The sequence below is a fragment of the Meriones unguiculatus genome, chromosome 7, assembly GCF_030254825.1.
Source record: "Meriones unguiculatus strain TT.TT164.6M chromosome 7, Bangor_MerUng_6.1, whole genome shotgun sequence".
NCBI lineage: Eukaryota > Metazoa > Chordata > Mammalia > Rodentia > Muridae > Meriones > Meriones unguiculatus.
In genome coordinates this window covers 26,305,126-26,366,073 of record NC_083355.1, presented here as the reverse complement: position 1 = coordinate 26,366,073, position 60,948 = coordinate 26,305,126, and the positions used below count along the sequence as shown (strand labels likewise).

The window sequence follows — 60,948 nt, the reverse complement described above, 5'->3', positions numbered from 1 at the left end:
ACCAACTAGAAAAGGGAAAGAGGAAAACAACGGGTTTGATTTCAAGAGGGATGAAGCCAAGGAGGCCACATAGTGGTGGGCAGGATCTGGATGGAAGAAATAGATTTGAAGGGTCTAGAGAGATGGGGTTCCTGACACTGAGTCTGAGTCTGAGGGCAACAGGCTTTGGGGTTGGGTGTGCCCTGTAAGATATGCCCCAGTGCCAGGAGAGCAGTAACCAAGAGCCCTGTCATGAGTGCCAAGGATTGGGCATGATGGCAGCAGCATGGATGAGGATGGATGAAAGGTCTGGGATCAGGGAGGTAATAAGGAACTGGGTGAGAGCTGAGCCATGAGGAAAGCATGCTGGGAATGGGGAGTGGTTACCCCAGACAGGGCAGAGCAGAGTTCCAGCCTTGGGGAGGAAGGTAAGCCTCATAGCTTCAGGAAGCAAGGCCACCAACCTGTTCTTCAGGGCTCAGGGGAGGAGGGGCAGAGGTACCGGGGCAGCAAAACCCTAGGGCCAAAGAGCATTGGCCCTTCTGAGTTTGGGTGGGGCAGAAGGCAGAGAGGGATGAATGGTCACTGGCCTGGGAGCATCCGCATAGCAACCCCACAAGGAAGGAACTCTTGCACGTAAGGAAACAGAGGCATGGACACAGAGAGGTGAAGTCATTTACTCAGGAGGGATCAACCACTCATTACCAAGCAATTATCATGAAGTTCAGCTCTGGAGCAGAGTTTGGCAGGCCCAGCTGATGTCTAAGCAGCTGCCCCGCCTTTCCTACCTAGCCTTCCAGCGGCTCTCCCTTCTGACCAGAACGGCTCCTGCTCACATACCCAGGAAGGACAGCGATACTGTGCCACCTCCCCCAACTATGGTGCTTCCGGCTGGGGAAGTCCACATGCACTCTGTGACCAACCCCCACCCCCACCCCAGAACGAGTACAGCCAGCACCAGGCTGCCCGAAGGCCAGACCCCGGGTCCTGAGCACACATGGGTAACCATGGTAACCCCTAGGGCAGAGGGCCAAGTGGCTGCTTATGCCTGTTTTCCTGCAACAGCTCTTGAGGGGGCCAGACCTCTGAGGGTGAAGGGGCAAGGGCAGAACTGGATTTAAGATGAGGAGGCCAGACACGAGAGAACTGGGCTCCTGTGGCTGGCTGGCTGCCTGGCTACGCTGCAGCTATATCCAGTGCTGCTGTGGGCTTGTCTCCCTTGCTGCCCTCCTAGCTCCTGGAAGATGTGGGTTCAGACATCCTGCGTTCCTCCCGGGCGAGGGCAGCATCTTTGCCAAGACAGTCAGTCAATGTTTGCTGAATTAAACCTGAGCCGCCCCAGGGAGCCAGACTGTCTGACTCTGAATCCCAGGCCAATGTTACCTCTAGCTTTGTGACTTTGAACATGTCACAGTACCTCTCGGAGGCTCTGCTGGCTATCAAACGGGAGTAGTAGGCAAGGCCTGTGCCACCTCACTTGGGAGGGTTAGGCCTTTAGTTTATTGTTCTCCTGCCTTTGTCTTTAAAAAGAAAACGTTGAGCCCCAGGCTGGTCTTGAACTCAGGATCCTCTTGCCTCTGCCTCTTAAGTGCTGAGATTGCAGGTATGTGTCACCATATCCATCAACTGTTTTGAAATTCTTAACCCACTTTTGGACAGGCAACACTGCATGTTCAGCTTGGGTAGGGCCCCATGCACTCTGAAATCCTGAAGACCAGCAACTGCCGAGGCTCCCTGAAATATAATTAAATGAAATTCTCTGCCTAAGGTGTACCGCGCACGCATCAAAGAATGAACAAATGTTGTCTCCCTTTACTATAGGAGTACCCCAGGTGTGATGAAGGAATGCCTGAATGGATGAGCGCGAAGGGAAGGAAGGCGCCAGGCCCACAGGAGATAGAAATGGGGATTGCCAAGAGATAGGGGGGAATGCCGCCTCAGGTGGTAATCGGTGCTGTGGTTCAGACCCGTCTGCCACACCCCTCAAAAAGTCCACTTGGTAAGAGCTGAGGGCGTAGATTCCAGTCTTTATTGGGCGTGTGTAGTCTCCGTCCCCAAGATGTGGTCAGTCCCTAGCTCGGTTCAAGGGTCCACAGACGCCTGGATCAATGCTCAACCCGCACGTCCGCCCTCGAGGAGGCGGGGCCTCGCGCGCAGGCGCTGATGCGTCTCAGAGGAAGGGATTGGTGCCAGCCTGCGGGGGCAGCGGCCCTACGGGGCCGGACGTGGGCAGCAGCGGCTGAGGCAGGCTTGCGAGCTGCGGCGGCGGGGCGAAGGCTCCCGTTTGCGGGAAGACGCTGACTGAAGCGGGGAGGGTAGCGCCCACCGGCACGCTGCTGAGCGGGAGGGGCAGGGAGGCGCTGTAGGTCATGGAGCCCACGGGCGCCCCGACGGGTCCCCCCGGCGGTAGGCCCAGCGCGGGCGAGCCGGTGCGCATCTGGTTCAGGGTCGGCCTGCCCTGCTCGCCCGCGCCAAACGGGTTAGTGGGGGACGGAGCACCCAGACCTGCAGACGAGAGGATGGAGGATAAGGGCTTTGCAATGGCGGGAGAGGGGCGGCCCCGTGGGGTCCCAGACACCAGACACAGGATGTTTTACCTGTCAGGAAGGGGTTCCGGGTCCTTGCAGCCATCGGTGCCTTGACTAGTGAGTCCAGGTTGACCAAGGAAGAGGCAGAGGGCCCCAGGAAGGACTCAGGAGTCCGGCAGGGCCGCGCTTCCTTTCCTGGCAGCTGCGGTAGTGCCTCCCCTAGCACACCCAGGTCCAGGGCTTCAGGCTCCTTCGTACCATTTTGCTTGTAACTGGGGCTGGGTTCTCCAAACGGGTCTAGCTCTGGAAGAGAGATGGTCAGTTTTAGCAATGGGGGAGGAAGAGGTCAGAGGCGCCCCTGGAGTTCCTCCTAGACCAAACAGCTGTATCCCCTGGCCTCTTGCTCACCCACAGGACTGGTGGACTTCCCCGTGGGCAGGGCCCGAGCACTGTCCCCGCTCTCTTTGGGTTCTGTGGATTCTAGAGATTTGGCAAATGGGTCGAAGGGAGAGGCACCACCTACAGCTGACCAGGAGAAAAAGGGTAATGGAATGAGCTAGAAGGGTAAGGATGGGTCAGGGAAAAGTTTTCACCCCACACCGTCATTGGTATCGGAGGGAAGGAGACCCAGAAGTCCTCAGCCTCTCACCCGTAACCTCTTCACTTACCAGAGGTGTCAGAGGTCTCCAGAGAGGCCCCCCAAGGGTCTACTCCGGTGCTGGGGAGTTTGTGGTTGGGGGAGCTTGGTGCCCAGGGGTCTGCGATGGGGGGTCCGGAAGGCAGCACTGGGGTCCTGCCCCAGGGCTCAGAGGAAGAAAGAGTAGGAAGCAGATCCCAAGGCTGGCTTCGGGAAAGGGCATTCCCAGAGGGAGCTGGAGACCAGGGGTCTGCAGAAGGCCCCCAGGAGGAGCCACTCGGCTCTGTGTTCGGCCTGAGACCTGGAAAGGAGAGGGAGATACCACACACACATTATCGCAACACTCCCCCACCCTTTGTCCAGGTCCCTTCCCAGCTGCCCAGCCCAGCGTGGGTGGTGTGGTACCCACTTCACCAGTGGGATGGTGACTTGGGAGCAAGCATCGCGTTCAAGCTCATGTTCAAGTGCAGGAGCCTGGATTCCCAAACCTGGGACTATCAGTCTAGTTAGGGCTTGGCTAACAGTGAGGGCAAGCAGGCCTTCCGCTAAGCCTCCCGTGAGCTAAGATCTATGGGTGTGCTCCCCTAGCCCCATCCCAGATACAGCGTGTCGATTCTCAGTCCCCGGAGAGGAGGTGTCTTGCCAGCAAGTAGCTGGAAGGAAGGGAGTGCTTAGGGGCCGTCTGGCAGCCTCTTGAAGCCCTGCATGCCCACCTGGGATGTCCCATGGGTCAGCAGAGCAGTGTGTGGAAGGCAGGGCCGGGGCAGGTGCGAAGATGTCGGCCAAGTCCAGGATGGAGGACTGCGGAGGGGAGAGGCAGCCATGGCTCAGAAGTGGGTGGGGCCCAGAGGGAGGGGAGGCCTGACCTGCAGCCAGAAGCCAACTCATTCCCCTCCTCTCTTCATTCCACAAACATCTTTTAATGACCCCTCACCTCTGACCAGCACTTCCCATTTATAAAACCTTTCCTCATCCACTAAATGCCCCATTTCATAACATCCCTGTGAGGTAGGTAATGTACCTATTTTACAGATGAACCAACTAGTTGAAGCCCAGAGAGCGGTGGTGATTTAAGTTACATAGTCAAGGAGAGGCAGAGCTGGGAAAAATTCCAGGCCAACAGAAAGGGGTGGTCAAAGACAGATGGACTTTTTCTTTTTTTCAATGCCTCTACTTCCCTAGTTCAATAACAAGAGAAACGGGCCACCACAGACAGGGAGGAGAGAGAAGAACTCCAGGGACTGCATGGAAGGCTATCTTGTTTTCACTGGCCACCTGCTCCCCTTCCCAGAGAACTCGAGATAGCTTCAGTACCATGTGCTTCTGCCAGCCCATAGGACAGCCCCGCCTTATCACGTGATCCTACCCATGTGAGAGCTGGAACTGTCCAAAACAACCACGGTGCAAAAAAAAAAAGGAAACTGAGGCCTGTAATAGGTTCCAAGTCAGTAGGTGGCTGGAGGCCCAGGGAAGTGTCTGTCTTGATTCTGATAGGCCAATTCACTTCAGCTCGGTCCCCAGACCCTGCTGTGCTCCACCACCTTCATTTCTTATTTAGTGCTTGCAGCGAGCTCTGCCCTGAACACTGCAGATGCCAACTCAGTTATGCCCAGTTCCGGTCAGGCCGCACTCCCAAGTCCATCCTCTACCTGACTAGTTTTCAGCTTCTCCTCCTCCTTTCTCTCTTCTCTCCCAGGCTCCCTGTCCCGTCGGCGTCGGCCAGCAGGTTCTGCACCATTGGCCACTGGAGAGTCATCACCCTTCCAGGATCTCACTCCCTGCAGAAGGACAGGTAGGGCATGAGCAGGTGACAGGGGTCAGCAGAGAGGAGGCGGGCGGCACCCAGGTTAGTGCAGCAGAGAAGCCGATTAGTGCCCCCTTGAACCGCCACCAGTGCCGTCACCAGCTCCGAATCATGGTCAGCACCAGGTCAGCCCAGGTGGCTCTGCCCCTGTTCTACCTTCTCATGCTCCTGCCGGCTCAGGCTTAGAGCCAGCTGCAGCTGCAGGTCCTCGTCCCTGTGGGAAGCTGGGGGGACTGGCTGTGAGGGAGGAAGAGAGGAGTGAACTTGGCCCAGTGATCCCACCCGAGGGCGAGAGGGCCAGCACAGTCCTGCCCAGTCATGGTGATGGAGACAGGGATGCCCCTAGCTCAAGGGGGGCTTTGAAAGGGTGGCTCTCCCTGCCTGGGTCTGAGATGCAGCTTCAGAATCCGAAGTGGAGGTTGGTGAGTGCCAAATCCCTGTCCTTCTTCCATAGGACCCCTGTGCAGTCTCAGGCCCCACCTATCTTTTTCTTCTGGGTACCCTGAGAACTTCCCTAGCCCATCCGTGTAAGAGGCATAAATGTTTTCAGCCTGGTCTGTCTGGATCCGTAGAGGTAATGGAAAAGATGATGAGATATCAGAGGTGTCGTCCCTGTCCTCCCAAAGAACAGCTGGTGAGAGGGAGCAATAGTCCCAGTGTTTGCTCAGAATGTGTTATCAACCCACACCTCTCCCTAACCACGAGATAGAAAGCCCCGAAGATATACCATAGACCTCAACTACACACCGCACTTTCTGGGTCCTGCCTGAGAACACCAAAGTTGGAGTTCACGACTGGGACAGACTGGGAACACTGACAGGCCCTAGAGTGGGTGTCCAGGTCCAGGGTGGGCACTTAGGTGCCCTAAGTGGGGATTACTGAGCACCCTTTCCTTCCTCCCTAGGCACCCCATGGAGTCTCAGGTCTCACCTTCTCTGCCTCCTCCCGGCTCATGGCCAAGGCCAGCTGCAGCTGCAGCTCTTCTTCTCCGGATGTCTGGGGTCGTGCCTGTTCCAGGTCTGAGGCATAGCGCGGGGATGAAGACGCAGCTGCGACAAGAGTGGCTTCCGTGAACACACCAGTACCCACCGTCCCCACCCTCCTCTGCCTGCCAGGAAGCTGGGGCTCACCAGGAGTGAGCCAAGGGAGACTGGCTTTCCAGGCACAAGTGAGCCGGGCACAACACTAGACAACCCTTTGTGGCTTTTCCACTGAACTGCTAGGGCAGGTGCCAGGGCAACCTTGGCAAGCAGTAGACAGACCAGGGGGTTACCTGGCCGTGGACCTAGGTCAGTTAACGCAGGTCCCTGACTTCAGTTCTTGAAGTGTCCCAACAGGACCCTAGCCTGCCTGGGGCCATGGGGATCAGGAGGAAGGGATCTGCCAATCAAACAAAATCACAGCCTCAAACCCCAAGCAGGCCATCATGGGCTTTATGGAAGGAGGGCCATTCTGTTCCTCAGATCACAAAGGCCTCTACTCTGGGAAGCCGTCGGAAAGAAGTTTCACCGTCAGCCACCCTTGTTTTCAAGGACAATACTCTTGAGTGGCAAGGTACTGAAGAATGTCAGGTGTCTGGAGTAAGAGGGTCAAGGGCATTCTTGGGCCTTCTCTCCTTCAATTCTCAGATCAAACAATAGAGGGAGGTAAGTTCACCTCTGTTTTACAAAGAGCTGGTTGCCGGAGCCACCAGGCTTGGAAGGAACAGAATGAATGGTATGCAGCTCCAGAGCCTGCCTTGCGACCTCCGTGCCACCCTCTCAACAGCTAGCTAATAACAAGGATAAGCAGCTGCCAGCGTCATTATTTCATCCAAACTGCTGAGCACCCACTATGTGCTTTTCTCATTACATTCTTTACCTGGATGGATCCTCCCAGCCTCCTTTTGAGGTAGGAACTATCTGTCGTTTGTGCTCCTGACCGCAGAGCCAGGACTGTGGCTGGCCTAACCCTCACCACCCTCTCTCCAGACACACCGTTAGGGCCTACTCACAGGTGTAGGAGGAGGGAGAACCCCTTGATCTGCGGCTGAAGCCCAGCTGCCCGCTGCCAATGCCCACGCCTTCCAGGGCCATTCGCTCTTTGGTCTTAAGGGCATGGGTCCGCTCTTGCCGCAGGCGCTCCTCGTCCTTGAGAAGGGCCATCACCTGTTTGACCTTCTCACGAACATTGACGCCTTGGTCCTTGCCATCGCGGTCAATATACTGGAAGTCCTTGAGAGTCTGGATGGTGTAGAGGTTCTCACGGCACTGGTGGGCCACGCGCTCCGAGCCCGTCTTGAGCAGGTAATCCAACAGCGTCAGGGCCTTGTACACATGTCGCCAGTTCTTACCGCTGTCATTGAGCCTCCGCCACAGCATACCCATAACCTCGGCAAAGGCCACTGTGTTGAAGGTCAGGTCAGCGATCTCTGACATGAGTGAACTGGGTGGGCCCCAGGGGTCATTGCTGGTGGCCTCACGCACCTTGATCTCGGCCTCAGAGTAGTTGTGAACAATGTTCTTCACCTGGCGTCGGAGCGCAGAAGTTGTCATGTTTGGGGACTTGGAGGTGGGCGGCCCCCGCCCCCGCCGGAGGTGGAGGGCCGAAGGCCACCGTCTTGAGGTCACGGTCTCGACGGATGGGCCGCCTTGCTTTCAGCAGGGCGGCTGTGTCCTCGGGTTCCACATGGGGCTGAGAAAAAGAGGATCTGGGACTCAGCATCTGTGGCTTCCTCACAGTTCATTCACTCACCAACTATGGCACGGCCAGAGTGTCCCCGCTGCCAGGGACAGCTTTCGGCCAAGACTTCCTTTCATTCTTCTCACTGCACTCACTCTTCAATGGACACTGTTTGCCCATCTATACAGCCGCCAGACCGACACGCTGAAATCCCTATCTCTAGTCGCATATGGGGACAGTGGGACTCAGAGAATCAGTCAGTGACAGCTCTGAGACCACAGAGCTGCTGCGTGGGGGCGCATTCCTCCCTCCACCTGAATGTGTGGCTTCAAGGATCACAAAGTGACCACCAGGAATGTCACTCTCCCTCCTCACTCATGCTTGTCTCCTCCTCCATTTGGGCTGCAGCCTTTCCAGTTTAACTCTTCATTCTTTATTCTCAAATGGCCTTTTTTCTTTCATAATTTAATCTATCCAACACCTACTTCCTGAAGGGGTGGTCCCTATTCCGAGCCCCGAAGTATGCTTGTAGAACACCCACATCCAAGTGAAAGGACATAGACGCTCAGGGGTAACAGAGGCACAAGCAAGGAAAATAATGGGAAGCCTCCTGAAGGAGGTGTGGCTGAGTTGGAGACACAAAAGAAAGGTTGAGAAGATGGAGGAAAGCAGAAAAGTGAGGAATCTGTGATCCTGACTAGACAACCTCTCTAGAGGAAAGAGCATGCTGGGAAGGTTGCTTCTCTCCAGAGCCCCAGCCACCACCTGCTGGCCTCTGCCATACACACACACACACACACACACACACACACACACACACTCCTGTGACCCACCTACGTCACAGGGCATGTAGGTGGCAGGGCTGAGACTGAGACTGACATGTAGGTGTCCTTGAGACTAATTCAATGCTCACTGTCGGTGGTATCACCTGGTTAATCTAATGACTTGTCTCAGAACCACCTTTTCAGGCATAATGGAAGTTCCCTGAGGGCAGGGGCACTCTAAGCAAACCACCAAGGTCTTAGGCACACAGAAGACCTCTGATGGCCTAATAGAGGCCAACTTAGAGGAAGAATCAGACACACGTTTCCACACAGCCTTAGGAGGCAGAGAAGAGTCCCCCCAAGGCCTTGTCAAAAACCCAAAGTGGAAGCCTTTTGCTATCACCATGACACTAATACAGTTTTACACAAACACACAGAAGCTGGACTGGCAAAGACTCTACTTTCTCCATGAACTCCCTGCCTCCTGCCAGCCACAGAGATCACACCCCTCCCCAGATCAGCCTCCACCCCCTACCCTGCTGTGCCTCAGCTGTCCCAGCCTCCTGAGGGCTATGGAGGGCAGTATAGGAAGTTTGTCCTTCCAGCACCAGCAGTTTAGAGTACCCACAGGTCTTGGCAGGTCCCAATCTTCAGCTGAACGACAGGATTGCATACACACAAACACACACACACACAGGAGGGGTCACGGTGCTGCCTACCTTACTGGCTTTCCGTCCAGCTGGCCTTCTGTGGAAATGCCACAGCCACAACTTGTTAAACTCCTGCCCTCCCCCTCGGTAGTGACTCAGGCCAGTGTTCACCTCCCCAGTGGGAGGGCGGGCGGGCTGGCAGTGGCAGAGTCAAGATGGGGAATAATTGTGCACCCAAGCCCGCCCTGGTGTGCTTGCTCCTCCCTGCTGGCCTCTGGAATTGGCAGAACCAGTCATATCAGACATCCTGACTCCACCAGAGCCCTACCTGGGCCTGGCTTCCCAAGCCTTCCTACTTTGCCAGGGTGGATACAACCAGCCTTCATGAAAAGGGGCCCTCTGTGTAGGACCCATGGCCCTACCTGGATTTTTCTCCTGGGAGCACGGAGGACATTGCTTGCACACCTTTGCTGGAGCTGGGGTTGGGGTTGGGGTGGGGAGATCAGAAATACAAAGAGATGCCTGAACCCCCATCCTAGGCATTTTTCTACTCTCGTGGAGTTTTAACCCAGTCAGGACACAGTAAGGAGGAAGAGGGCCAGCGTGAGGTCCCAGAGCACGCACGAGGCTGAGAGGAAAGGAAGGCGGGAGGGGCAGCTGGGAGCCCAGCCAGCAGTGTTACAAGCAGAAGGTTTTATTGAACACAATATGCCCAGGAATAAAAGAGAGTGAAACACAAACCCAGCTGCCGGTAAGGCAGTGCGGCAGCGGCAGCCCCGGGCAGCCGGTATGGAATTACCGCAGTGACCTTGAGCCAGACCCTGCCAGGTGGAGGGAAGGACACTGAGAAGCCAGGACCTGGGGAGGCCACTCCAGAGATGGAAAGAAGGCTGGAGGGCACTGACAGAGAGGTGCACAGGCTTGGTCTGGAAGTGGAGGCTTGGAGTATAGACCCCCTCCTACACACAGGTTTCTCAAGGAGAATTGGAGGGGTGGGATTTCTCAGGACACAGGTCCGGAAGGGTGCCAGAAGTCGGGGGATGGAGAGATTCCTAAAAGTCAGCGCTGAGGAAGCAGATGGCATCCCCAGGGTGGAGGTTCAGAGAGATGGAAAGAGCCAATCATATGCACGAATCTGCCAAAGTATGTGTGCCTCCTACCAGCCAGCACCCCTCCCCATCTTCTGTCCGCACCAGGTCCAGAGTGAGCACTGGGGGAGTGGCAGTGTCCCTCCTGCTGCTAGAGGGACAGGGGACTAGATATTAGCTAGCCCTAGGCTCTCTGGCTTCATCAGTCCTGCCTTGGCTGTGTCCTGGGGAGCACTGGAGTGGATTAAAGGGTCATCCTGAGGTTAAAGGTGCAAATAGAGACAGGCCAGGATCTGAGAGGACCACCACCGGGAATCTCCAGATGGCCCGCGTCCATTTTCTGGCGGTAACAGGAGGGTAGAGAGGGTTGCAGGTAAGAAGCCTCCAGGTCCTCCACAGCCCTGCCTCGCCCCCTCTTTCTACAGGGTGGGGAAGAGACTAAAGTCCTGAGCCCACTCTAGCCCCCCGCCTTCATGCAGGGCGCCACCGCGGCGGCGCCCGAGGGAGCTTACCTCCAGTATGGGCTCCCTCGCCCCAGCCCCAGCAGCCTCTGCAGTGACCCTCTGACTTGTAGGGGATGGCACAGCTTCAGGAGCAGCTCCAGAGCCATCCACCATAGACCCTGGTCGCGGGAGCCCCACCCTCGACCGAGAGGCAGAAAGCCCTCTAAAGGACCGCAGGGTCTCCCAGCGGGTTGCGGCTCAGCCTCAGGCGGCTGCCTCCTCAACTCCTGCCGACTAGCACTCTGGGGAGGAAAGTTGTTCAGCTGGCCAGGCAGGTCTGCCTCAGCAGTAACAGGACACAGGATGACGGGCGGGCGGGGGCGTGTTTAACCCTTTCCTGCTGTCTGCCGGGCGGTGCCTTCAGTGGAGGAGGCCAGCCTGTTTGTCGACCTGTGACCCCAGGGGTACAGAGGTGGAGCTGATCCACTTCCACCCTGCAGTGAATTAACCTTTCTACTTCCTCCTCAGCTGGAAGAGGGTGTGGAGGCAATTCCAATCGCCCCCCCACCATGCCCTGCTCCTCCTAGCCAGGACAACGGGGCAGCAGAAGGCCCAGCATTCCCTGGGGCTGATCCAAACTAGCTTCCCCCAAGCCACCCCTAAGGGCTCAGCCTCCCCAAATCTGGGAGGGCCGAGGCTGCTCTGAACCTGCTTCCACATCTCACCTGCAGAGTGTTGAAGGCTCGTGAAGTCAGTAGGAGTCAGAAGATGATTTCCAGAGGCCTCTGGCAATGCTTCCAAGCTACCTGCTGCCCCTAACCCTCCATTGCTCCTGGAGACCCCCAGCCTACCAGCTGTCTGCAGTTGTTACAACACAAACCACCAGGGTGATCTGAGCAGGCCTTGCCTTTTTTCCCTGTTACCCTTCACCCGTTTCACAGTCCCACATTCCTCTGTTCCAGGAAGGAGTGGGAATTCTCAAAGCTGTTTTGTTGTTTCGCTTGAGACAACTGTTACCGCCCGCCCCCCCCCCCCCCATGTTGCCCAGGCTGGCCACATGTAACTCTGGTTGATTTTGAATTCACAACCTTAGTGCTTCAGTGCCGCACTTATATCACAAGATTCTTTGCCACACAGCAGAAAAAAAGAAAAAAAAATGGTTCAGGGCCGGATGAATTGCCTGGAGCAAGGGCTAAGGCAGACTAGAGCCACCAACACTAGCCTCTGGCTTAGGACAGGGGTGCTAAAAAGGGAATGGACGGGGAGAGGAAAATCTGCGCTGGTTAAGAGCTTCTTGGATTGTTGTATTTTTTTTTTCCTTCTGACCGGGAGTAGGTGTGGGCTCAGCCCCAATTCCTCCAGGGTTTAAGACGCTTGGCGAGTGTCATCCCAAAGGATGAGGAGAGCTGAAGTAGAAGATCTCAAAAAGCCAGGTCCCATCAGTTCTGCTTCTCGCCCTAGGCTCTCACCTGAGTTGGCTTCAGCAGGCATGACCCTGAAAGCGTGGGCCTGATGCAGTCTGCCCTGTCACCTAATTTCATTCCTCACCCTGCTGCCCACTTGCTCTTCTGCCTGCTATTTGCATATCGCCTCCCTACATGTGGTTGGCTCCGAGAACCATACAGGTGGGTGGGTGGGATACAGGGAGACCCCGGCCATCACCTTACCCCCTTGAGAACCAGAGGCACAACCGGAGTGGTAGGAACCCAAAGATTCTTTATTGATTTTTTTTTTCTCTAACCATTTCCCCAGGAGGCAGCTTGAGCCAGAGAATCAGCTGCAAAAATGCAGGGGCTCTTCAGCATTCTTTACGGGGCCAAGCTCGTCAGCCAGGACCATCATGTCGGTCACCAGGTTGTCCAGTAACTCATAGACCTGGAAGAATGGGACAGACATCAAATAGCAGGGTTCACTCTGCAGCAGGCACCAGTGTATCAGAGCCCTGCTAAAAAAAGAAAAGAGGTGGGGGGGCGCCAAAGCTGTTCAGTGTATTGCTGCATAGTTGTGATTGTTTTTCAGAGCTGGAGTGGGCCTGGGCTCAGTCCCAGTTGTTGGTTTCTCTGGAAAGCCAGCTCTCTTTCCTGTAAGATCGTAGATCAACATACCGAAGCTTCCAAGACTGAGCCCTCTACTGCAGCTGGACCACATAGCCTAGGAAAATTGGCTCTTAGTACCATAGAGTCAGTGAAAGGCTTATACCTGAGTCCCCAGAGTCCTATAATTGCTTTCTGAGACCCCATCAGCCATCAGAAAGCTCGGTGATGTCACCGGCAGCAGCAGAACAGAACTTGTGGTCAAATGAGACCTTGGGGAGGGAGGTACCACAATATACAGTAATGTAAGACCAGATCCACAAATGCCTTATCAGTGAAAGATGAAACATCCCTGTTAGGTACGCTGACATTCTGAGCATGGTTTGTAGACCTCCCCCGACAACTCAAAAACCATGGTTAAAAAAAAAAAAAAAAAAAAAAAAAAGAAGAAGATGACCTGTGGGCGTCTCTATTTAGGCCCTGATGCTTAAGACCAGATCACGATGACGTCTCTGCAAGCAGACGAAAGCTACACTTGGTGTCCTTTGAATGTACACTGGCCCCCTTCCAATGGGCTCCTTTTAAAATTAATACGTTGCTCGTTTTAAAATCCACTTCCAGAGTGAGCGTTAAGAAGTCTGAGGGCTTTTCAGGGGTGTTTGACTCATGAGGTTCCCACCCTGACAGAGCAGTTAATATCTTCACAGCCAACCATGAGTCCCAGTGGTTGTCAGAAATCAAGACTCTCGCTTTCATGCACCTTCTACACATGCTCACTTGCATCTTTCCACCTCCCTCCCCAAGCTCTCATTTGACCGCAAGTTCTGTTTGCTGCTTCCAGTGACATCACTGAGCTTCCTGATGGCTGACGGGGTCTAGAAAGCAACAGAGAGAGGACCGAGACAATCCCATATGGTATTCTCCCAAGAAATGCATCTGCCAGTGTGTACCTGAGGGGAGGTGCAAGCAGCTTTCGAAAGGGAAGGACTTTGCTCCCCCACCCCCACCCCATTCTCTTCCCACGAGTCTGTCTTTCAAAAGAAAGATAGAGTACCTAAGTCAGACCATATCACTTCCAGTGCAGAATTCTACGTGACTTCTGGGGTCACCCAGAGTAAACTCCAAGGCCTCACGCTGGCCAGGAAGGTCCCTCTGACAACCTGATCTGTCTACTGCTTCTCTTCCTTGTCACTCTGCTGGTCCACTCACTCCTCCGCCTCAGCTGCTGCCTCCTCTGCTTAAGGAGCCCTTCCTTGGCCAACCTTCATCTTTCTCTTTCTTTCTTTCTCTCTTTCTCTCTCTCAGTAAAAGCAGGTTTTTGGGGGGCTGGAGAGATGGCTCAGAGGTTAGGAGCACTAGCTCCTCTTCCAAAGGTCCTGGGTTCAATTCCCAGCAACCACATGGTGGCTCACAACCACCTATACAGGGATCTGATGCCCTCTTCTGGTGTACAGATGTACTTGTATTCCTCTACATTAAATAAATAAATAATAAATAAATAAATCTTAAAAAAAAAAAAGCAGGTCTTCTTCAGGCAGAATACAGGGGAATGAATGATGCAGGTGTGAGGGCTGGGGGGTATGGCTGCCCCCTCCTCCTTTCACCTCAGCGTGTAACCTCTGTGTATATTTCTCCATGACCAGGGGATCTATGGGCTCCTGTGAAGGGGCCATGCTGTCATGGGTAGGATCTTCTGAGGGGAGCCTGTCCCGGCTTGTAGACTTCACCACTTTCTTGTCATCCTTTGTCTTCTGTTTCTTGCTGTTCAGGCGATCCTGTTTGGCAAAATGGAGACGCACGTGACCCTCAATAGCTACGGAGAAAGGTCTATCACTTGCTCTCCCAAGAAGCTCTCTTGGGAGAGCTGTGCATTGTGCTGGAGCAACCGCCTCCTTCCCATAGCCCCTCAGTTCCTTTCCCAGCCCCAGCCAGCAAGGGTGCAGATCACACCCCCTCAAACCTCTCTGGTTGGTGTCTTGGCTCCCCGTTTTTCCTCTTTGTCTTTGATACCCAGTTGTTTCCTTTCCTGGGCGGCTCCTTTCCGCTCCTCCTTCCCAACTTTCCCGACTGCCACCTTCACTTCCATGACTGGAGAGGATTTTTGACCTGAGAAGGGGAAAGTAGGAGACATACAGAAGTCCACCCTCTGCCCCTATGGTCTGGCCTACACCACAGGCCTATGTAAAGGTAAGATGGGAGATGAGGAAAACCCCATTGTTCTCAGCTTTAAGGGAATCTCTGCAGGGGTTCTCTGAGAGCAGAGAAAGCTGAGGGAGGGGAGGAGGAGGGGGAGGAGGACTTTCTTGAGCCCCTTTTTGACTATGGAACAGGACTATGCAACAAGGGTAAGAGACACATCACTTCCAGCTCCACCATATTTCAAGTCTCTGGGACTCGACATGCCAACCAAATGGACTGCACCAAGGTCGAAGCTGAGTCTCCAGCCCTGGCAGCATACAGGGGATGAGCCCCACCACCATGAGCTCAGTCAAGCATCTACCAGAAACCAGAAAGGGACAAACAAAGCATTACTACCATTAGGGCTAGAGGACAGGGGGAGGCTACACACAAGTGCTACCTCACAATATCTGACCTTGCTCTTCTGGAACATACAAATAAACCGTCTCCTTCTCAGGCAAACCCAGGAGAGCCCTCAGCCACAGTGACTGGCTTACCAGGCTGTCAATCACATCTCGCCACAGCTGCAAACTAGAGGAAGAGGCAGGTTGGAGAAAAGCCACCACTCCTCATCATACCTCGAACCTTCAGAGGCTCGGGTGCCTCCCCTTTAAAAAGACTCTAGTGGCAGGAACTACCATGAAAATCCCATGTTGCTAGCAGCCAGTCCTCCCTGGCACTAGGCGAGTGTTCCCATTGGAATCTGGCTTCCCTGTGGCAGCAACCAAGAGATAAGATCTAGGCCTAGGGTATAGAGGCCCGAATGAACTCAGTCTTGCTTCAGAATCTAAATTCCAGCTTGGAGTGATGGCTAGGCTTGGGCCCAGCTCCCTAGGAAAGAACTGAGCCTTGTACAAGATTCCCAGCATGAGGCTCCTGAGACTGTGTCCCAGGCCTTGCAAAAGACTTATCCACACAAATCCCAAACAGGCTGACTACAGAGAAGTGAAGCTGTGTGTGTGTGTGTGTGTGTGTGTGTGTGTGTGTGGCTCCCTCTTTCCTCAAGCGTTCTCTGCTCCTCCCACCCCAATTCTTTTGCTCATTGAGAAGGAACAAGACAAGGGGAAGGTGTGGAGGGAGGCAGACTATTTGTTCTTCTGTGGCCCGTTTCCCTGAGAAGCCAGTGGCGACTCTGGGGCTGCTATGGCGGGTTCCAGAGTGTGAGATGTCTGCAGCCTTTCTCAGCATCCTGAGCTCAAGGGGGACATAGCCTCATGGGCCTCGGGTCCCCCTCCCACTCCCGGGCCAGGCGGGTGGTCTCCTGGAGGGTACCTACCACAGCTGGTGCAGAAGGTCTGACTGCAGCGGTTTCTGTTTCTGGCACAGCTCCGCAGCTGCCTTGTTGAGCTGGATAAGGGCACCCTCTCTCTGTGGCTCCTCAGGGAAGGTCAGCACCGCCTAGTTAGGGTCATGGACATCATGGGCAACTCGCTCTGCATCAGAACTCCAAGGGTCCCTGTGTTCTCCAGCAATGGGCCTGGGTCCATGGCCCCGGGCAATGTAAACCAGAAGCAATGGAGTCTACAGAAGATGCCTTCTATGGGAGCCTATGACACACACCCCCCTCAGAAATCTATTCCCATGAACCTCATTCATTAAGGTTTTCACAGAAGAAGCCCCTTGTTTAAAAAAAAAAAAAGTTTTGACTCAGGAGACTGCTTTTTATGGGCCTTCCTGGGTCATCTATATACCCATGGGAAAAGGTTGCTGGAACCTCCCCGACTGGGTCCAGACGGGAGCAGCGTACCCAGGGACATTCTCTAGCAACCCCTTCAGAGTTTCAGGGGCACCTTTCTGAAATCCTCCAGGCAGAGGTTCCATTTAGACGGGAGAAGGAGGTGTTCCAGCTCCCAGGGGCTCCTGGTACTCTCCCTGTCAGGACCCTCCTCCACCAGAATCTCCTCCATGATGCTCTTCCGTGGCACAGTCTTGGTGCCTACACCAGTCTTGTGAGGCAGGAAGGTATCTCGGGGATCCTTGATGGTAACCACCCCATGACGAGGTGGCAGTTGTGGGTAGTCCAAGACCGGGGACTGGCTGCTCATCGGGTGACTGGGATCTTCCAGAGTCTTCTCGACAAACACTAAGGGCACTCGGCCCACCCGGGATTTGTGGGTGACGACTTCCTCCTGTTTTGGCTTGGGCAACATGTACTGGTTCCACAGCTGGTGCAAGTTTTGCACCACTTGATGCTGATAATGCAACTGCAGTCAAGATGAGGGAGGACAAATGAGAGGGAGCCTGGCTGAGGCACCCCAAAACTCACAACAAGAGTCACTATGATTTCTCCCATTGCCTTGAGGACACTAAGAGGCAGAGAAAAGGAAGCCAGCTGAGGACAGAAGAACTATTTCCTCTTTGACCTGCATCTCCAATCTAAAGCTGTGTGTGTGTGTGTGTGTGTGTATGTGTGTGTGTGTGTGCTCTTGCGCATGCCAGCATTCCAATAAAGACTAGGTTTAAATGAAGAAGTATGCGACACTCTGGCCCCACTAAGCATCTACCCACATATGAACTGTCTTGGGTACGTTCCTTAACTTCCCTGGGCCTCTATTTCCTGTATTTACATCCCATAAGGATGTCAGTCACACTCACTATCTCCCAGGATTGCTGTGAGGAGGTGAATTACTCCAGGAAGATGCTCGGCACAGGCTCCAGTACATGGAAGGGTTTGCTACTACAGTCAGAATGCATAGGGCCAACCTGTACCTGAGGGTTCCTGTACCGGAACAAGTCCTCCTCAGTGAGATAGGCATCCACGGGGGTCGGTATGCGCTCTGGAGTCGAGATGCCCCTCAGCAGCTCCTGTAGCACACTCTGTGCCACGGAGATTGCCTCGTGGGCAGCCAGCTTATTCTGGGGAAAGGAAAGGCGGCACAAGATGGCAGCCTAGGCTCTCAACTGCCCATGGACCCTCAAGGAGAGAGAACACTCTTGAGTAAGGTCTGGGTTCCTGCCTGGATGCCAGTCCCTCTGGCTTACGCAGACACCTATTATTTCAAGACTCATACATCTCCAGGTCTCTCCAGACATCCGTGTTCCCCCTCAAAAAGGTAAAAGCATCCAGCAGGGGCCAGGCCTGGAGGAGAGCCACTTCTGCACAAGATTTGGACCTTCCAATACTTTCCAATATTCTGGGAGAAGGGCTAGAGACAGTCTGGTCACCGTTAAGAATGGTAGTGAACTTTTCCCTGGCTCCGCAGTGAGTGCCACAGAAACCCAGCAGAAGGGTTTCTGATCTCTCTCTACACAGATCCTAGAGTCAGCAAATACGGTGAACATCTTTACCAAAGTTGCACGGACCAAGCCCCAGCCTGAGGCAGGCAGTTGTGCGTAGGGCGACACATAAAAGCCCAGCTTTGTGCAGAAGCCCACAAAGCGTGGCACGAGAGAGCCACGCTGAACAGCAGCTCCCAGCTCTCACCTCGCACTCCTCCAGGAGGCTGCTTATGGAGAAGGGCACAGAGGCTGGTCATTTAAATCACTGTTTCTGCTCTTGAAACCTTGTCAGTTCAGTCCCACGCCACTGTACGGTAGCAGACAGCAGTGAACAGAATACAGCCCCTACTGTAAAATCTCCCCTTTCTACTCGGGACTCATAGCCCCAGCATGAAAGCTCCTACTTGGAACTCAGTAGGTACCCAAGTAGTCTTTATCTCAGGGTTTCATCTCATTCCCTTCTAACTCAGGGCCGCAAGGTAGGGAGGGTCACCTGCTGTCCTGTCCTAGCCTGCCCTCCCATCTTCTACATCATAAAGGCCTGGGTAGTATTTGCTAAGCAAGAGAAGCCGTCTGTTTGTGTGGTGAGAAAAAGTCACCTCTCAAGACAAGGAAAACAGAGATCCCTGGAGGCACCCAGGGGAACCCATGTGCTGTCCCCGTGGCTGAGGTTCTAAGTCCCTTACCTCCAGCAACTTCCTCTCTTCCATGTAAAGGTCCTGGGTCAGTGAGATGGCATGGAGAGTCACCTGGAGGGCAGCACCTCCCAGGAGGGTAGGGTGGGTCCCAAACTCCCAAGATTCTCTGAAGATGCCAGCATTCAGAGACTTGAAGAAGAAGGTAAACTTTTTGGTTTCCCCAGGCAGAATCACACCTGGGAGAGACAGAGGCAGAGGCCACAGTGAAGGGGGAGCTGGCCGAGCCGCCAGTTTGCACGTAGAGAGCACATCCGGCGACCAGCCATCCTGGTTTCTCAGGACCATAAGATTTCCAGGAATGGGTGACTTGGACTGCCTGGGCTGGGAACACGCCAGTCAATCTGGGAACAGCTGGTCATCCTCACCCAGGCCTATGTTCCCCGATGGTGGCTCCCTCTCAACATTCTCAAGAGTCCCCTTGTTTTCTCAGCAGACTGGTAGACCACACCCTCCATGAAGAGGGGAGAGGCCAGTAGCTACTAACTAAACGCCCAGGACATCCTAGTCATGAAGGCAAACGGGTGCCACTTTGGGGTACCTTCCCGGTTGTTGAAGTAGAACCGCTGTGTCCTGTTTTTCTTTAGGTCTTGGAAAAAATCCTGCTGGGGCCGCCGCCGCCAGTCATACCAAATGGCTACAGTGCCATTGTTGACCACAGTCAGTTCTGAAGAGGTTTTTTCCCCTTCGAGGGTTTCAAATGTCAGGCGGACACCAATTCCAATGTTTTTCTGCGGGAGGGAGAGGGGGCATAAGCAGTGTCTTGGCTTAGAGGTCTTGCCCTGGGGAGACCAGCTCATCCCCCATTTCCTATGACTTCTTGGAAAGTCCACTGGTCCCCTGGGCCTGGTCACCTTGAGTGGTGTCAGACCCTTCAGCTAATTATCACCAATACTAAGAAGAGAAATATTTCACATCCGGTATTCGCTTCTGTTCCTTAGCATCTGAAGAATGTTCTAGAACTGGTATTGGAGCGATGACTCAGAGGTTAATTTGCAAGCCCAAAGACTGGAGATCTGATCTCCAGAAGGCAGTTGAGTGTGACAGCCTGCCTGTAACCCCAGCACACAGGAGGTGGAGACACAATCCCCAGAGCAAGCTAGCTAGCCAGGCTCACCCAAATATATTAGCTCTAGGTTCAGCGAAAGACCCTACTCAGGAGGAAAGGGAGAGGAAGAAGAGGAAGAAGACAGCCTAGGTCAGACTCAGGCCTACACACACAGGTTCACAAATATGTTCACATGTACACTGGCACCCACACATGTGCTCACACATATTTGGATTCACCCATGTATGGGCCTGTATACATATTACATACACATACATGTATGTGAGTGTGAGTGTGAGTGTGTGTGTGTGTGTGTGTGTGTAGCCCAGGCAGTCCTGGAACTTACTCTGTAGATCAGGCTGGCTTCGAGCTCACACAGATGCTCCTGCCTCTGCCCCCACCTCCCCCAGCACTGGGATTTAAGGTGTACACTGCCACCACCCAGGCCAGTGATGCTCTCTTTGGAGCCTTGTGACCTCACTTTTGCCTGAGTTAGTGCCACTTGTTACCATTTTCAGCCATGCGGAATGTGCAATCAGATAAAAACACAAATCAGAAACTGTGTGGACTCCCTGTGACTGTCACGGTCACCTTGGGGCTGCACCCACGGCGGAGGCCATTCCTGAAAGCTCATGGGGCTGAGAGAGACAGCCTACCTTGTCTTCTGTGTTACTGCCTCTGATCCAGCAAGCCGGCTTCCCACAGAACAACAGTGAAGGGCCAAGAATAGGCATAGGGGCCATGTCAGAGAGGTTGGTCAATGAGCTTCTGAAATAACAAAAACAAAAACAAAAACAAACAAACAAACAACAACAACAAAAACTACTTATTTTCTTGGAGGCTAAGCAGTCACACCACTTGGAACCCGTGGACACAGAGATGCAATCAGCCTCGAGGGGTCTCTTCAAGTCTGTCTCCAGGCCATTCCCTATGCATAGCTGTGGAGGGCTCTGGGGGGTGGGGACAGTCAAGTGACATAGTAATGTCTGGGCAATCACCCGTAGAGTCCGGTTGTGGGGAAGAAGACAAGAACAGGCAGCCGGCCGGATGCTGGGATGGGCTAGAGAAAGGGACGGCAGCTACGGGCCAGGCTAAGATCAAGCCTCCCTGACTTTTTATTTCAGAGAGGACATCCCACTCTCCAACACAAGTGGGTATAAGGGCAAGGATGTTCTCCAGCCTCTCCCCTCACCCCTCATCCCCCAACCCCAGCTCAGACTCACGGGAATACTGTGTCTTCAGAGGAGCCTTCCTGGTTCTTTTGAAGTGGCGAATGCTGCTCTTCCACTGTGACAGATAAGAAAGGCTTCCCACGGCCCACCACCTCCAGACCATCGATATCCTAAGAGCAGTGGAGAGAGGAACTATGAGCTGATGGGCAGGTGCCACCTAAGGCCCCTCAGGGCCGGGTATGAAGGCGTTAGCAACCTGCTGGCTGAAATCCAGTTCTGCCATGATACTCTGTAGCTCCTTGCGTCGGTAGATCAGAAACAGACTCCTGTCCCAGCTGTAGCGATACCATGGATCCTTCTGGGGTGCTATTCCTAGGGTGGAGTTGGGAGACCCTCAGCACAGGCTGCCATCATGCCTCGAGGGTCCGAAAACACAGATCCCAAAAGCACTCTGAGAAGGATTGGGGAATGGATGCAGTTTCTGAGGGGCAGCTCCACCTCAGTTCTCTGGTCTTATACTTACTTAGCAATGTTAACACAGGAATCCCACAAAATCAGCTACCAGACAGCCAAATCTTTGGATTACAATAACAACAGCAACTACTTTCTCTTGAGTCTTAAGCAAGGAGCCAAAACCCGTTAATGCATATAATGTCTCCTTTAACCCCCTCATAACCCTTTTTGATATAAAATCAAGGACAATGGGAGCCAAATACCTTGTAGAAATTCAGAAAACCAGCACAGCAGGGGCAGGCTCTAAATGATGGCTACCCCATAAAGGTATAATATAAACCACAAATGCAAGCCCTGTGTGTCACTTCAAATTTTCTAGATGCATGTTGAAAAGGTAAAACAGCTCTAGGTGAGATTCAACTTAACATGGTTTATTTAACTCTTGGCATATTTACTCACTACAAAGACTATTATTCCAATATGCAATCGATATAAAAATGACGACTAGCAGGGTGTGGTGGCACTCGCCTGTAATCCCAGCACTCAGGGAGGCAGCCGCAGGCAGATCCATGTGAGTTCGAGGCCAGCCTGGTCTACAAAGTGAGTCTAGGACAGCCAAGGCTACACAGAGAAACCCTGTCTCAGAAAATTAATTAAGTAATTAATTAAAAATGACTATTAAAATAATTTTTCCAAGCTGCTCTACACTGACAGCTCATTTCTCTACAGATTAAGTCACATTCCAGTCAACAGCTACATGAGGCTGGTAAAAGCTCCATGCCCAGGGTTCTAGGCTGCCCTCCGCCCCTTAGTACTTCTATCGGTTTCACTGAGATGTAGGAGCTGGATCCCAGGTAGAGCTTGTGACTTGCTCAAAGCCAAGTGATCCAGGATTTGGGCCGGGATCATGCTGACCACCTGCCCTTCCTCCGACACCAGGCACAGGAAGCTGGTAGGCTTGGGCCCAGTTTCTCACCGGTCTCCACTTGGATGGAGTGGGGCCTCCTGATGTGTGTGATGGGCTCCACCAGGCCGCGCTGAGTTCTTGTCTTGGTCATGAGAAGGCCTGTCATCTCATCCCCCAGGTATTCCAGTGGATTCCAGAAACAACTGTCCCCCTTAAAGCCCTGGCAAGGAAAGGCAGAGCAGCGAGGTCGCCTCCGTACCCCAGAGACTGGGTAGGGGCATCCACTAGGGCCAATGGCAGAAGTGTGAACTTCTTGTTCTCAAGAAGCCACAAAGATGGAGTGAGCTGGTCCCAGCCCAGGAACTCACTGATGTACCAAAACACAGCATGGTTCTTTGGCCTTCATTAGACCAAAAATTAGAGTACACGCCTTTAAGAGACAAACATTAAGCCTCTTATGATCAACTGACCACCAGGGACCACCTCGGGCTGAATTATTAAACTGAGCAGTCCCAGAACATAAAACAATACAATAAAGATCCCAGGGACTTAATAATGTTTGGTAGGCTGTTTTCTCCCCAACTGTAACTGGACACAATCTGGCACCACTCCCCATGTGCATTCTGTCTATCTGTCTGGCCCTCCCTTTCTCCCTCGCTCCCTGTCTCCCTTTCCCCTGTCCTCACCTTTTTTCTCCCTTCATTCTCCTTCCCTCTCCCTTCCACTCTCCCTTCTCTCTCCTCTCCCCTCGCTCCCTCTCTCCCTGTCTCCCTCCCCCTCTTTGTACTTGGGCATTCTCACTTTTCTGTCATGCTGGGTAGGAAGTACACGGTCAATGAGCTCCCGCTCCTCCTGGATCTTTCTGTAGCTCTCCCCAGCATGCATCAACAGATCACTGGGTGGCTTCTTCAGGGTCTCTGCAGAGGGGGAAGGAAGACTGTGACCGCTGCACCAACACAGAACACATAGGTTCCAGCAATATGGGTTGGGTGGCCCACTCTCAGGCTCATTTTCAGAACCCAGGGCCTGGGAGCCAGAAGCTCTTGACAGTGGACAGTGCTGGCACAAAGGTCAGTGTGTGTGCATCAGCTACAGATGGGTCGGGGAGAAGACATGGAAAAGCCTCTGTGCCAGATGGAGGCCTGGCAGGTCCCTGTCAGCTCAGCTCACCGCTGAGGGCTTCCTGTTGCTTCTTCCACAAGGCAAGGTGCCTTCTCCAGTTCTTCAAAAAGTTGTGCTGAAGAGGTGGTGCCAATGGAGGCCTCTTCTCTTCCTTCAAGGCCTTTGACTTTGGCTCTTCTTTAGCAGAGATGAGGGTCATCACACAGGGCTGGGTGTGGATCAGCTTGGCCACCTGGAAAGCACAAAGCAGAGGAGGAAGGGTTGGCCCAGGCCCTGGTTTCTGTCCTGCTCTAAGACTGCAATCCCTCCTCTTCAAGACCACATGGTGGCAAGCAACAAGAAACAAGCCAGGGAGCCTGGTGGGAATGCTGACAGTCTCCTTTGCCCTGAAAGGTCAGCGTCTTTTAAGGTGGCTGTCTTCTTCACAGTTGATGACTTCCTCCAGAGTGGCTGAGCTGGGTCCCTAGCACCCTGCCCAACAGAGATAAAGTGAAGGATCTGAGACAGAAGAACTATATGACAGGAAGGTAAAGCGGGGTACAGTGGGGGACATCTTCCCCCAGAATGTGCTTCAGCCATCCAGTCTCCAAAGAAGGGGAGTGAGGAGCTGGGCCCAGAGCTCTCCTGTGTGGTGGGGCTCCGGTCTCCCCAGAGTTCCGCAAGGCAGGCTCTAGGTTCCTAAATCCCCACTTCAGCTAAAGCTATCTTAAATTGGCAACTGGCTTCTGTGACTTGCAAGTACTTCCCAAAGGGTCACTTCTCATCTAGGCCCAGAGGCTGACCTATGTCTAGAACCCCACCCCTGCACCCCATCTCCACATACACACACACCCTTTGACTCTGCAGGGAGCAAATGGCTTCAGCAACTTCTCTCGGCCACATAGCTCTCTACAAACAAACCTGGCTATTCCCTCGAGCCACTGCAATTCTTTTAAAGTCCTGGAGACTCCCCAAGATCTGATGAGGCAGGATCTGGCCACTGCTTATGAAGCTGTCACTGGGACCTGGGGGCGGCAGGAAGAGGAATGGAGAAACAGAAGCTGCAAACCACACACACGGAGCAATTGTTTGGTGGAGAATGGGCTCTCTTTCAAGACCCACCCAAGGATGCAAAACCTACAGTGACAGAACCCCATACCAGAGTAGTCCAGGGGCTTTGTGGCGGCATCTGGGTTGGCAGGATGTGCTACCAACTGGTAGACCTTTCTCCTAGAATCCTTCCGCTTGAGCTTACGGATGATGAATTTCTGAGTAATGATAGGCTTTTCTCCCGTTTCTGCAAACGTAGGGTCATGTTGCTAAAAGAGAAACGAAGCAGAGAGGAATGCTACCTGGGAAGAGGAGGAAGGACACACATACACGCACACACCCCTGTCCTTGGTAGAATCCCCGAGGGCTAACTACTCGGCCTCCCTAGCTCCATGCACACATCCTGGCCTGGAAATGCCTGTGTGACATACCTGGGATTGAGAAGTAACCTGAGGGGGTGGGGGATGACACCCGGCAAGTCCAGGCATATTAAGTAAGAGCGACTGACAGGTAAGGGTTGGAGTTCAGAGGCTTGTGTTCAGGTCTATCCACGATGCTTGACCTTGCTTGCCAGCTGTGGAGTAGGCACGATGGCTCTACTAGAATGTCAGAAATGTGGACACCTAACTTTCTGTAAGTTCCTCCAGATGCTAAAAGTGAAAGAATTTGTATCTGGGGTAGGGGGCATGGTATCAGGAAGCCGAATGGAGAGATGGACCCTGACTACAGCCGGCTGCTCTAGGAGATCCTTGGCCTTCAGCCTTACCTTCTTCAAGTCTTCCTGCTTAATGGCCAAGGCAAGAATGTCATCTCCTTGTAAGACATTGCTGACAGGCTCAGGCTCCTCCTGAATAGGGGGAGTGGGCTGTTCAGGTACCTTTGTCCGCTTTTTTTCTGGAGAGAAGCAGAGAGATATGTTCCAAGGAGTCTCTGCAAATCTTAATACGTAAGTAAGATGATCAATTGAGAACTCAGGATGCAGCTCAGAATGCTTCCCTAGCAAGCATGAACTGGCTGGTGAAGCCTTTGGGTTCAATTCCTAATACAGTGGATGACAAAAGCTAGGAAAGGCGCCTCAGGTTTGTATGCCCAGCTCTTGTAAGCAGAGACAGGAAGATCAAAAGTTATAAAGCCAGCCCTGGCTATATAGTAACACCTTGATTCAAGTAAATAAGTTCTATATTAAACTGCATGCTAGGGGGGGTCAAGACAGCCACCTGGACAGGACAGGACAGCAGAGGCTGTCCCGGTACTCCAAAGTGATGGGAGTTCTCTCCTACCTACTCTCCCTGGGTTGCCATGGTGACTGAATGTCTATAGTCAAAGCCATGGCATTCTCAAGTGGGACAACCATGCGTACATCGCTCTGTCTCTGGACCTGCCTTCCATGCACAAAAAGAAGAAACCGGACTAAAAGAATCACCGCTTTAAACTAGTATTTTAGTATTATCCTTACAATCTTCTGGGCGTAGTCTTTCAAATACAGTATCCTGATCACTGTGTTGAACTGGGAATTTTATTAAAAAAAAAAAAAAAAAAAGCAAAGCAAAGCAAAACAAAACAAAAACCCAACACCTGAGAGTCTGGGCCAATGGATTAGGGCAGCTAGACCAGGTGTTTCCTTATCCTCCTGGGTGAAGGCATCAGATTTCTTTCATCTAAATTGTTTTTTTTTACCTTTTTTGGGGGGGTGGAGGGTGACTTGAGACAAAGTCTCCATCCCGACTAGCCCTGCCTGGCCTGGAACTCGCTCTGCAGACTACAGTGGCCTTGAAACTCACAGAGATGCACCTGCCTCTCTGTGCTAGACTTACAGCTGTGCACCACCGTACCTGGCCCTCTTTATTTTATTCAGTTTAATTTGTGTGCTTGTGTGTTCATTTATCTGTGGGCGTTTCAAATCAGAATTTCTCCGTGCAGCCCTGGCTGCCCTGGAACTCACTCTGTAGCCCTGGGTGGATCAGCCTGCCTCTGCCTCCCAAGTGCTGGATTTAAAGTTGTGCGCCACCGCCGCCGCCCAGCTAATTTTTCTTCCTCTGATTAAGGTTTTTATGTAGTGCAGGCTGGCCTTAAATTCTCTGTGTAGCCCAGGATACCCCTTGGTGATCCCCCCAACCCCATCGCTCAAGTGTTGAGGTTACACTGGGATGCCGCCACAGTGGTTTGGCATTGGGCTTCTTTTGGTCCTTTTGAGACAAGGTAACACTCGCTGTATGGACCAGGATGGCCTTGAACTCACAGAAATCCCCCAGCCTCTGCCGCCAGTTTTAAGCGAAATCTGAAGACCTGATTGATTTGGGGGCAGTTGTTGTTACTGCAGAGGATCTAGGCTTCAAGTCCTAACACCTGCACGTCAGCTGAAAGCCATCTGTGACACCAATCCCGGGGAACCCAATGCCCTCTTCTGACCTCTGCGTGCGTGCACGCCAGGCACGCAGTGTGGCACACATATATAAGTTAAGCAAAACACTCAGATACATAAGTCTTTTATTAAAAAGAAGGAAACCCAGCACTTGGGAGGCAGAGGCAGTAGACTTTCCGTCTCGGGCCAGCCTGGTATTTACAGTGAAACCAGGCCAACCAGAGCTACGTGGTGAGGTCCTGGGAATACAAAGCAGTTTCAGCTGGGGGGTGAGAGCAGCCACAGGAGACCAAAAGGTCAAGCAGGCTGTGCTTGGGCCAATAATTGGGCACTAAACGGTGACCGTGGGAGCCTCCTTAAAGAGGTGATATTCCTACTGAGAGTGGAGGAGGAAGAGAAGCCCCACAACTGAAACTTTCCAGAGAGAAAATCGGGAAGAGGCCCAGAGGCCAGCAGAGAGGAGGGAGAACCCTGGAACTCAAAGCATGCACTGTGAAATCACTGGAGTGGAGTGAGGCTGGGGCTGAGGGTAGGGTGGGAGGGAGCAGAAAGGCAGGAGGAAGTAGGAATCGTGTCACTGGCAGCCTATTCTGAGGGCATTGTCATGGCTGGGGGAGGGGAGGCAGCCTAGGGGGCCAAGATTGAGGACAGGGTTATTTAAGGGTCCTAGTGCAGCTGAAGATGCCAGAAGTGACCCGTGTGTCACTGCTGAAAAATGCAGAGATGAGACTTTATGCCACCTCAGTGGCAGCCACGGGCCCTCTGATGGGGATGCATTCTGTCTGCCTCCAGAGAGGTGCATAACTTTCAGATGTATCCCTCCTCGCTTCTCTGGTTGGTAATTTCATCTCTTCCTCCTCGGGTGGAGAAGGGTTTGATGTAAACACCTATACAAAGCAATCAAAGGAGAACCTAAACTCAGCCACCAGCGTGTCCGGAACAGCATGTTGGTTTTCTCCAATGCTCCCAAAGTACTCTCATCTTTAAGAGAACGCATCACTCAACATCAAGGCAGGGGCTTCGGTTTACACAAACTGTTTTGTTTTGCTTTGTTTTGTTTTTAAAATGGAAATGTCCACATTGGAGGTGGTAAGAAAGAAAGAAAGAAAGAAAGAAAGAAAGAAAGAAAGAAAGAAAGAAAGAAAGAAAGAAAGAAAGAAAGAAAGAAAAGGTATCATTCCAAACATAACTCTACTCCACAGGAGAAGCAGCCCAGGGCTGTCTCTGCACAAAGTGTGAGCACACAGACACACGCAGAGCTGAGCAGTCTGACCTCATTTCCACCTGATCTTCTGCCACACCTGGAGATGCAGCCTTGGGTTTTGATTTAGCTTTTTTTTCTTCCTATTGAAGCTCAAGCTGGCCTGGAATTTGCCCATCCTTCTGCCTCAGCCTCCATCTAGATTGGCTTGGGTTCTGGTTTTTCCTTCTCTCCCCTTCTATACAAACACCACAAGCAGGTGGCAGCCCAGAAAAAGATCTGATTTCAGAAATGTTTCCATGCTGGGTCATAGTGGCGTAGACCTTCAATCCCAACTCAGGAGGCAGGGGCAGACAGATCTCTGTGAGTTTGAGGCCAGCCTAGTCTACAGACTGAGTTCCAGGATAGCCAGGGCTACACAGAGAAACTCTGTTTTGAAAAATAAAGGAGGAAGGAAGAAAGAAAGGAAAAGAAAAGAAAAGAAGTATTTCCACATTATATGCTTTCCAGGACATTTGCTTCTTTTGCCCATCTCCTTCGTTGGTCTGCATCTTGCCTAGGGACTAAACAGATCCAGATGTGCTTTTCACTGATGGGTATAGAATTACTGGAAGATAGATGTAAACACAAACATTCAACACGGCTGAAGATTCCTGGAGCCAAAGCTCCCACCATGCACAGCAAGCAGCCCTTGACAGCTCTGGCCTGAGGTCTGAACTACCTTGAGCGCATCAGAATAAATGCACAGCTCGGGCATGGTATGTGTTCTGGTTAACTAAATATTCATTAAACCGACAAGTGCATTTTAAAGTAAAGTCCATCCTAACGACTATCTGCCAACTACATTCTTTTGCTCTTTTGTTTTCTTTGGAGACAGGGTCTCCTTCCAGTCCAGGCTGTCTTGGAACTCAATATCTAGCCCGGGCTTGCCTCACACTCATGGCAATTCTCCTGCCTCAGCTTTCTCAGTGCTGGTTTTACCGGTGCGAGCTACTATGCCTGGCTTACACCTTCTACATGCAGTAAAGGACAGAGGAGGTAGGTTTCAATACAGTTTCTCTCATAAGGAAACATAAGCACACAGTGATAACATGAATGCTGGCATGAAAAAAAAAAAACACTCCAATAGGTCCAATTAGGCATTCAAAGAACAACCCCGCCAGTCACAAAGTTGAAGACCCTAGAGGATGTTTGAGGAAGAGCTGCTTTCCGGCGTTGCAGAGGATGTTTGAGGAAGAGACAGCTTTCCGGCGTTGCAGAGGTGGAGCTGCAAATGGTGGTGTTACAGGTAAGGCTGCAGTGGGAGCCAGGCTGGCTGTGGCAGGTGTGTGGCATGATGACCTGGAAAGTTTGCTGGGGAGGCAGGGCTGCTGATCAGGGTGCGGGGAAAAAGAGAACATGGTGGCTTTGAGACCTTATCCCAGAACAAAACTACAACAGCAGCAAAATGGTGCTTGGTGAATTATCTCTGGCATGGACGTAACAATTATATATATATATAATTATATAGATATAATTATATATATATATATATACATATATATATATATATATACATATATATATATATATATATGTATATATATATATATACTCTGTAATGGATATTAAATGAAGTCTAGAAACGCATCTAGACTTCTGGAGAGTGGAGCACTGACAATTTCAGAATGACCCATCCGCTGATGAAAATAGACAGACCTGAGGCTGACCAAGCCGGAGGGACCGGTCCTCAGGCTGGGGGCAGTTCAGGGTGTCCTGGAGGACCCCACAGGATAGAGTAGCAGTTCAGTAGCTGTCACTTACTGAACCTGAGACCCACATGCTTTGTTCTGGACATCCAAGGTGAGTGGGGCTGTTGGTGAGCTGGCATTTCTTTGTCCTGGCAGTTGAGGGGGTCAGACACGAGTCCCTTTGAACGGGATGGTAGAGCTTAGCTCAGCTGAAGCTCAGGCAAGAGGAGTTGTTAAGGAGGTTGGGAAGAGCTGGAGGCACAGGAAGGGGTAGAAGACAGGACCTAATCTTTCCTACTTCCTGCACAAATGTCATTCTACCTCAGTGTTGCTGAAAGTCTTTGGGAAACTGACTTCAGGGTTGAGCTGGGGGAAATCAAGGCAGGAATTGCCATTGGAGTAGAAGGGGCATCTGGCACTCCCTGTGGCTTACTAACAAGAACCAAGGAGATCCCCAGGACTCTGTAGGGAGTTCGGGTCTCTAGACAGGCTCCCAGTCACGTTTGCTTGTTTTCCTAAAGCTCCTGAATCACAGACTCAGAGACACACACACACACAGCACAAGAGGACAAGATCACACTTGTGGACACGTGACACCGGGGAGATGGGTGCACTGTTCTAGGAACCTCTAAGAAAGTCCAAGAGACACTTTTCCGCCCTACTCTGGGGCATGTTCTCAACTCAAAGACCATTTAACGAGCTGAATCCTCCCCTTATTAAAAACAAATACGCAGTGAAAAAAAAAATCCTTCCTTGATCTGTTTACAGCAGAAAGTTCAAATCTGATTAAGATCGCCCTGAAAGTAGGTGAGCACGAGGCAGTGGCTAGGAGAGCCCTTGGCTGCCCTTGGGAAAGGGAACTGATTATTTTCTCTCTCTCTCTCTCTCTTTCCTTCTCTCTTAACTATTAAAAGTATGTCACGAAACAGCACCAGCTTTTTATACTATGAAGAAACATGAAAGAAAGCCAAAAAAAAAAAAAAAAAAAACCACCAAAAACCCCACTCCGGTCCTGTTAGTTCTGTGGGCCTCCCGGGGGAGTCTACTGACTCCTCTCTTCACAGTATGCTAGGAGGCTGGGTGCTCTCAGGGCCTGCAAGGTCACACACCAAGACTTTCGGATTTCACGGGAGAAGCCCTTTCCATGGTCTGTCCCCTGCCCACCCACACAGACTTCTCTGGTTCCTACGTTCATTGATCCGTGAATGCATACTGCTCTCCAAACCCAGAGAAGCAAGCCCTTCCTTTTTGTCTTTTTCTTCAATCCGTGCCATACATGTCACCTCCTTCAAAAAGCCCTTCCTCCCAAGCCAACCACCCGAGGCCTAATTCAGAAGTTCTGAGCGTCTACAACTGGCACAGGCACCCATATTTTCGCTTATAAGTATTTTTCCTCCGGGGTCTTCACTTGATAGTTTTCTGGAGGATTGGAGTCACAATCTCGATACTTAATGTGTCCACACATGACAAACCTCCACAAATGAAAACAGGGCAAGGGATAGCTCAGGACCAGAATGCTTGCTTAGCTTTAGCGTCCACAGGCCCCTCTGGGTTCCATCCCCAGCAGGAAATTTCTGAAAAGGGAGTGGTTTGCAAACGGAAGTGCTCATGGCAGTAGCCCCTCTTAAGCCGGATCTCTGTCATGAGGCTCGAAAGGCCAAGTGGTAGGAAATAAACGGCACTCTGAAACCAATAGAGTTAGGGGTTTTGTTATTTTTACTTGTGGATTTCCCCCAGCATGAGCCTTAGGTAACCCCTGCCTCAGTTCCCAAGAACCTCATCAGGTGCTCCTGGTTCTTGGGCATCTCATCGGGGGAGCCTGTCCCCTGTACCACCCTAAGATACGATTTGAGTTGGAGTTCGGAGTTCTGTTCCTCCTCCTGTCCAAGGCCTGACCCTGCCAGTGACCCCTGAAGTCCCCTGTCAAGTCCCTCGCTTGCCATATCACTACCAGCAATGTCCAGGGCGTTGTGCTCCTGAGATTTTTTTTTTCCTGTTTCCTGTACTCAATGGTCCCAGCGACCCTCCCTCACATCTGCAGTGTTCTAACCCCAGACCAAATCCTGAACACCCAAGGCCTCCAGCGCCAACCTTTGACGCTCTCGGCGGCCTCCAGGAACCTGTTGGCTGGTATTCTGACACGGGATTCCTTCTTGAGGGCTTTCATGGTGCCGCCCCGGGTTACCACAGTGGTCCTGCTCTCCGGGGACCCACAAGATGACTGCGCAGGCGGCACCCCCCGCGACTCCGCCCGCCAGCGGCCGCCGCCGCAGCGTCCATAGCAACCAACGGCCCGCGCGGGGGCGCGCACCCACCGAGCAACTTGAGCGGGGACTGTTTATCGTTAATCTTCTTCATCAGGACGCAGCCCCCCTTGCAGCAAGCACCTCCTCACGACAGCTCGCAAATACCAAGAATGCCCGGGTCCGTCTCTTGACGTCATAGGAGGCGCTAGAGAGCTCCAAGGCGTCATCAGCTGGGATGAGAAGGACAGAGGGTAGCTGAGGGAGCTGGTCCAGGCTGAGTTGCCGGAAAGGGGACAGTAGTAATTCGGCTGCTCTCTGGGATTCCTACCTACACTCCCCAGATGTTCCTGCCCTGGGCCGCTAGCTGACCAGCCTTCAGGCTTCCCTCCACCCCCAGCTCACCCTTGCCTGACCAGACCTTGACCTGGCTTAAGTGCCCTAGACTCTGCCCCGACGCGCTTGACATTAGCCCTGCCCATGAAACCTCCATCCTTTTCCCATTCCTGGGGTCTCTGCACACAGATGTCGCGTTTGGTTCCCTAGTGAAGATATTTTTTCCTTTTATCTCAATTTTCTAACTGTATCTGCTTGATTCCTCCCGGTCCACCGAGCTCTAAAGCGTTCTGGAATTAATCTTTTTCTGAGACTGGGCCCCTCTCCAGGGCCAGGACTTTACTAGAAATTCCTCTAGACCTCGCTCCCTATGGTGGACACATGATCCTGGAGCCCTCCTGCTCTGACACAAGCACCCCACAGCTTCTCCAGTTCAGTTTATTCCAGAGCACTTAGGACACACCAGGGAAATGCTCTGTCACCTGGGCCCTCCAGGGAGCAGGCGCTGGGTTACAGATTAGAGTGGAAGGTTTCTGGCAGTGAGGCCCCGGGGCTTAGGTAATGTGCGTTGGTGAGATGTGCATCTTCGGCAGGAAACGGGGAAGCCACGAATGAAAGGCCTAGCAATGGAGAAGGAATGAGCTTCTAGCAGCAAAAACGGCAGGCTCACCAGTGACCTGTAGGACAACCTCCCTAAGGAAGTCTCATGGTTTTACTTTTTTTTCTTTTTCCTTTTATTTTCTTTTTAGAGACATGATTTCTTTTAACCCATGTTATCCTCAAAGTTACTGCTATAGCCAGGGCTAGGCTTGATCTGGATCCTTCTATCTCCAACTCCCAAACACTGAGCCTACGGATGTACTGCATCTCTAAGCTTGGGTAAAAGATGGCTTTGTTTTCCAACACTGGATATTGAACTCAGGCCTTAGTTCACATTAGGCAAGTGAGCTATTCCCCAGCCCATATGGTTTTTCAGGGGATGGTATGTTGGTGCCAGGCAAGAAGTCATTTCAATTGTGCAATGTATAATTTTTTTTTAAATAGCCCTTCTTTTAAAAAAATTATTTTTATCTTATATGCATTGGTGTTTTGCCTGCATGTATGTCTGGCTGAGGGTGTCAGATCTTGAAGTTACAAACTGTGGTGAGCTGCCATGTGGTTGCTGGGAATTGAACCTGTGTGCTCTTGGAAGAGCAGTCAGTGCTCTTAACCGCTAAGCCACCTCTCTATCCCAAAATAGCCCTTCTTGAATGTAGTGGGCTCTACATCTTATCTCATGCTGATGCAGGTGAGAGCTGTAGAAGGGAGGATTTGTGCATTCCTAACTATCCTGTAGACCAGGCTGGCCTTAAACTCAGAGATCTTTCTGCCTCCACCTCCCCCAGTGCTGAGATCACAGGCATGTGCCACCAACACCCAGCTTTCCTAACTATTTTTATTGTGCAGTTAATCTGTAAGAAACAGATCAGATAAGAACCAACAGAAATTTCTGAGAAACGGTCTCGGTGTTGGGGGATTTTCCTTGCCAATGAAAAAGATGAAGGGGGAGGATATCAAACACCACATTGTACCCTGTAGGCATATGTAACTATTACTTTTCAATTAAAAATAAAACTTTACCAGGACTGATAGCCTATGTCTGGAATAACACTGGTGAGAGGGAGGCAAGAGAATATTAAGTCTGAGGCCACCATAGGCTATATAGTGAGTTTCAGGGCAGCCTAGGCAACATTGTGTGACCCTGTCTCAAAAAGAATAAAATACAGCTGGTTGTGGTGGCACACACCTTTAATCCCGGCACTCAGAGATGCAGAGGCAGGTGGATCTCTGTGAGTTAGAGGGCAGCCTGGTCTACAAAGTGAGTCCAGGACAGCCAAGGCTACACAGAGAAACTTTGTCTCAAAAAAAAAAAAAAGGATAAAATATAACTTAAAAATATAAATGTGCCAGCTAAGAAAGCTCCAGACAGACTCTTGCAGATGTAACAGTCTAGGCCAACCCAACATGTCCTCTGGATAAGGAAATGTCCCTCAGAGGCATCCAGCTAAGTACCCTATCAGGTGCAATAGCAGGCTCTTTCCTAAAGGGAGACATGACCGTTCACTCCCCAGCGTTACTTCAGGAGCTCTATGCAATATGAGGGAAAGTAAGAAATGCCTCTTCTTGCCCTCCAGATGCTTGGGAGTACACAGAGAGAAAGACAAACATTCTTGTAACTCCAGTCCTCACCCAGCTTCCGGAAGGCCTTTTAAGTTAACGGAGTCACACAGCTTGTCGGTAGCCTGGCTGGGACATTTCAGAGGGATCAAAGGACAAGCAAAGGCAGGTAGGCAACCTGGCTGAGCAATTCCACCAGCCTGACTGGCCTTCCACTGTCTCCCTCCCTCTCATGAAAATGTTGGACCAGACCTGGGTTTCTTAACTCTTTGAGAATCTGAGCAAAGTTAAAAATCTCCTCCTCTGGGCTGGAAAGGTGGCTCAGATGTTAAGAGCACTGATTGCTCATGAGTTCAATTCCCAGCAACACACGGTGGCTCACAACCATCTATAATGTAATCTAATGCCCTCTTCTGGCGTGCAGGCAGAGCAGCGTATATGTAATAGATCTTTTAAAAAATAATAATAAATAAATAAAAATCTCCTTGGAAATGGGCATTTGATTTTTTTTTAATATGACAGAACAAGACTGGCAACACAATTTGCCATTTTAACCTTCATGGTTTGGTCGTATTTAGTGCAGTCACTGCATTGTGTGACCACCACTACATTTAAAACATTCTAAATATTCTAAAATATTCTAAAATATTTTCACTCTCCAGAAGAAAACACATTAAGCTCCTGCCCACAACCCATTTTCTTCTTTTCCAGACCCTAATGGTCTGACTGTCTAAATGACTGGCTTATTCTGAATAGTGTGTGTAAGTAAAACTATGTGTTCTTTGCTGTTTATTTGCTTGTTTGTTTGTTAAGATTTTTTTTTAATTTTATATATATGAGTGCTCTGACTGCATGTACACTTGCATGCCAGAAGAGGGTATCAGACCCCAGTATAGATGGTTGTGAGCCACCATGTGGTTGCTGGGAATTGAACTCAGGACCTCTGGAAAGGCAGTGTTCTTAACCACTGAGCCATTTCTCCAGCCCCTGCTGTTGTTTTGATTAACACATAGTTCCTTCCTTTTCATGCCTGAACAATGTTCCATCAGATACCACATTTTGATTATCCATTCATCTGCACTTTTTAAAAATTAAACATTTTTTTGTTTATTAAGTTTATTCTGAACTTACTTTGTGAATTACCTTTTCTTACTTTTTCTTATTCTTCTCTCATACCATACATCCCAACTATGGCTTCCCTTCCTTCCATTCCTCTAATGCACTCCCACTCTATCTACTCCCCTGCTCCCTTACCCCCCCCACACACACACACCGAAAAAAAAAAAAGATCAGGCCTCCCAGGGATATCACCAAAGCATGGTACAACAAGATACAATAATACCAGGCCCAAACCCCCACATCAATTCTCGGTGAGGCAACCCAGCAGGAAGAAAAGGGTTCCAAGAGCAAGCAAAGGAGTCAGAGACACTCCCCGTATCAAGAGTCCCCCCAACCCTGCAAACACCTAACAAACTTAACACATATGCAGAGGACCTAGCGCAGATCCGCCCAGGCTCTGTGATTGCCACTTCAGTCTCTGTGAGGCCCCACGAGCCCCCTGCTTAGTTGAATCTGAGGGCCATGCCCTTCTGGTGTCCTCGATCCTCTGAGTCCCACAATTCCTCCTTCCCTTCTTCCGTGGTGGGGGTAGGGGAAGGTCCCCTGAGCTTCAAGGGGAGAGGCCTGATGGAAAAGACCCAGTAGAGACCTCCAACCTAGGTCCTCTCTCTCCACTGAATGTTTTGGTCTCTGCAACTGCTCCCATCAGCCATCAGCTGCCAGAGCAAGCCTCTCTGATGACAGGAAGCATTTCACTGATTTTTTTTTCTATCTGTTCATAGTTACATTTATTTTTAAGCTTCGGGTTGTTTTGGTTTTTCAAAACAGGGTTTTACTGTGTAGCTCTGGCTGTCCTGGAACTCACTCTGTAGACCAGGCTGGCCTTGAACTCACAAAGATCCACCTCCCTCTGCCTCCTGAATGCCGGGATTAAAGTTGTGCACCAACTGGATTTTTTTTTTCTTTTTTATCATGTTTCTTTTTTCTTCTTCTTTATTTATTTGCTTATACGTTTTTTCAAGACAGGATTTCTCTATACAGTCCTGGCTGTTCTGGAACTCACTCTGTAGGCCAGGCTGGCCTCAAACTCAGGAATCCCACTGCCTCTGCCTCCTGTAGGCTAGGATTAAAGGCCTGTGCCGCCGCCGCCACCCAGCTCATTTGTTCCTTGCATGTATGTGTGTGGGCATGTGTACCACAGTCCATGTGTGGAGATCAGAGCGTAACTTGCAGGAGTCAATTCTCTGCTTCTACCATGTGGGATCCAGGGATCACACTCAGGTCATCAGGCTTTGTGGTAATTTCCTTTTCCCCTCTGAGCGATCTCACAGGCCCTACGTTTAATTTTGCACACACCGCAGGGATTCCCTGAAGCTCCTTCATGTACGCTTGGGTGGGGGTGGGACAAGGTCAGTGTGCCTTGGAGCTAGAACTGGGTGTGCTGGGAAGAGGGCCATGCCGGGAAGAGGGGCAGACATAACCCAGAGTGTGTCTTGAGAACTGCAGGAGAGCAGTGAGCTTTAGAGGGCACAGGTAACAGTGCAGAAGTCAGGGCTGATGGCAGGCCCTCCAGACAGCTACCCAACAGGTACCAAAACCCAGAAGGAGACGGTGCCAGTTAAAGGCACAGCAGCAGCATTCAGACTCCTCCCAGGCCAAGGAAGAGGAGCTGGTGGCTGGGTTTCCAGCCGAGTGCATAGTATTTTTGTCAGCTACTTTTTCCAGAGGTTAAACAACCTCCCTAGATCTAAATCCACCCAACTGTGTCATTAATTTCCCAGGGACAGTCACCTCCCAAAGCCATAGACGGGGTCGCCTGACCTCAAGCATTTCACAGATGGCTCGGCTCTGTCTCCGCACCTCTTTCACTCCCTGATTATCCCCATGCCTGCCTACAGCTGGCCACCCACACACAGAGCTCACTTGTTCTCCACAGCCGGCCTCACATCTGGTTGCCACCCTCGTTAAAGTTGACATCAGGCCACTGCCTCATTGTACCCTTGCTTAGCTGACACTCAGCGGGACCTCATACTATTCTTAGCCCTGAAGACGGCTAGACACCATTTCTAGAGCGGACTCACTCCGGCCTCAGAGGTGACACACAGACCACTGTTCCCAGCTTCAAACTCCATCCCTACCCCTCCCCACCCTTTTTAAAAAATTTTTTGAGACAAGGTCTTGCTATGTGGCTCCAGGCGCATCCTGAACTTGCCTTATAGCCCAGGCTGGCCCCGTACCACAAGTGACTCCGGCTTAGCTTCTTCAGAACTAGGATTACAGATGGGTGCCACCATGCCATGATTTTTCTTGCATTCGTCATCAGGAAGGACCTGAAAAAGTCTTTTCAGAGGCCACCTAAGAGTGAAAATGAGGCTTGTGAATACTGGGGAGCAAAGCCTGTGCTTATATCTCACTTCTCCCCGCCCCCCCAACCCAGGAACCATCATCTGTAGAGTAGGGACATTGTCTACCACAAGTTTGCTGTCACCTTCTACGCCACCTCCGAAGCTCAGTTCTGATATCTTATCACATGCATTTCCTTAGGTTCCGTCTCCATCCTATGGGGCAGAGGCGCCGGGCAGAGCAAGGCCTTGCTTTCAGAGCCAGGGTACCCCAGTTCCTGAAACAGGGTGGCACGCAAAGACCATCATGGTGGGTGGGGTGGGGGAGAGGTGCTCAGAGAGGCATCAGGAGGTCCATGGCAGCTTCCCCCAGCATCTGTGGGGCCCGGGAGAGCTCTCCTCCCATGCTTTAGCACCCAAGGCAAAACCATAAACCACACTGGAGTGATTATGAGAGATTCTCGCTAAGACTTTTCTAAGAATAAGAGTACTCCAAGCAAACAGAGCTGCTGCAAGGGACATGCCCCAGAAGGATGGACACCAAGTTCTGAGGCTCGGTGCCAAGGGTATCCAAAAAACAAAAACAAAAACATCCTTTTCTGTTCACATCCACCCTCCTGGTTCTAGTCACAAGACTCCCTGCTGAGGACACACCCATGCCATGGGAACAGGATCACTTTGGGGAGCTCTGTTTCCTAGGTTGTCAGGTACCGGAGCAGTCAGCCCGATGCACTAAGAACACTTTGTTCTGGAACGGAATGGCTGGGAGTTCTGAGTGGGGAACTGAATGAAAACCTCGGAAATCCTCATAGGCTACCGTCCAGTGACGGAGCACCTGCCGAGCGCGCACTAGGCTCTAAGTTCTATCTCCACTAACGGGGGAGAGGCATCATTAACTTGGGGGCTGAGGGTGAGGCTCAGTTGGTGGGGTGCTTGCCCAGCCTGCACCAAGTCCTGGCTTCCATTCCCGACACGGCTTTAAACTGGTGTGCCTGTGATCTCAGCTTTGGTGTTCTCGGCTACACAGCGAGTTTGAGACTGACCTGGGCTACGTGAGAACTTATCTCACAAGTGAATAGATAAAAAAGTTCTGGAGCCAGTGAGATGGCTCAGAGGGTAAAGGCATGTGCTGGCAAGACTGAGGACCTTAGTATGTTCCCTGAGATCCACGTGGTGAGAGGAAGGAACTGGCCGCTACAGGCGTAAGCGCGCCCACACAGAATAAACAAATATATAAAGTGTATTTTTTAGAAATGAAAACATTAGGGCTGGAGAGGTGGCTCGGAGGTTAAGAGCACTGCTCGCTCTCCCAGAGGTCCTGAGTTTAATTCCCAGCACCCACATGGTGGCTCACATCCATCTACAGTGAGAGGGGGTGTCCTCTTGTAGCAGGTGTGAACACAGACAGAACACTGTATACACACTGAGTAAACAAATCTTTAAAAAAAAAAAAAAGAACAACATTGGCTGGACATGGCGCCAAGGTAGAGGCAGGTGAATCTCTGTGAGTTCCAGACCAGCCTGACCTACAGAGTGAAACCCTGTCTCAAAATAAGTAAGCAAACATTTTTTTTTTAAAACAAAATAATAAAAGCTTCGAACGCAAGTCTCTTTGTATCTGTGTGAGCCGGCTCAGGGCCTCCTCTGAGTGCTACTTCCTCCCTTCAGTGTGGGCTCAGTACTTACTCCATTGATTTTTCCAGGATCAATTCGAGGAGGGAAAAAAAAAAGTGTCATACAGAAGGGTTCTAAACCCTGTACAGATGAAAAGGGATTATAGCTAAGGCCCAGGGCACTCAAATCCACTAGATAACTTCTCTTTTAAGCGGCTTGGTAGACTTCCCAGAGATGTGCCCATCGTAATTGCAGGAAGCTGTGAAATGCGTTCCCTTATATGGCAAAAGGGACTTGTCAGATGTGATTAAGAATCTTGAGAGCTGAAGATTATCCCAGATTATCCATTGACCCCTTTAATCACAAACTCATTAAAGAGGGAGGGGGAAGAGCCGGGGTCAGAGACGGTGACGCAGTGAGGCCAGCACACGTGGTAGCCCAGAGCCAGGAAAAGCCACAGACGGAAGTGGATAAAGGCCAGAACAAGTACTTCACAGTGCCCCTAGGAGGAACACGGCTCTGTCGACAACTTGGGTTAACTGCTCCTGACCTCTGACCTCGGGTTGTCAGATAGGCATCGTGTGGCCGTCTGTTACGGCACTGACAAGAACTATCATAAGAATCCAGGTGCGGCACTGCAGGCCTGTAATCCCTGCGCTGGAGAGGTGGCGGCAGGAGGATCAGGATTTCAGTCATTCTCCACTCTATAGCCAGTTTGAGGCCAGCTTGGGCCACATGGCCCCCGCCTCAAAATAAATAAGATAAAATAATCTTCGGCCTGGAGGGATGCCTCATCAGTTAAGAGCATGCACTGCTCTTGCTGAGGACCCGGAGCCTACAATCCACAAGGCAGCTTACAACAGCCTGTAACTTCACTGGGGGGGGGGGGGGGGGCTGATTCCCTCTTCCGGTTTCCACCAGCTCCTGCACACACATAGCACACCAGCTCATGCAGGCTCATACATGTACACAAAGATCCAAAGTAAATAAACCTTTAAAAATATAATAAGGACCTGGAGAGATGGCTCAGCAGTTAAGAGCACTGGCTGCTCTTCCAGAGGTCCTGAGTTCAATTCCCAGCACCCACATAGCAGCTCACAACCATCTTTAGCTCCAGTTCCAGGGGACCTGACACCCCCTTCTGGCCTCCAAGGGTACCAGGTGCACACGGCACAACACCCACACACATAAAACATATAAGTAAAACGTTTTAAAATAATAATAAAATCACCTCTCAGGGCCACACCCTGTTGGGATGCTTTTTCCTTTTTCCTCATCTGGACCAGCCCGTGAATCTAGAGAAGTTTAAAGCGAATGACTAATACTTCCCAGGACTTACCATAGACTCAAGAGCTTTTCAAGCACTTTGTGTGTACTGATTCCTTTTTTTTTTTTTTTTGATGACTTACAAACATTTTATATTACGTAGAACTCATTATTTCAAATGTACAGTCCAGTGTTTTTCAAGGCTGTACGGTCATCACCACCATCCAATTCTAGAACATTTCCATCACCTCCAAAAGAAACATTATACCCATTAATTCCCTATTCCCTCTTCTCCCCTACTCCCCGCAAGCCATGAATCTTTTTATTGTCTCTGCAAATATGCCGATTCTGGACATTTCATATACATGAAATTGTGCAGTAGGTGACCTTTTGTGTCAATAATATGCTCAGGGCCCTTCCACAATGTATGTACTCCATGATCTTTTTTAAAATTATGTTTATTTATTTAGTGTGTTTGTGTGTGTGTGTACATTCCACAGCCATATGTGGAGGTCAAAGGACAACTTGCAGGAGTTAGTTCTCCCCTTGTATCATGTGGGTCCCAGCGCTTTAACGCAGGTCATCAGGCTCGGTAGCAAGGGCCTTTCCTGGCTGAGCCGTTGCAATGGCCTGCTTTGTCTTTTTTTTTTTTTTTTTTTAATGCTGAATAGAATTGCATTATATGCATACACCACATTTTATTGCCTATCCAGTCATTCATCAGTTGATGGCTTGTGGCTATTACAATAATACTGCTGTAAACATTTGTGCCCAAGTCTTTGTGTGATAGCATGCTGTCGTTCTCCTGGGTGTAGAGACATGAAATTGCTACTTTGTATGGTAACTGTACGTTTAACTCCACTGCTCGTTCATCATTTTGAGATGGGGTCTCCAATGCAGCCTTGAACTCATTACGGGGTCATGAATGACCTTGGATGTCTGCTCCCCCGCAGTACTTGGATTACAGGGGCTGGGGTTTGAACCCAGGGCCCCAAGCAGAATAGGTATGTGCTTTGTGGACTGGGCCACATCCCCAGCCCTAGGCTGCAAGACTGCTCCCCACAGCAGCCACTACGCTGAACCTGCTCCAGTATTGTTTATAAGTTCCAGTTTCTTCACATCCTCTCTAACGCTCATTTTCCTTTTCCACATGTGGCCGTGTTCTACCACCTCAGCCCTTGTTTTTGTTTTTTCTACACAGGGTTTCTCTGTGTAGCCCTGGCTGACCTGGAACTCACTTTGTAGACCAGCTTGGCCTCGAACTCACAGGGATCCGCCTGCCTCTGCCTCCCGAGTGCTGGAAGGCTAGTATGACCTGTCTTTCCAGTCCCTACTATTCAGTATTAGTCATCTGAAGGAGGCTGGAAGAAGCGGGATTTCCATGGCAACTTCCTTAAAGACCAAAATGTGAGACCCTACCTACCTTTAGGCCCTCATATGTGTTGCCAAGGCTCGGAATTCTGACTTCTCCCTAGGGTCTTAATTACAAGAAAGTTCAGCAAAACGCTTGAGGCCTCTGCACGTTGGTGAGGTTTGAGGGCAGTCCCAGGCAGAGTTAGAAAGGCTTGAAGTCTCCAGAAGAGAACCAGAAGAGAGAAAGTACAGAGCTCCAGGTAAAGGAAAGGCCTGTCCAGTACCTCAGATATCAGGGGTCTTGGAGGTAGATATGGGGGGGGGTCTCTGCCTGGACTGATCTGTCACCTGAGAAATGGGGCCATTCCTGTCAGACCTGTTGGGGGAAGGGAAGAGACACACAGATGAGGAGTCACACAGGCAGGTGCCAGAGGCCTGAAGGCAGCGGGTCACCTGGTGGCACACGCCCTCTCGGCTACCCGGGAGACAACATGTTTTCCACTGAGCCAGGAAGAAAAATTTTCCAGGAGTCCTGGGCTCCCTGTTGACACAGAAGTGAAGGATCGGAGTGTTGTCAGGCGCTAGGAATTCCAGCTGTGGACCTGCCTTGTGTAGGACCAGCATACCCAGAGTACAGTGAATGAGTTATTAACATGCTGCCACCAGATCACTCCTCGGGCTTCTTGACCAGTTTCATCTAAAGGCCTTTGAAGAGCAGCGGGAGCAAGGAGATCACTTTGGCCTCCCTTGTTCTTAAAAGTAGCAGGTGAGGGATCAGGGGAGATAACCCGGTGGTAGAATGTTGGTCCTGCTAGCATGTAGGAGAGAGCTGAGGCTCAGCCTCTGCATGCGTGAGCCTGTGTGAGCCAGGCGTAGTGACACACACCTGTGATCCCGGCACTCTAGAGATGGAGGAAAGAGGACTGATGATTCGAGGCTGCATGGTGGGACCTCGTCTTTAAAGGATAATCTTACTTGGAAAATGTCCCGTTATCTAAGAAAGGAGAGTGTCATTCTTATCGTCTAGGATGAGTCTGTGAGGCCCAAGGAAACCTGCACAAACCTCCCCCACTCACCCTTACCTGACCCCACCCAGCTCCCCCTGCCAACCGTTGTCCCTTCGTCTTATTCCATTTTTCTAATTTACTACTGTTGTCTAATTCAGTTCTGTGTCTTTGGGCCGTCATATTCTTTTTTTTTTTTTTTTTTTTTTGGTTTATTTTTTTAGAGACAGGGTTTCCCCATGTAGCCCTGGGGCCTTCGGGTCCTTATGCATTCCCCTGTGCCACATTTAGCTGGTGTTACCCTGAATGCCTTATGCCAATTTAATTCTCAGGCCCAGGCCACAAAGCTCAGGACAGTAGAGGTAAGCCTTTTTCTCCCCTACAGCTGTAAATGACAATGCAAACACTGACAGTGATGTCCTGAACACGTGAGCCGTGCCCATTTCCACAAGGAACAGCTCCAGGCTCTTTCCACCCACCCATCCATCATTGTCGCCCTTGCAACAGCTTTGACGGAAGGCCCTGTCCCTGCTTTCAGCAATGAGCACATCCAGACTCACAGGATGAGTGGCCTCGCTAAGAGAACCCAGCTGCTAAGTAACTGGCCTCCTCCCAGAAGTGTGGCTCTGGCAGGCCCCAGGACTGCCAAGAAGGCAGTGATCAAGGGTGCTTCTCAGGCTGCATTCAAAGTTGGGGCTCTGACCAAGAGGAAGAGACGGGGCTCCCAGCTCCTGGAGCCCAGCAGTCGTGACTGTGAGCTGCTCTCACTCACTGACTACTCCTAGCATGGTCAGGAAGTCACTGAAGACCTTGGCTCCCTTCGACTCTAAAGCAGGTCTGAGCAGGGACTTGATGGGTGGAGGGGGACGGGACAGTGGATTGGCATGTTCTTAAATTTGGAGATCTGGATTCTTGGGGTCTGATGGAGCAGGCAGGAGAGTGCTGATGCATAGGTAAATTGGAGGACCTGGGGCTGGTCCAGCTCCTACACTAGCCAGGAAATCCAGAACTGAGACAGTGCAGAGGCCTCCCTAGTCACGTGGGTGGGAAACGACAGAAGGGGATTCAGACCCAGCTGAGCCTACCCATCGACAGTAGCCTCTCTTGGGAGGCAAGAGCCAACTCAAACACCACCATACCTCTAGAGATAGAGCCGAGCCTGAGGCTGGCAGAAAAAGTCACAAGGCAACAACAGATGGACTCAACTATATAAATATAGTTGAAATTTCTAGAAAACTCACTTCCAAAGGAGTAGAAATGGATGAGGGATAAAAACAGTAGCGCCGAGACAAGCGAGGCTATAAATTGCAGCTCATGGGAGGCAGAGGCAGGAGGATCTCAAGTTTTCGTCAGCCTGAGCAGCATAGTAAGACTGTCCCCAAACAAAGAAACAGACAAACAAAACAGTATCGGTAGCATATTGGAAGCAAAATTTCCAACAAGTAAGGCAGAGGTAATAAATCTGTGATTATCTATCCGCTTGTCATTGTCTATGTAGCTAGATATACCACTCAGCTTCATCAGGAAAGCATTGCTTAGGGCTGGGCATGGAGTTCAAAGCCTTGAGCTTCAGCGGATCTTTAATACCGCATAAACTGGGAAGAATCAGAAATCCAAGGCCATCCTCAGCGACACAGCTAGTTTGACATGTAACATGACATGTAACACTGGGCTACATGAGGCCCTGTCTCAAAATCAGCCAACCCCAAAACCAAGCAGTGCGATCCCAGTAGCAGCTGCAAAGGCCCTCTGCTCTTCTCTCTTTCCTTTCACTTCCAGAAACATGGCCACTCGTGTGGCAGTCTCTGAAGCATCATCAAAGCGACTGTGAAACAATGATGAGCAAGGGGCTGGGGAGATGGCTCAGAGGTTAACAGCCCTGACTGTTCTTCCAGAGGTTCTGAGTTCAGTTCCCAGCAACCACATGGTGGCTCACGACCATCTATAAAGAGACCTGGCTCCCTATTCTGGCACGCAGGCACACATGCAGGCAGAATACTGCATAAATAATAAATCTTTAAACAAACAAACAAACAAACAAAGCAAGTCATCAATACCAGAGGAGAATTAAGAAGCAAAGCAGTGTTTTTCTGCCTGAATCAGAACAAGAACACCATCCTGGAGGATGGCATGGGGACCCAAACAGGTGACAAAGGACAGATTGCGGACGGCCTCCCAGGACAACACCTTTGCCAAGATGCAGTCACACCAGTGCTGCCACCCCGCTCTCCAGGATACAACCTACAAGATTAAGGGCAAGGACGAGGACTTGGTGTTCACCTTTTGGACTCCCGAGAATGTGCTCCCTAAGGCCGAAGTGGTTTAAAGTAGCTCCTAGGATGCCATCAAAAAGAAACTGACGAGAGGCTGCAGAGGTGGCTCAGCAGTTAAGAGCAGGCATTGTTCTCGCAGAGGACCCATGTTCGGTTCCCAGCACGTTCAGTTCCCAGCATGGGTCACATCAGGTGATCACGGGCTACCTGTAACTCCAGCTCCGGGGGATCTGAAGCCTCTGTCCTCCTCCAAGGGCCTCTGCACTCATGTGCACACACAGACACACAGGTACATAATTAAAAATAAATATGAAGAAGAAGGGAAATGAGAAAGAGAAGGAGGAGGAGGAGGGGGTGGTGGTGGGGATGTGGCACTCAGCAGCAACACAGGGCCCAAACATGAATCCCAAGAGAACTGCCTCTAGCCCCTGCCTGGAGGGTGTGGCAGCCCCAGACCTGCCCCCTTCCCTCCAGACCAGAGAGGATGGGTGAGGGATCCTACTTGTGTGTGTGTGTGTGTGTGTTTGTGTTTTCTCTGTTTCTCCCTGATCCCAGTCACCAAACAGTCCCTCCCTCTTGGTTTAGAGCCAACCTTCCCCCCCCCCAAGGCACACACCCAGCCGGGGGTGGCTGGATTTTTTTAAGGGTACCCCACTCCCCATTATCTGTCCTTCCTTGTCCTATGCTGTCACTGTCTAGGCTCAATGGTGACTTTGTGGTTGTCTGTTTCGTTCTGGGTGTAAGTGGATGCAGAGAATTTGGCTGGAGCTACAGTCCCCATGACTTGCTGGCCATGTGACCTCGGGCAATATCTTGGAGTGTGTGACTTTGTGTGTGAAACAGGCACGGTCTTCACTGGGTCTTGTTGCGCCTCAACAAACTAAACTCAGATAAAACTCCTTGGCACAGCTTCCGGCTTATAGCAATTACCCCCACTACATCATTCCAGCACCCAGGCACAGCTAGTGAAAAAAACAATTAGGAAACCCCAGAACATGTTGAGTTTAAAAAAGAAAGAGAGAGAGAGAGAGAGAGAGAGAGAGAGAGAGGGAGAGAGAGAGAAGGCTTCAAAACTGGCATAGGAATATGATCCCTTTTGTGAAAAACATATTTTTATCTTCCATCTACATATATATCTATGTATTGTGAGCTATCTGGAGCAGTTGTCTGAATGTTGTAGAAGTTTCTATAGTATAATTTTTTTTTTCTTTTCTCTTACGTGGTTGAAAAAGAGATGTGTAATTTTTTTTTTAGCAGAAGTTTTTTTTTGTTGTTTTTTTTTGTTTTTTTTTTTTTTTTAAAGAAAAGCCCTTTGGAATTTATGCCCTTTAACCCTGCTTTCTCCTTCTGGGGCACTGACCTGAGGAAATAATCCACATGAAGGAAGCAATGGCATCCATGAAAACACACGCTGCTGCACTATTCATCATGGGAAAAACTGAGTAGCCATGTAACTGACTTGCATTAGGGTAAATGATTATTAAACGATTCACTCACTGGAACTGTTCAACAATTAAGATGACGACCGCGGTGCACAGTGGAGAACTGCTGGTGAAAAATGAGAAGGGAAAGGGGCACAGTACAAAATTAGACCCATGCCTGGATACTCAGCAAAAATATGCCTTACGCAGGCCAAGCACGGGAAGGAGACATGGGCAAATGAGAACAGTGCGAGCAATACTGTCTTTTTAAATTTTCATTTACAGTTCCGCCCTGATGTTTCCACTGTGTTGCTTGTCTATAGTTGTTTAAAAGCTGGCTTTAGGGCTGGAGAGATGGCTCAGAGGTTAAGAGCACTGACTGCTCTTCCAGAGGTCCTGAGTTCAATTCCCAGCAACCACATGGTGGCTCATGACCATCTATAAAGAGAGCTGGTGTCCTCTTCTGTCATGCATGTGTACATGCAGATAGAACACTGTATACATAATAAACAAAAATAAATCTTAAAAAAGAAAAGCTGGGTTTAAAGTTTTTCTCAGGGAAAAGAAGGTAAGAAAGAGAAAGAAAAAGATCTGAAGATCTGGGCGTCTTCTACCAGGTTCTAGGTAAGTTGCTATGTATGCATGTAGCAAAATATTTATATCATATGTAGCATATATGATACATATAATTTATACACACACATTATATGTATGATATTTATGTATTATCTATTATAGTATAGTATAGAACACCTATTACATATACATATATGTAGATGTATATTAGGATATATTATATATATACATATTTATGTGTATATGGAATATAAATATTATATTATGTGTGCATAATGTTTATGAGGTACACTATAAACTCCAGTTAAAGAAACCAGAAAGCTCAGTCAATAAACTCTGGTGCCCAGAGTTTAGGAAGATTCAATGTTATCACAGAGTCAGTTCTGTTTTAGTTTGGAGTTTTGATCCCATATGGCCCAGGTTGTCCTCCAAAATGCTAGGTAGCTGAAGCTGACCTTGAACTCTTGAGGTCCCTGCCTTCATTTCTTTGGGTGATGGACACCTGCCAGGCTTCTTCCGTGCTGGGGATTGCACCAGCATGTGCTTGGCAAGCCTCTAATACCTTAGCTACATCCTCGTCCTACCCAGAGAATCTGACAGTGGTAAATCTCCGTTCTCTCAGTGCTGGCTATGGGGCTCAGGCTGGGTGTGTGCTAGGCCAGCACTCGGCCAGTGAGCCACATGACCACACCCCGCCTACAAATGGTTAATCATTGACTGCTGGGACTGCAGATCCTGACGTCTCAATCTCAATTTCGCTGAACTAGCTGAAAATACACTAGCTACACGGCAAATGTTAATCTCTTTCTGCTCATCTCCCATGCCCAGCTGCTCCTCAGCTCACCACGGGGCTCCCTTCTGAGAGCAGACTGCCGCAATAGACTCTACGTGAACAGTACAGGCCCCAGTGCCGGAGGGACACACAGACAGTGGTCCGTCGTCACTTCTCACAGATGGAGCTGGCCATCTCAAGCCCCTTCTCTCAAGTCCTCTGCAAAATCAACAACTGCTCTTAACAGATGAGCCATTGCTCCAGCCACCCTCCTTTTTAAAACTTCCATTCATTTCTTTACGGTGTCTGTGCCCATCATGGCACTCTTGTGGAGGTCAGAGGACAACTTGTAAGGGACAACTCTTTCGTGTATGTCCTGGGCTCCAACCTAGGATCATCAGGCTTGATGGCAAGTGTCTTTACCCACTGAGCCATCTCAACAGCCCTATTTACACAGATTTATTCCATATTAGGTATTACAGGTAACCTAGAGATGATTTCAGTAAAGATGAGGCCAGGCCTGATGGGACACGCCTGTAAATCCTAGCACTTGGGAGGTGGAGGCTGCAGAACCGGGAGTTTAAGCTTACCTTCGGCTACACAGAACTCCAGGCCAGATTACGAGAGACTCTATCTAAAACCACAAAACAGTACTGAGAAGACCACAACCAAAGTCCCAAAGTGGAAGATGACCTGCTTGGTGGACAAGCCATGGAAGGACCCCACTCCCACGAAGCCATGAGCCTCTAGTCCCCACCCCAGGATGGAAGCGGGGAGAAGACAGTGTGCAGGGCTCCCCAAGCTGGGCCTGGTTTGGGAGCCTTGAGGAAGCATTCCGTAGCCGGATTCCTGGGCCCTACATCCAGGAGGTTCTGATTCATCTGGAAAGGGTGGGACCAGGCTGAGTCATGGAAGGTGATTGGGGCCACCCTGATCTGGCCTTGGCTCCCATCCAGCCACTACACGGGCTCCCTGTGGTGCCTCAGCAAGGAGGGCCCCGACAGCTCAGGTACCACAAGCCCTGGCAGGTAGAAGAAACCCGAGTGGCCACCGTTTATCTGATGGAGCACCTCCTCCAGCCCTGTGCCAGCTCCTTGAATGTCAAGATCAGGGGAAGGCTGGGGCAGGGGTAACCTTTAACAGCACAGACCACCTCCCCCAACCTGCTCCAAGCTTAGGGTCTCCTGGGCCTTAGGGATACAAGAATTGGGAAGAAAAATACATTTCCCTGTTTTCTTTCTCTCAGCCCCTCAAAACCCAATGCCCTCCAGGCTCCCATACCTGTCCCTAATAGCTTGACCACCAACCCTGGGCTTTATCTCTCGGAGCATCTGTCAACATGGCAGCAAACTCCCTAAGAGTACGAATAGGTCTTATTCCTCTGTTCGTGCCCAGTGTAGTGCCTGGCACACCACTGGTGCTAAATGAACAGCTCATGAATAAAGTAACAGTTACCACCTTACCACAGGGTCAAAAAAGGACTGGCACTCACACCCACCAGCACATGGGAAAGACACGTGCTTAACCCCAAGAGGTGTGGGGGGACCCCGTCTTTCATCATCCGCTAGAGACCAGCATGCTTCCATTTGCAGGGTTACTAAATTATTTCTGGCACTGTGATACCCTTTGTCATGATAAGGAGTTAGTTAAGGAGCCTTAGGCCAAGGATGTAACTCAGTGACAGGATTGCTTAACATCCAGAGGTCCTGAGTCCCAGCCCTAGCACAGCAAAACAAACCACACACACACACACACACACACACACACACGCATGGCATACAATTTCCAAGTTATCAAGAGTGAAGGGCTGGGAGTGGCTCAAGGAGGAACCCGTAGGTTTGCCTTTTTGGGTAAGAGATTTTGTTCAGGCCCCACGCCATAGGCATATAGACAACCTGACTGGGGTCTGAAGAGAATTCAAGCTCCCCAAGGCAGAGTGGAGGGTCCTTCCCTATAGGTCTCAGAAGAAAGAGAAGGTTTCACCTAACCAGGCTATCTCTGATTCCCCTCCAGTCAGCAGGGGAGGAGAAGAAAGGTCTTATATTGCCAGGCCAGGAAGAAATGTGTCACTTTGAAGCGGGGCACATCTATTTGAGACATACCCATTATGGCAGAACTCGCAGTTCAGGGAGTCTGACAACCTGAGGTCTGTGGGGTGGGAGGAGCCCGGCACAGGGCTAGGGGTCCACAGGCTTGTGATTCTTAGCATATGAGGTTGCTGCAGTGGACATGGCCTGAGCCACAATCTAGTCTGGATTATGACACTGAAGATCAGCCCATTAAAAAAAGTGGAAAAAAAAGAAAAGGAAGGAAGGAAGGAAGGAAGGAAGGAAGGAAGGAAGGAAGGAAGAAGAAGCTTGGGCTTAGTTTAGCAGATGAACAACTGTCTGGCTTGAGCAAGGCCATAGGTCTGACTCCTAGCATTGTAACAATAACAAAGAAAAGTTCTTTTTTTTTATGGCGGAAATGGCAATTAATGAATTTGGAAATAATAATAGAAATCAGACACCAATACTTCGCAATCTTCACTTTAAGAAATAATTTGGATGGGCTGGAGAGACGGTTCTGCGGTTCAGAGCACTAGCCGCTCTTCCAGAGGTCCTGAGTTCAATTCCCAGCAACCACATGATGACTCCCAGCTGCCTATTAACGGGATCTGATGCCCATTTCTGTCATGCAGGCACACATGCAAATAGAGTGTTCATATACATAAAATAATACATAAATGAAAAACAAGAAATTATTTGTTAAAGAATCACTAGTAAGTACCAAAAAAAAAAAAAATCACTGGTCAAATGGTTATCAGGGTACGGGACATCCACTCGGTATCATGGTACCATGCCACAGATGACGAGCTCCTTAATTCCAAAGAAGAGATGCAACTGTGTAATACTGAACCTGAGGGGCTGGACAGATGGCTCAACAGTTATGAGCACTCGCTTGATCTGGCAGAGGACCCAGGTTCAATTCCCAGCACCCACACTGTGGCTTACAACCATCTATAACCCCAGTTCTGGAGGATCCAACAGGCACGAATGTGGTGGACATTCAAGCAGGCACAGGAAATACTATCCTTACATAGCAGGATAGATACAGCTAAATTTAAGAAAAGAAAGCTGAACCCGATAGGGTTGGAGATATAGTTGGTAGTGTTGGCCTCAGAGCATGAAGCCCAGAACCACAGGAAGATGGGTGTGGTGGCACAGGCCTGTGATCTCGGCCCTTGGGAGGTGAAGCAGGGGGATCAGAAGGGGGTCACCATTGTCTTCAGCTATGCGGGGAATTTGCAGTCTGGGGTACGAAGGACACGAAGGACACAGTCTCAAAAGCATTTTGTTTAATTAAAAACAGGAGCTGGAGAGATGGCTCAGCAGCTGAGAGGGCTTCCTGCTCTTCTAGAGGACCAGAATTTGGTGTCCAGGCAAGGTGGCTGTAACTCCAGCTCCAGAGGATGCAACACTCTCTTCTGACCTCCACGGGAGTGTCACACACACACACTTTTTAAAAAAGAAAGCCAGGCAATGTCTGCACACCTTTAATCCAAGCACTGGGAAGGCAAAGGCAGGTGGATTTCTGTGATCCAAGCCTGGTCTACAGAGCAAGTTTCAGGGCAGCCAGTGCTATGTAGAGAAACCCTGTCTTGAAACAAATAAATAATAAAAATGAAAATACTTTTTAAAAAGTTGAACCTGAATCCAAGCCTCAAGAAACAATGAGGCATACCCAGAGCACAGGATATATTTCTGCCCAACAAAATAGCCTTGACTAAAAATCTCAAATATGTTTTTTTTAAAAAAGATCAATTTTTTTTCATTTTATACATAAGAATGTTTTGCCTACAGGACTAGCCATGTATCCACATATGTGCCTGGTACCTCCTGAGGTCATTAGAAGGTGCCAGATCCCCTGGATGGGAGTTACAGATGGTTGTGAGCTGCCATGTGGCTGCTGGGAATTGAACCCTGCTCCTCTGGAAGAGAAAACAGTGTTCTTACCACTGAGCCATCTCTCCAGCCCCTCAAATGGCTTCGTAAAAAATCTCACCCCTCTACTTCTCGTTTAAGGCATCTGGAGGGAATTTAGTTCTACTGAATCATGCAAGCTAACTCAGGGCTTCACTCTAGAATAAGGGAGGCTTCCCGGAGGGACACGATTCCCTGTGAAAAGATTTCCCAATATGGCTTGTTAGTTGGTGTCCAAAAGGAGAGAACAAAAGCCAGTGTGTGATGAGGGTGCCCTTGTCGGGAACACGTGCTGGTCTGTGACTCCTGGGATGCGACTCGGGATGCCGGTCCCTGGACCAAAGGCCTCCTTCCACCCAGTCCACCATAGCTATTCCCATGGGGAGGCCAGAGCCAAGCAATACCAGCTCAGAGCAGAGATGGCAGAGCGGTACCTGCAGACCAGGGAGAGATGCCCACCACGCTGCCCTGGCCCTCCAGGTCCAGCTGGTGTTGCCCTATGATACGGGAACATCTGGTCATCCTCCCGACATGGGTGAGGGGGTCATGTGCCGCCAGGCCTCTTGGAGTTGAGGCAGGAGGATCAATAACAGCGAGTCCAGCACAGCCAGACCTTCCCAGGAACACCGGAGGCCCCTGGAAAACCGAGAGGCCTGGACGTAACTCTTGCTTTACCATTTTAAGGCCCATTCCAACCCATGCACCCCTGGGGCCCCTTGGACCCTTCTCTACCGGTCTGTCTTCTTTCTGCTACTTTGAAGAGGCATGCCCGGGCCCTCCCACGCCCTCCCATGCCCAAATCTGTAGTCAGGGTTCCCAGGGATCCCTAAGCCCCCTCTGTACAATACTCCCAACACACCTGTGGTCCAGCAGCAACAGACCCCGTGCTAGCAGCTCCTTCACCTCCTTGCTTGCTTCAAACACGTCCCACAGGGTCAGCTGGGGCTCGAACTGCTGCCAGTGCTGGAAACCAGAAGGGTCAGGCAATGAGCCGGCGGAGGGCCTTGTGGCTGGACACAGAAAACGGTCAGGGAGAGCCTAGCACGGTGTCTCGGCAGTGATGTTCATGAACACCAGGACTATCAACGGGCCAGAGGGAATGTGGGTGCCTTCATTCTCCTTGCCCGTGGAGGCCCATACCCAGCCTCTAGAGAGGACAAGTCTCTTCCTCTCCTACTCTCTCCTGTTGTCCCCTCAAATGGGCAGTGCTAGCATCATCCACACTAACTGGGAATCTGATCAGTCACCATATGATTCTTCCCACCTGAAGTTTCAGTGCACTTAGGAGCATTTGAACGACACTGTATAGATGCCACGTGTGGTGTCACAGGCTTTTAATCCAGGCACTCAGGAGGCAGAGGCAGACAGACCTCCATGAGTTTGAGGCCATCTTGGTCACGAGAGGGGCGGAAGGCAAATGTGAATATATATGTGGGAGCTGGAGAGACAGCTTGGCATAAGGGTTTCTGTTGTCAAAGTATGAAGAGACCTGAGTTCAAATCTCCAACACTCATGTAAAAAGCTAGGGATGGTGGAGTGTGCCTGTAACCCCAGCATTAGCGGGTGGAGACAGTGGGACGACAGGAGCATTCTGGCTGCCAGCTAGGCTGCAGGTTCAGAGGGAGACCTTGTCTCAAGAGAATTAGGCAAAGAGCCATAGGGCAGGATACCTGACAACCTTCTCTGGCCTCTGCATACACGCAAATGAATGTACCTCCACACACACATGTATGTGCATACGTGTGTGTGTACACACACACAAGTAAATGTTTGGATTTCATGGTGAATAGCTCAGTGGTAGATCACCTGCCCAGCACAGAGCATCACGGTGCTCTGGGTGAAATCTTTAGCATTATTTAAAAAGAAAAGAAAAGAAAACCCTTTACCTAGTTGAGTCTTTCACATAGCTGAGAGTGTCAAAGTTCATAGGGGTGAAAGAATTTGCACTCAGGGTTGCAACAGAATAAGGTCGCGAACCAGGACGCTGCAGCCCTAGTCTATGGGTCTAACCGTCACACAGCACTGCCTACTGCTTCGGTCCTTAGGCTTCAGCTGACCGGGTCCAACCCAGAGGATAGGGGGAGGAGGGTCTGGGAAGTGACTGACTACCTAACTCTTGGGAGGGGCTGATGGTGTGTGAGAACCCTGAATCCCTCACCTGGTGAGTGACCCCCACGTCAGTGCGCAGCCCCATGGCCAAAACCTCCTCAAGCCTGAAAGAAAATCACCACGGGGAACTTAGAGACGAGAACTCACAATGTTTATACACGATGCCAGGATGTGATGGTGTGGGTATGGGGCACGGTGGCAGAGGCAAAGCAGGCAGTAGTGATGGAAAAACATGCAGGGGCTTCTGGGACGCAGGGGAGCTGGGGGCAGAGCCCGGTGTACCGAGGTACTCACAGCTCCAGCTTGCCCAAGGGGACGCACTTCCGCGTGCCGTGACCAAACAGCATCACCTCTTTCATCCAGTTGTCGGGCTCCAGCGTCTGGATCCGTGCTTCCCGGGTGTGGCTTCCGGATCCCCGGGGCACAAACTGTCCATGGGCTCCTGACGGTATCAATAAACAACCACCACATACACATGAATAGAAGCCAACATGGTGAATTATCAGATTTAAGTCGGGGAGTCTTCCAAGCGTGGTTTCTGAAGCAGCCACTGTAAGCGTAAGCAGCCCTGCCCATGAGAAGTCCTGGAGGGTAGGGCCCAGCATTCGGGGTTGCAACACGCTCCCAGGGGCTTTGGTATCTGTGCCAGACTCAAAACCACGGCACCAACCAGGCTGCAAAGGCCTGAAGATTCGCATTCCACGGTTCGACAGAGAGGTTTTGCGTACTTTGTGTGAGGAAATGCAGGCTCTGGGTGGTTAAATGAGCAGTCCTAGTTCACACAACCAGAATGTTCCTCTCCTGAATCATGCTTTCGGTTGTTCACGATCGACTCACCAGGCCCAATGCCAAGGTACTGACCGCACTGCCAGTAAGTCCAGTTGTGAATGCTGAGCGCCCCCTGTGGTGAAGGAGGGAATCGTCAGCCCTGAAGCAGGCGAAGCTGGCTTCGGTTTACATCCGGGGGCATCTGATCAGAATTTCCCACCATCTCAGGTCTGGGAGCACCTGAGAGGAACCCTCCTCATCAGAAGGCCTCGATGCTTTGATTATATCTCAGTTCTCTAGTTCTGCACCCCCAGTCATCAACCCAGCACTCACGTTCCGTGCAAAGTTGGAGACCTCATATTGGCGAAAGCCAGCGTCTCGGAGGACCGTCCTGCCCTCCTGGTACATCTCAGCGGCGAGGTCTGGGTCGGGGGCTGCGAGGGTGCCCTGCTGCACCTGAGCAAAGAGTGCGGTGCCCCGTTCCAGGGTCAGCTGGTAGAGGGAGAGGTGGTCGTCACAGTGGCACAGCAGCTTCCGAAGCTGCTGAAGCCACGGCTCCACCTTCTGTGCCGGCAGGCCCAGCATCAGATCCACCGACACTCTGCCGGGGAAGAGGCGCCTGGCCTCCGCCAGGGTTTGCAAAGCGTCTCTGGCTGAGTGAGTCCGACCCAGCAGCTGCAGCTCCGCGTCATCCAGGGACTGAGGAGAGAGAGTCTGGTGAAAATGCCGTCCCAGGGGGAGGCAGCGCTCAGCCTTATTTGGGGCCTAGATGTGAGGGACACACAACAGACCAAAGGGACAGGGTCTCGCTATAACGCTGGCTTGGAGCTCACTAAGTGGCCCAGGCTGGCCTCAAACTTGGGGGGTATCCTGCCTCTGTCTGCTGAGTGCCGGGAGGAGAGACCCGTGCCTCAGTGCTCAGCTATGAGCTCTATTTGACAGGTGAGGAAGCTAAGGTTCAGAGGTGGTTAGGGAACTGTCTTGGGGTTGGATGACTAAAACATCAGACCAGGAATTTAGGAGTGGGTGCTTCTCCACCCGACAGGATTTCGCCCCTAATATTTTATATTTATTACAAAATATTATCAATATTTTATAGTACTTATTCTCAAGACAAATGTATTTACTATTTATTATAAAAGCAAATATATTTACTATTATGTTTATAATCTATTTATATTAATATTGGGGATGCATAACAGGGATCATATAGAGGTCGAAGGTTAAGTTGAAGGCGTTGGTTCATTCCTGCCATCGTGTAAGTTCTGATGGGAAATAGAACTCAGGTGATCAGGCTTGGCTGCAAGTCCCTTTATCCGCTGAGCCATCTTGCTGGCCCTTTTTAAATTTTGAATGAACTCAAGCCTAAAAGCTCAATAAGGGCCCCTAGCTATATGTAACAAAGCATAACTACCAGTTTCCAAAAGGGCTGGCTGGCTTGCTTCTTTTTGAGACAGGGTCTCACTAAAGAGCTTAGGCTGGTTTTGAACTCATGGCAAACTGCCTGCCTCAGCCTCCTGAGTAATGAGATGTCAACTGTGTGTCACTACACCCAGACCCAAAGGCTCTTTTTTTTTTTTTTTTTTTTTTAAGATTTATTATGTAGACAATGTTCTGCCTGCATGTACACCTGCATGCCAGAAGAGGGCACCAGATCTCATATAGATGTTTGGGAGCCACCACGTGGTTGCTGGGAATTGAACTCAGGACCTCTGGAAGAGCAGACAGTGCTCCTCATAACTAGGAGTCAGTTGTGGTGGTGCACATCTGTAATCCCAATACTTGGGGAGGGGTAGGCGGAGGATCAAGAGCTCAAAGCTGGCGTCAGCTACATAACAAATTTAAGGCCAGAGTGGGCTGTAAGACCTTGTCTTAAAAAAAGAAGAGAGAGAAAGAAAGAAAAATAAAAATAAAAATAAAAAAGGAAGCACTGATCTGGGCCTGGTGGTACACGCCTTTAATCCCAGTACTAGGGAGGCAGAGGTAGGTGTATTTCTGTGAGTTCGAGGCCAGCCTAGTCTACCAATCTGGTCCTGGACAGCCAAGTCTACACAGAGAAACCCTGTCTTGAAAAACCATCCAGACCTGGTGCATCCCCTTTCAGACTATCCAACGGCCCTATACGCTAGGGCCACTCGAAGCACACCTCGGCAAAGGGGTGTGGCAGGGACGGCAATCCAGAACCATCAGAGGTCAACCTAGGAGAGATTTCTCCTGACTCATAAACACACCTCCAGAAGCTCCCCCAATGGGAGAAACCCCAAACTCCCACAGGAGCTGAAGGCTTCCGGGCCTGTTTGGCAGCCTTGTCTCCTGTCTCTCCCGTCACAGGGAATGACACAGCACCTCCCCCACCAGCATGAAAAGTCCTTCCACATCCTGCGCCCTGTCCTCCCACACCCCCTTTCCTGGTAAACACCTGTTCTGTCTCACTCACATGTCATTTCCTCCAGGAAGGCTTCCACGATTTCATCAGGCTGGGCGGTCCCTCAGGCTGTACTCAGATTCCCTCTAGAGGGAGTATTTACCTCGCCACGATCTGGCTGCCCGCCTGCCTCCCTGTTTCTAATCGTTGAATAAGCCCCACCCAGTTTTTTGTTTTTGTTTTTTTTCTTGCTTTCTTTGATGTCTGCCTGTGTGAAGCGTGACTGTGTGTTTGTGTTACACGTGTGTGAGGGTGGGGGTGAGTGCATGTGTGTATGAGTGCGTTTATGGAAGCCTAATGTTCATATTGGGGGGGTTGTCTTTCTTATTTTTGCCACCTTATTCACCAAGTTAAAACCACAGTCGGCTGCTACGGTTAAGCCTGGCTAGCCACCACTAAGTGAGGGAGGGGAAGGGAGGCTTCCTTTATCTGTGCCTCCAAGTGCTGGGAATGCAGGCAGGCCGCCATACCCACCCAGCGTTTGTGTGGGTGTCGGGCTTTAACCACTGAGCCATCTCCTCGCCCACACCTGCGCAGCGCCTACCACAGGGCGGGTAGTGTGTTAAATGACCGGGATATAAAAGGTTAGGCTAGCTGGACCCCGTGCCTGTAATCCCAGGAGTTGAAAGGCTGAGGCAGGGAGGTCAGAGAGATTGCAGGGAGTGTGAGGCCAACCTGAGCTACAGTGTGAGTTCCGGTCCCAGAGTAATTAACAATAATAATAATAATAATATTACTGGCTGGTGATATAGCCGTTAGTGGGATGCTTGCCTAGCATGCCCTGGGTTTGACCTTCATCACCACACAAACTGGGCATGGTGGCACATGCCTATAATCCCAATACAACAGGCAGAAGAATCAAGAGCTCGGGGTCATCCTTGGCTATACACCAAATTTGAGGCCAGCCTGGGCTACCGGGTACCCCATCTCAAAACAACAACAATATAACGCCAAGGCCTGCCTCAGGAAGTGTATGAGCAAGCGTAACAGCAGAGAAGACAGTAAGGAAAGCATTGCTACTCAGTCTACTGTGCGCCAGGCCCTGGTACTCAGGAATATTTTCCCAGGGCACTGGGATGGGGCCGGAGTGATGGGTCACCTGTAAACCGACGGACAACCTGTTGACTCCCGCTGCTCCAAACGCTGCCAGCCTGGGCCCGGGAGCGGAAGCTGGGTTAGCTTCCAGGGTGACTTCCGCATCCGCAGGCAGGTGGACCTCCTGTGCCACGGCCTCCAGGACTGCAGCCACGGTGTGCGGACTGGCCAGACTCGGGGTTCCGCCCCCGAAGAACACAGACTCCACCCTGGAGGAAGAGAACGGAGGCGCGCATGGGGAGAGCCTCCGGGGACGCCCGCCCGCCTGCCTTGTCCACTCCCACCCCGGGACCTTGCCTACCGTCCCGGGGACCCACCTTTGCACCCCGCTGAGCCGTAGCAGCGTCCGCGCCTCGGTCACCAGGCAGTTCCGCACGGCCGCCTCCTCCACGCCGCGGGGGATGTACTTGTTGAAGTTGCAGTAGCTGCAACGCTTCTCGCAATAGGGCCACTGGGGACGGGGACGGGGGGTGCGTGTAGCAACTGAGGCCGGGCTCTGGGATGCCCAGGACCCTTCCAAGGTTTATCTCACACATCCCCACTCCCTTTCTGAGGTTGGTCAGCGGTGGCCACGACAACTAAAAGCCACTTCTGCGCCCTAGCTAGGCAGGTGGCGATGAGATCGCTCGGCCCGCTTCAGTATGACAAAACGGGCTCCAAAGGGGTCACCCCGCAGGCGAGCACCAGACTTGGGTGAGATCTTTGGCCCAAGACTTTCCCTGGTGGGGTAGCACGCGGGGGACAGATGCTACGCCAGCTGTGATGCTGGGGCAGGTGAAGGAACAGCGGGACAAGCGCCTGGCGCGGCCACCACCGCCTTCTGCCCTCCCCTGTCCACTCACGTGCACATAAAGCGCCGCGCGCGTGCTCGCCGGCTCGGGACTCCGAGGCTCACCCCGGCTGTCCACACGGGGGCGCCTCTGGGCCGCCCTGGCCGCTGCCACCCATCTACGGGTCGGGACCCGGGAGGCAACCATGGCGCGCAAGGCGGCGGAAAGCAAGGATCCGAGCCCCGGGCAGCACGTCCGGGAAAGGTGTGCCCTGGGCCGGCCGCGTGGGTCGCCCCGGCGGAAGTCAGCAGAGGGCCTACGTGACCTCGCCTAGCCTTCTCCCGGCGCGGCTCCTGGGCCTCGGGTCTGCGGCGCCACCTGCCGGGCACTGGCGTACTCGCAGCCTCTTCTTTCCCCGTCTGCCCTCTGCCAAGGACGTGGGCCGCTGGCCTCTCAGCAACTGTGCCAGAGTGACTTTCTTGACCCCACTGCAAGAACTCTTAGTTCGGTCAGTCCGTTGATTAGAACGTTGCGTGTCTGGTTCAGGTCTGAGCGCCCGGCAGACAGGTACCGAAAATCAGGTCCCAGTCTAACCGACAGGGGAGAGGCTCACCAATTAATTCGGTAGGTTAATTCGGTCTGGCTGGCTGACTGTGAGGCGGTGGGCCTCCAGGAGGCGGGAAGGAAGCTCGTGGGCTGGACAACAGAGGAGCAGAAAATCATTGGAAGCCAGGGGCGGTGGTTCACACAGCTGTAACACTAGAACTTCAGAGGCTACGACAGGAGGATTGTGGGAATTCCAAGCCAGCCTGGGCTACGGTGGGAGAGTCTGTGTCTCAAAGAAACAAAACAGGGTGTGTGTGTGTGTGGCGGGGGGAGCAGACATCATGGCTCAGCAAGGAACAGTTGCCCTGCAAACCAGAATGATCCCTGAGATGCACAAATACGTGCCAGGAGAGAGCCTTGCTCCACAGAGCGGTCCTTCGGCCTCCACAGGTGCCCCACTTGTGCACACGGTACGCACAGACACACACACACACACGCACACAGAAAGCAAACACACAGTTATGGCATGCGTGCGGCACACAGACATACGCACAGGCAAAATCCCCAATCACGTTTAAAAAAATAAAAATAGTAAAAACCGGGGTTGGAGAGACGGCTCAGCGGTTAAGAGCACTCACTGGCTGCTCTTCCAGAGGACCCGGCACCCACACTGTGGCTCACAACCATCTGTAACTCCAGCTCCAGACTTCCCCCAGCACCGCATGCCTGTGGTGCACAGACATATGCAGGCAAAATACCCATACACATGAAATAAAAATAAATATATATATAAATTTTTTTTATTTTTATTTTTTTAAGAAAGGAAGGGAGGGAGGGAAACTGGAAAAGAGAAAAAGAGAAGAAAATCCCACGGAGAATTGGCTTGGCAGGGAGAGTGGGCTGTGATCTCTGAGTCAGGCCAATCCCCGGCATCCGATGGAAGAGGGGGCAGAGATGGCGTGTGACGGGGGGAGGCAGGATATATGTGAGAGGCTTGGAGGGGCCGTCCCCCCGGGAAAGATCATGGGCTTTAGACTCGCTTCGTGGCAAAGCAGTTCTTGCCCCCTCCTCCTCAAGAACGTAAGGTCACGGGGAGTGAGAGCAGCCAGGAGGAACAGGACAGGGCAGCCCAGGTGCACTGTTCTAATCCCCTC

General features: G+C 51.2%; 3 protein-coding genes across 8 annotated transcripts; all 3 read right to left on the bottom strand.

The window, feature by feature from the left end:
* Nucleotides 1–1,776: 1,776 nt before the first annotated feature.
* On the bottom strand, nucleotides 1,777–11,409 carry Epn3 (epsin 3). 5 transcript variants are annotated; one of them, XM_060386912.1, is made up of 10 exons: nucleotides 11,280–11,409; nucleotides 6,942–7,621; nucleotides 5,879–5,997; nucleotides 5,105–5,185; nucleotides 4,794–4,922; nucleotides 3,858–3,945; nucleotides 3,176–3,445; nucleotides 2,916–3,032; nucleotides 2,577–2,810; nucleotides 1,777–2,484 (listed from the first exon to the last, which is right to left on the bottom strand). In XM_060386912.1, exons 2-10 carry the CDS (start codon nucleotides 7,480–7,482, stop codon nucleotides 2,150–2,152), a joined length of 1,914 nt encoding a protein of 637 aa, XP_060242895.1. In that variant the 5' UTR covers nucleotides 7,483–7,621; nucleotides 11,280–11,409; the 3' UTR covers nucleotides 1,777–2,149. The 5 variants fall into 5 exon arrangements, with proteins under 5 accessions (XP_060242895.1, XP_021498807.1, XP_021498808.1 ...); XM_021643132.2 differs by lacking the exon at nucleotides 11,280–11,409 and adding an exon at nucleotides 10,624–11,090; XM_021643133.2 differs by lacking the exon at nucleotides 11,280–11,409 and adding an exon at nucleotides 9,093–9,248.
* Nucleotides 11,410–12,259: 850 nt separating this feature from the next.
* On the bottom strand, nucleotides 12,260–32,150 carry Mycbpap (MYCBP associated protein). The gene is made up of 19 exons (XM_060386910.1): nucleotides 31,795–32,150; nucleotides 25,177–25,304; nucleotides 24,520–24,679; nucleotides 24,282–24,385; nucleotides 23,430–23,613; nucleotides 23,061–23,176; nucleotides 22,329–22,479; nucleotides 21,156–21,271; nucleotides 20,951–21,069; nucleotides 20,384–20,495; nucleotides 19,221–19,410; nucleotides 18,671–18,858; nucleotides 17,475–17,621; nucleotides 16,556–16,969; nucleotides 16,042–16,163; nucleotides 15,181–15,296; nucleotides 14,548–14,693; nucleotides 14,192–14,362; nucleotides 12,260–12,429 (listed from the first exon to the last, which is right to left on the bottom strand). The coding sequence occupies exons 1-19, from the start codon at nucleotides 31,868–31,870 to the stop codon at nucleotides 12,328–12,330; spliced, it is 2,862 nt and encodes a 953-aa protein (XP_060242893.1). The 5' UTR covers nucleotides 31,871–32,150; the 3' UTR covers nucleotides 12,260–12,327.
* Nucleotides 32,151–51,441: 19,291 nt separating this feature from the next.
* On the bottom strand, nucleotides 51,442–59,548 carry Rsad1 (radical S-adenosyl methionine domain containing 1). Of its 2 annotated transcripts, XR_009592831.1 has the most exons (10): nucleotides 59,321–59,548; nucleotides 58,796–58,929; nucleotides 58,483–58,687; nucleotides 55,292–55,657; nucleotides 55,028–55,091; nucleotides 54,485–54,632; nucleotides 54,240–54,294; nucleotides 52,941–53,044; nucleotides 52,516–52,717; nucleotides 51,442–51,758 (listed from the first exon to the last, which is right to left on the bottom strand). XR_009592831.1 is itself a non-coding variant. In XM_021643135.2 (9 exons), the coding sequence occupies exons 1-9, from the start codon at nucleotides 59,453–59,455 to the stop codon at nucleotides 52,600–52,602; spliced, it is 1,329 nt and encodes a 442-aa protein (XP_021498810.1). In that variant the 5' UTR covers nucleotides 59,456–59,548; the 3' UTR covers nucleotides 51,442–52,599. The 2 variants fall into 2 exon arrangements, 1 of the variants encoding a protein (XP_021498810.1); XM_021643135.2 differs by having other exon boundaries at nucleotides 51,442–52,717.
* Nucleotides 59,549–60,948: the final 1,400 nt, after the last annotated feature.

Coding starts and splice junctions, on each gene's coding strand:
- Epn3 (XM_060386912.1), bottom strand. CDS start 7,482: ATGACAACTTCTGCGCTCCGACGCCAGGTGAAGAACATTGTTCACAAC. Junction 3,946..4,793: donor AGAAGCTGAAAACTAGTCAG/GTAGAGGATGGA, acceptor TCCCCTCCGCAG/TCCTCCATCCTGGACTTGGC. Junction 3,446..3,857: donor TGACCCATGGGACATCCCAG/GTGGGCATGCAG, acceptor TCTCCTTTCCAG/GTCTCAGGCCGAACACAGAG.
- Mycbpap (XM_060386910.1), bottom strand. CDS start 31,870: ATGAAAGCCCTCAAGAAGGAATCCCGTGTCAGAATACCAGCCAACAGG. Junction 24,386..24,519: donor AAAGCCCCTGGACTACTCTG/GTATGGGGTTCT, acceptor TGCCGCCCCCAG/GTCCCAGTGACAGCTTCATA. Junction 14,363..14,547: donor CCAAGACACCAACCAGAGAG/GTTTGAGGGGGT, acceptor TTTGCCAAACAG/GATCGCCTGAACAGCAAGAA.
- Rsad1 (XM_021643135.2), bottom strand. CDS start 59,455: ATGGTTGCCTCCCGGGTCCCGACCCGTAGATGGGTGGCAGCGGCCAGG. Junction 55,658..58,482: donor GGTTGTCCGTCGGTTTACAG/GTGACCCATCAC, acceptor CTCTCTCCTCAG/TCCCTGGATGACGCGGAGCT. Junction 54,295..54,484: donor CCCTTGGGCAAGCTGGAGCT/GTGAGTACCTCG, acceptor ATTTTCTTTCAG/GCTTGAGGAGGTTTTGGCCA.